Source organism: Anguilla anguilla, chromosome 3, assembly GCF_013347855.1.
Source record: "Anguilla anguilla isolate fAngAng1 chromosome 3, fAngAng1.pri, whole genome shotgun sequence".
Lineage (NCBI taxonomy): Eukaryota > Metazoa > Chordata > Actinopteri > Anguilliformes > Anguillidae > Anguilla > Anguilla anguilla.
In genome coordinates this window covers 6,146,467-6,216,687 of record NC_049203.1, presented here as the reverse complement: position 1 = coordinate 6,216,687, position 70,221 = coordinate 6,146,467, and the positions used below count along the sequence as shown (strand labels likewise).

The following is a 70,221-nucleotide window of genomic DNA, read 5'->3' as shown; positions in this document are numbered from 1 at the left end:
GTTGTGTCTTACAGTAATCAGGTTTTTAATCAAGCCAGGTGAGCCCATGAGAGGTGGAGCCTTGGCTGTTTAATGTTCTGTTAAATGCTGCTTTTTTTGGGTTTTCTCAGGTAATAAGGAGCTGTTCCAGAGCTTTCTATCGCAGAAAGGGGGGAGCGTCCAATGCAAAGGTTTGGGGACCGTGTTTGTCATTACCGCTCTGTATTCATATTAGAACTGAAGTTAAACTGAATGGTGCTTAAGACAGAGGCTCACCATCACAAGCCACTGATCGCACTCATTACAACCTGTTGCTCTGCGGTACTGTGTGTTTGCACTGAAGGTGGGGGAAGTTCAATTGCAGCAAAACCTAAGCGGACATTTTTTGTGGAAACCTGCTATTAGAACGTTCCATTCCAAAAGTTCTACACGGGTCGCCTTTTTTTAACCTCAAACATTGGATGGTGCTCATTATCGACATGGAACGTGCTGAAAAAAGTTTGTATAGAATATACTATCAAGATCAGAAAATACATTTCCACGCTTGACAATATATTGGGGAATTCACAAATTAATTCTGTTCTCAGATTTTGATTTTGTATGTATTGTATGTATATGTATGTATATTGTATATATATTGTATATGTATCCATTTTTGTAAGGTGTTTTCTTTTGTTAAAATATAGATAGGTGTAGATATAATAGATGGCCATAGAAACATTTTGCTGCAAACTAATTTTGTTAAACACTATCATAGTAAATATAAACTAGACTGGTTTTTATTGGGGTGCACCATAGCTCTGGTGCTTAAGGGTAAACTGAGTGACTGTGGTGGTCCCCTTTGTGTTTGGATTGTAGTGACTGGGTCCTTGCATTACTGACAAGGCTGGACAGACTCAATTAACTGCTATTTTATGGCACTTTCAGGAGGCATTACCAGTTGAAAAAAACTTTGGGCTGGTTTCACGGACACAGAGAAAGCTTAGCCATGGGCTAAACTGAGTTTTATATAAAGAATCTCTATTCAAAACTGAATTTAGTCTAGGACTAGGCTTAAACTGGCCCTTGATCTCAGTGTAGCCACAGGCCCCAGGATCTGCGCTCTCAAAAAGAATGTGTGAAACATCCCTAACACGCCTTTTTGTGTTCCTACTTTTGTGTTACAAATATGCAGTTCATCTGTTACGAAGGGACACTTTTAAACATAGACAGTGTTGAAAGTAACACAAAATGTGTTGTCGTTGTCTAGGCATGAAGGTGTGTTTAAAAAAAATGGCACGTTGTGTGCTGTTCTTCACACATCTGTTTGGGGAGTGTATAGACACGTCCTGCTCGTGCCAACTGGTGAAGAGTCTCATGGGGCCCAGACCAGGGATCTCAAACGCAAATCCTGGGGGGGCCATGGTGTCTGCTGGTTTTTTTGATGTGTTCCTGCTCTTACGCGCTCAAGTTAAGTCACTGATTGGCCGAAGAGTCTGCACACCTGGATTCCAAGGCCTAAACTGGCTTCTGACTGACGGAAAAAGGAAGTTCTTCCTTCCTAATTCTTCCTCATAGCACAGGACTCCGAGCTGATTCTGGCACTGCGTCGGCGCGGTTGATAATTCAGCTACATTCAGGAACCGCTATATCAGGCCTAGCCTGGGGGCATACGATAGAAACCCTTCCATTCAGGTGATGACATAGACTGCAAGACGTCGGTACGGCAAGCAGCGTGTGGCCCAGCTTTTGTACCCCTTCCTGTGCATATTGTAGTGCCAGGTGAGCTGCTTATCTGTGGCTTGTTTGCTATCTGATATTTAGTTATATATACGGCTCTCTCCTGGATATGGGCACAGCAACCAAAACTCCGGACCACTTCTGTACTGCCATTCTACGTCGGCCACAGCGCAGTGGTAGCTGTGATTCATTACTGAGAGTGGGTGCACACATTTTGGACGACATGTGCGCGGGTCTGCACCCTCCCAAATATATGGAAGATTCTGTGGACTGCGTGAAGGAATGTGGAGTTGTGAATGAATGAATTAATGAAACATTAAATTTGTATGGTTGTGATTTGGCACTCCATATTAGGAGCGAAGTACATGCAATACATCCATGCACCCAGTCAGTTAAATTGAGCTGCTCTTCCTGGTACCATACTCAGATAATATGCAAATGCATGCAGACATTGGCTGTGAAATCTGAAATCTGGACAGCGCTTCACCTCGGCTGAGTCAGTCCGTTAGTCACATTTAGAGCATGACGCTCATACTCAGTAACGTGTTCAGTGTTAATTTACCTCTGACAGAATTTGAAGGTGCTCTGTGAGAGTGAAATGAGTCGATTTAACACAGAGCATCACGCTGTGTACGTCTCAGTTCTCAGTGAAGGAAGCAGCTCCAAACATGGTAGCATCTCTCAGTGTGTGTGCAGCTCCTGCAGTTACAATGCCTGACCAATAGAGGCCAGCAAAGCAGACAGCCAAGATGAACAGTGCTGGTGTGAGTTTGCTTTATTCAAAATATTGAATACATATTGAATACATTCTGTATTTCTGCTGAGTTTGTAATGGAGGGCCTTAACATACCTCTAAGCAGTGCTGCCAAACGTTGTTCTTGGAGATCTACCATGCTGTAGGCTTTCATTTTAAACCCTAATTTGGCACACATGATTCCACTAATTAGCAGCTCAACGAGACCTCTAGCTCAGGCATCTCAAACTCAAAGTCCCAGCATCCTTTAGCCAAGGCAATGACTTAAATTAAGCACTTAAGAGCAGGAACACATCAAAAGCCAGCAGACGCTGTGGCACTCCAGGATTTGAGTTTGAAATCCCCCGCTCGAGCTGTTGAATGAGGTGTGAAGTGTTAAGGTTGAATGGAAAACCTACAGGACGGTCGATCTCCAGGAACAGGGTTCGGGCAGCCCTGCTCTAAAAGGGACAGCTCACTTTTAGTGAAAGAGTGTTAGCGAGAGGGAGACATGAGCAGTTTGTACCAACAGTGTACAAATGATGAAACCCTTAATGTGTGCATTTGGCTGGTATATTTCATATCTAAAGAAAAACACACACACACACACACACACAAACACACACGCACATACACGCACATATACACAAACACATCCGAGTCCGTCTGGAGTGTGTGCATTACTTCTTCATTATTTCTTCATGCATTACTTCTGTCTCACTCCCTTCATACTTCTCCCTTCTCTCCTCCTTTCTCCCATCCCTCTCTCCCTGTGTCTCTGTCCTTTTCTCTCTCTCCCTCTCTCTCTCTCTCCTCCTCGCGCTTTCTCTCTCTCTCTCCCACACAGAGCCATGTCCCAGAAGAAGTTCTTCCTGGTTCTGCTGGTGATCAGTAGCGTCAGCCTCTTGTTGCACCACGGAGGACACTTCAGCTGGTAGGACCCTGCCCTGCCCCTGCCCACCATTTGTCCACTTTTTCTGGGAAAAGATGATAATAATAATAATAATAATAATAATAATAATAATAATAATAGCAACAACAGTAATAATAATAACAACAGTAATAATAATAATAATAATAACTTTATTTGTAGACTTTGTACATAAGATGCACCACAAAAGTGCTTAACAGAACATAACTGAAACAAATATGTTGTGAATCTACTGCCAAGGTAACTGTGTAAGAAAGCAGTTGACTTCTCCCCGGTGTTATGGAGTTCACTGCGGCTTTTTGGGGACAATAGTACATAATTAGAGAGAACTGAAATATTCTTGACTTTTCTTTCCGCAAAACACAGAAGCTTCGAACGACACTGGCAGGAAAACAAAATTATGTGAGAACTGCTAAAAAAAAAAAGAAAGTGTGAATGCCGAACGATCTACTGCAGGACACACTGTGGGAGCCGAGTAAAGCCAGATTCTGTGTCTTTTCAAAGCTGTAGTCACAACTCATTAATTCGTATCCGTCAAAGTCTTTCTGCTTCCTTGTTGTCTTTTTCATTTTCTCACTCCTTTTCCTTTCTCTCTTTCTCTCAGTCTCCTGTCTCGCTTTCCTCCCTCTCTCGTTATCTCTCTCCACAATTCCACTTGACTAGCAAATACTAATTAAGAGTACAATTTCAAATCGGCTTCAAAATGACAAAATGCGTACACGCTGAACGTTGTTAAAGTATATTCTAAAAAAGACAATGACAAAGGTCACGGTAAAACAAATACGTCTACATCACGACTATATTAAGAGCAATGTAATGTAGATTAAGCAGTCTATAATGATTCTGTGTTCGTTGTTCTTATGTAATGTATTTTCTCTCTGAAAAGTAGACCATAAATAGTGTTTGTTTCTCATTTGGCTCACTGGGTGTCTCCGTTGCGTTTCAGCACCTCTGTTTGTGGTTCTCTGTGCCCCTGGTGTAGGACCATAAAGGCCTTCCTGGGCTGCCCCTCCCTGCGGCCCCTCCCCTCATCGGGGCTGAAGGCCAAGCATACCAGCGTCGCCTTCCTGAAGACGCACAAGACGGCCAGCACCACCGTGCAGAACATCCTGTTCCGCTTCGCCGAGCGCCACAACCTGACGGTGGCGCTGCCGGTGCAGGCGTGCGCCCACCAGTTCTGCTACCCGCGCCCCTTCAGCGCCCGCTTCGTGCACCCGCACACCGTGCCCGCCCGCGTGGTCGCCAGCCACATGCGCCTCAACGCCAGCGAGCTGCGCCGCGTCGTGCCCGCCGACGCCGTCTACGTCACCATCCTGCGCGAGCCGGCCGCCATGTTCGAGTCGCTCTTCAGCTACTACAACCAGCACTGCCTCAGCTTCCGCCGCGTGCCCAACGGCTCCCTGGAGGCCTTCCTGGACGACCCCTGGCGCTACTACCGCCCGGAGGAGAAGGACTCCATGTACGCCCGCAACACGCTGACCTTCGACCTGGGCGGGGAGAAGGACCGCCCCCCCGCGGACGCGGCCTACGTGGCGGCGCTGGTCGGGGAGGTGGAGCGGGTCTTCTCCCTGGTGATGATCGCCGAGCACTTCGACGAGTCGCTGGTGCTCCTGCGCCACCTGCTGTCCTGGGACCTGGAGGACGTCCTGTACGTCAAGCTGAACATGCGCAGCCCCGGGTCCCGCCGCAGCCTGGGCGCCGGCCTGCCCGCCCGCATCCGGGCCTGGAACGCGCTGGACGCCCAGCTGTACGACCACTTCAACGCCTCCCTGTGGCGGCGCCTGGCGGGCCTGGGCGCGGCCTGCGTGGGGCGGGAGGTGCGGCTCCTTCGCCGGGCCCGGGACAGGCTGGTGCGCGGCTGTTTCGGCGGGCGGCTGCCCCAGCTGCGCCCCGCCACCCAGATCCGCAACAAGGAGCTGCGGCCCTGGCAGCCCAGCGCCCGGGTGGACATCGTGGGCTACGACCTGCCCCACAACGGCTCGCGCCCGGCGGGGCCGTCCCAGGACGTGTGCCTGAAGCTCATCATGCCCGAGGTGCAGTACTCCCAGCGCCTGCTGCGCATCCAGTCCCTGCGCTACCGCAGGGGCTACCCAAAGCGGCTGCCCCCGCCCCTTCGCCCCACGCTGGCCCGCCGCCGCCTGCACGTGGGGTCCTTCCGGGACTTCCTGGGCCCCGCCCTCAACCAGCGGCCCGCGGGGTCGCAGACCCGGGCCGGGAGGGGCGGCCGATTCTCACGCCGGCAGCTGTCGTAGGGCCGAATCTCCATGGCAACAGGCTGGGATGGGCTGTCTGGCCCCGCCCTGACGCAACGTCGCCCTTCCTGTCCCCCGCCCCCCGCCCCCCCGCCCCCCCGCCCCCCCCGGACATGGCATAGAGCACGTTGCGCAGTGCTCTGGTTCCTTCAGTGTCTTTGTGGAGGGGGGGAGGGGCCCAAAATGGTGTCTGGAGTCAGGTGTCCCTGCTGACCACACAACACCCCCCCCCCCCCCCCCCATCCCCGCCTCCTCCAGATGGAAGCCAGTCCTGTTCGAGCCGATGCCTCAGTGACGCTCCTTGTATCAGCTTCCTGTCTTTCCCAGATGGCTCATGAGGATCTCAGGGGGGTGTTTACAGGAAGTGAGATGTGGGCTAGACCTAGAGAAAAAAAACAGATGCCCCCCCCCTTCCAAGGCCCTGATACATAGGGCTGAGGTCCTGTTGGAACAGTAGCTCAGGATGCTCTCTGAGTGCCATTACCCCCCCCCCCCCCTCCCCCGACTCTGACTGGTCAAAACATTATTCTGACCTATCCCCCTCCTTCCCTCTCCCCAACAGTAGCGTGCTGTCCGCCATTTTTTATTTGAATGGCTCCATGTGGACAGTGCCACTCAAAAGCACAATGCATGTTCTGGCTGAACAGTGTCACAGAACTTGAACCACCAACATTGTATTGGGAAGGATTTGGGGGCGGGACGGGGCCTGTGCTGACTGCTAAAAAGCCTGCTTGCGGCTTGCTGTCGTTTAAGTTCAGAGGCTTAAGCTCCTTCGCAAGCTTGCCGTTAGCCGCTGCAAAGCGAAATCCCTGTCAGTTTAGCCTTCCCAATGTCCTGTATGAACTGCTACAGTATTTAGGTATTTAAACATTCGATGAAGTTGCTCCGTTGGAATCGCAGGGCAAATTATAACTGATTTTCTGCAGAGTACCTGTCCTGCGCTCTTCTATCATACCAGCGCTAATGCTTAAATGCCAAAATAGCTATGAACAACATCCAGGGGGACAAGAATTTGCTAGACCACACGCCCCCTTGCCAAAAAATAAAAACGAAAAAAATCGACCACAACAAAAAAAAACAGATGTCCGCGAAATCAACAATCTCATGCTTCCTTATGGTTTTGTAGACCCATTTCTTATTATGTAAATGTCCGGTTTTTTTAACCCCCGCACCGTTCTTAACTAGCTGAGAAGAAAACCGCGAGGACAATCGCGCGTATGACCGCGAGGCAGCTGCTGACTGCGTGAGTTCGCAGTCACGTTGCATTTCTTAAGCTGTGAAAAGAGAGCGACCAGGCAGAGTCTCCCACGCAGTTGACATGGCAACGAGCAGCAAGGTAATTCGTTCGTTTCTGTTATACTTTTCGGTTGTTTTTTTTTTTTTTTTAATGTATCATTCTCATTGCTGTATTTTACACAGTTGTGGTTCGTAGCACACTGATGGTGTGTGCGCCTTTGTGTGTGTGTGTGCGTGTGTGCACACGCGTCTGTATGCCTGCACGTGTGTGTGTGCGTGTGTATGTTGTTGGTGCTTGCCTAGAATGTGTGTAAGGGTTATTATAAAACACGTTGTTTGTTAACAACTCAGATTTGGAAAATAATCTTAAATCTTGTATTTGTGGCAAAACAGAAAAATACGTACTTGCACTTTGAACAGGGACACTAATGGCAGTTGGTGATGAATAAATACATTTGATTGTAAGCTGAATGTACATTAATTTAGCACATTTTTTAAAATTTGAAGACTGCCAGATGGTGAACAGCCCTTGAAATCTTCTACAGCACTTGTATTAAGCTGGTGCTTTGGGTGGTTGAGCTTGGTAAACAATGGTGTTGGGCAAAAAGACCTTACCATAATACTGATGGGTTTTTACAGCGCTACTGTTTGATCACGTGACCTCCAGCATATTTCAGTCTGTCCAGGTGAGACTTAAAGATTTTTAAAAGTTTGTTAAAAAGTTCTGTGCAATAAAATCCACCATGGACTGGGAAGAAAAAAACTGTGTGCTTGCACTTTTCTTTTCAACACCTGATTACACCACCTGCCTGCGCTGAACTTGACATGTATCTAAATTTGTTCTTCTCATAATTATAAGGGTCTCCAGCTTTTACTGGCATTAAAAATTCTCTGACATAATTTCCTGGAGAATGGTAATAATCATTTCTGAGATGTTCCTTCCTTTTAATGTGATATTTTTTGAATTCATAAAGCTCCTGAAATGTTCATCAAATTAAGGAGCAGCCAATTTTTTCTTTTTGCCAAATTTTGTTTTTGATGCTTTCCTTAAAGGAAAAGGTCTTGCTCGTGACTCGTCTGCCTGCTTGTGCAAATCAACCATAAAATATTCTGTCAAGATTTTAACACGTTTGTGACCTGCTTTAAAGCAAAACGTTTTCCCCCTTTAATTTCCTGAAATGAAACGGGGAAAATGAATATGTATGAACCAGTTTTCTTTGTGTTTTTGTGTTATTGTAGTTGCCATGGAGAGTACTGTAGCTCATCTCCCTGACTCTTGCTGCAGGCAGTTAATGTGGAACAAGGTCATTGTTAAAAAAAAAAAAAATTCTTTTTTTTTTTCGCTGGGCTTAATAAATTCTGTTAATTAAAAGGAAACAAGACAGACACTGCCCTCAGCAGACCAGGTCACTTCGTGTTTTAAAAAAGCCTCCCCCCACGGAAAAAGCAGCGTTAGGCACTAGAAAATAATGACACGTATAATGAAGGTGCCATCTAAGCGCGTACTAGTATGAACAACTGCCACCTATAATGTAGTTGGTTTTGTTAATGTATTTGAAAATGTATTCTCTTTCTAGAATATAGTGTATACATAAAAGTACATACTCTTAAAAAGGGGGAAGCATATTAAAAGGTCAAATTAATGTATTGTTGTGACATATTAGTTCTCCATCAGACCATGTACCATGCTCAATGGTACAGCTCCTCAGCATTAAATGTAAAACATTCCCATTACAAATCCCATTGCACAATGTTGTGAGGCTATATTCCGAGATTTTCTAAGTTGATTTGATCCAAACAAAGGTCTCAAACACTGGCAAGTAATACCTGACTCCCCAATATTTTGGCCAACTTATCATGGGGAGTATGGTACCTTTTTGGTCGTTTTACTTGAGTCCCGCTGGCCCCAAAAAGTAGACAATATGTGGCCATGCTGATGGGTGAAAGCAAGTGAGCTTTTTTTTCTTTCCCTTTAAGGTGTAAGACCACAAATATGTGTTAAGAGTGTTCTTAGCTGAACATTCTAATGCTGATGCAGCAGTCATTACTGGTAACGGAATGCAATGGAGCTCTAGAACACTGACTTGGAGTTTTGAAAAAATGTTCTAAAAACAAAAAGAATGGTTTGTTTTTGTGCCTCTGGGCACAAAGGGTTAGCACAGAAAAAGGCCAGTGCTGTTAGTGTCCAGCACTGCAGCATCCAGCGAGGTGGGCGGCGGCCGCAGTTGGTTCTGTACCGGTCCGGATTCGAGTACCAGGCCACGGGACCCCGTCCACTACGAGGGAGCAGCGCCTCAACGGGACGCACGGGCGCCGTTTTATTTTTGGACGTGTGACTCCTGGCTTGCGTTTCAGGTCTCCTGACGTGTCTCCGGGCCTCAGACCGGCTACCGGCATGCCAGGCTAATGAGGGCGCAGCGTGCGTGGGGGCGACGCGGCAAGACAAAGGGCGCTGCCGGGGAGGAGGTGGCCGGAGGGCACGCGCTTCTCTATTTATGCCTCTGTGAGTTTAAGCGTGTGGGAAGGATGTGGAGCGAAAAAGGGCAACCTTTTCTGGCAAAAAAAAAACAAAACAAAAAAAAAAACTCGTTGCAGAACGGATACGGATGAGCTAAACGCACCCACCCATCCATCCATCCATCCATCCATCCATCCATCCACCCATCCACGCTCGGGCTTCGGAAAAACTGGGCTTGGCTCCGAGGGAGGCGGCGAGAGAGGAAGGAGCTGAAAATGCGCTGTGCAACACGCACGCGGTTCGCGGCAGTTTGTTTTTTTTTTTTTTTAACGAACGCGAGTGCCATGGAAACGAGCAGTCACACCTGGAGGGGACGAGAGAGCGAAACGTGGGCGCGCGAGTGGGCAACTGAAAGGAAGGAAGGAAGGAAGGACGGAAGGAAGGAAGAAAGGAAGGAAGAAAAAAATGAGTAAATATGCCAACACAAAGGGCCCAGAGCCCCCACAAGGTCAGACGTGCAAATATGAATCGCTCGCACGGAGGATTTTTCTCCCTTCGCAAACGGATCTGTATATTCTGCCTCACAGTAAAATCTGTATACGTAAGATCTGAAGAAGCCAGTCAAGCAGAGAACATAGCTCTACAGAGTCACCATTAATGTTGGTAGTTCTTGCTGTATATCTCTCTTTCGTGGCAATATACAGGTTTTCAAAAATTTGTTTACTTGTTTTAATTTCTGCCATGTTTCTTCACAAACCAGTGAGCATGACGACCTACCCGGACTTGATCATTTTATCCCCTAAGAACTGGATCTGTTAAGCACAGTAAGTATATGAAATTGCCCAAGACTAGGAGATGAGAAAAAATGAATGGGTCGGATGTGTGTGTCCATACTGGTGGGGGAGGCATCCGCATTCCCATGGATGAAGGCCTTCACGTTTTCCAAACGTTGAACTTGCGTATAATCAGGCACCACTGGGATGATATAACACACTACAGATTCATTTCAAGTCACCCAGAAAAAAAAATCTGGTTCAGATTATGGCTTTTGACTGTTATATAATTGTAATTGCATATTACTTACATGCACGAAGCTACAGGACTGACACAAGCTGAAATTAGTTTTTTGTTTGGAACACAGCACAGAATTTAAAATTTCGGCTTTCATGCAATTTCATTTACAGCACAAAAACCTGTTGTTTCAGTGTGTCTGATCAAGTGGGCGGAAGGGCACCATTCAGTGTAAGAGGATATGCACAAACACAAACAAATACACACACACACACACAGTATATACAGTATAAAATATCCTTGGTGTGTGTATATGTATTGAAGAAGTAGTATTTTTTTCAGTGTTAATTAGGTCAGAGGGCAATAGAATATTTTGCCCTATATATAATTTTATGCACACTGAGGCTGTTCTGGTTTGGGTAGGCTCAGAGGTAAGGGACAGACCAGGCTGATCTGGTTTGGACAGAGTCAGGGGTATGGGACAGACCAGGCTGACATGGTTTGGACAGAGTCAGGGGTATGGGACAGACCAGGCTGATCTGGTTTGGACAGCGTCAGGGGTACGGGACAGACCAGGCTGATCTGGTTTGGACAGAGTCAGGGGTACGGTACAGACCAGTCTGATCTGGTTTGGACAGAGTCAGGGGTACCGTACAGACCAGTCTGATCTGGTTTGGACAGAGTCAGGGGTACGGGACAGACCAGGCTGATCTGGTTTGGACAGAGTCAGAGGTACAGGTCAGTCGACATAGCTCAGGAGGTAAGAGCGGTTGTTTGGCGGTGAGTGTGTGTGTGTGTGTGAATGGCTGAATGAGAGGCATCAATTGTAAAGCGCTTTCGATAAAAGCGCTATATAAATGCAGTCCATTTAGCATCCATTTACAGGCAAGGCCTTTCTGGTTTTGTGCCCTTGGCCATGGAACCAGAGCATTACTGGTGAAACACGCGACACCTACTGTGGAATGTAAAACTGTCAGAACTCAAAGTCACCCTGGTAATAATAATAATAATAATAATAATAATAATAATAATAAATCTTTCTCTGTTGCCCAATCCATGCCCCTCCCCCAAATCTCTGGGAGCCTAAAAACCTACAATGCTGTTTTTAGAGCTTGTTTCTTTTTTTCTTTTTTTAAAGATAAATAAATAAATAAAACTTTAGCGCATTAATATGAATATTCACTGTGGCACAAAGATGGTACGTGAGGCATAATTGACTCACAATGACCTCACAATGAGTCATGCTCATCTTGCTTCCGACACAGGCTTTTAATGGGTCCCTTGTGTGACAAAGCACCGTCCAGCTGATTTTCTGAAATGCGTAGATGCTCAGGGAGGCTAACAGAAATTAAACTGACAACAGAAAGTTTCCAGGTTTGAGCCACAGGCGACGCACTCTTGTTATATCCGAGAAAAGAGCCAAACCCGGACAACTGCAGCAAATATCCAACTCTATACAGGAGGATGATGTGTACAAAAACAGCTCTTAATTACTTACATGCATAAATTTACCTGACAATAGAGTATCCAATAATTTTCACAGAAATGTATGAACTGGCTTTGAAGAACGTACTACAAATAACAATTTTACCTAAAAGCACTTCAGTTACACGAATTCATTCTAATTCACTTCAAATTAAATGGCTGTACTGGTTTCGTTGTGCCTTAAAGCTGGACTCTGGCGGCATCTAGCGGAAATATTTAAAAATTACACATGAAATAACGTGAATGGATCCCAGTTGATTCCATTCCATAACTGTTGTAAACGTACGTAAACGCCTAGGCTGGCCAATTTTATGGCACACTGAAGCATCACTTGGTTTACATTTAGAGGTAACGTGGACCGACCAGAAAATCACAGACGCTTTAAAATACTTGTACATTTTACTCTCTTTTACATGAATTTGCGTCGACTACAGTCGATAGCGGAATAGAGTGCTTCCATATTTTTATACTATAAATGTAGGCCTGGCCACCCAGCTGGCTGTCTACTGGTGCAGTCTGCGTTATATCGTGATCCTATAGCGTGATCCCTTATACAAACTTACTATATCACCAGTTTATTTAATTCAGTTATAAATTTAAACCAAAACGAGACAACTGTTGCCCTAAAATTCAACATGTAGGCTAACACAATGAGCCATGGCAATGTATTAATTGCGCTCATAGCACTTCTGTGCAAGTGATTGCATTAATTAACACCGTACAAAATAGGTATTAATAGAAACGTAAAACATCTACGTACGTTGCAAGGTGACTTTCAGATAATCTTTTTTTTTTAATCTCCCCCCCCCCCCCCAAAAAAAAAAAAAAAAATAAATAAATAAATAAATAAATAAATAAATAAATTTTATAAATAAATAAATAAATAAATAAGGCTCAAGGCACAATTAAAAAAGTCTCCAGCCAGATGGCCTATGTGAGATTGGTGAGTCACAGCTTGCGCGAAATTTCTTTAAAAGGAGAAGTCGTCTGTCACTTGCCCCCGCAGGTAAGAGTCCGGTCCGGTGAAAGCTCTCTTGCGCGCGCTAAAATGCTCTTATCGCTTGGTGCCTCGTGGCCCGATGGTGCCGGAGTGCGATCCATGACAGCACCACTCGCTGGCCATTTCGGGATGCTCAGCACAACAACCAGGTTGGCGAATGCATAATGCACTTAATAAACCCTGATCAAACTTTTATTCGACAAGAGGCAGGTGTGTGGGTCGACTTTCAAACACAAAAACGTGTTAATTGTTAAGGACCGCCTCAAGCATTTTTTCCTAGCACAGAATCCACGACTCAGATCAACCCATTTACATAATTCAATATTATGAACAGGATAAAACTTGTCTGCATACTGTGCTGTATCACAAACAATTACTATTGTTTGTGCGAAATGTGTCTCCTGTAGACTATGCACACCTACGCTGCAGCCAGGTAACCACATTTGGCAACTACTTACCATGCAGGGAGGTTCATTTACGGGAACAAGTAGGCTAAAGCACACCTGGAAACTTGCTCATTTAAAAATGTGGCAAACAGAAATTATTGTCGACGCAAGTTTCTCATCTCTGTCAAGTTAAATATAGAAACACTTTGGATCGTACGTCTCACAGGGAAGGGTGGACGCATGCGTAAATCAAAAGTACTGTAATTCCTTCGCTCAGAAAAAAGTTTGATGGTGTTAGAAATGAGCAGGAGAGAGAAAGCAAAAGAGACGCAAGGAAGACGGGGATAGAGTTAAACCCTGAATCACTGCTATAGAGGAAGTAAGGAGAGAGGAACCGATTCCCCCTCACACACAATGCGTCTCCGTCAAGTAAAGATCGGGTTCCTCGACAAATAACGCAACTTATTCAACATGAGGAAAATAGACATAAGTTAGATAGTGTCTGTCTACGCGTCTAAGAATCTCATGGATTGAACTACAGATTTTTCCCCCGCCTCTGCCAACCTCTAGGGAGAAAGCGAGAAGGTAAGTAGTTTATCTCGGAATAATTGTGATTTAATCCTCGTAAATTAGCCTCTGTCAATATTTAGTGGTGGGATTTCTCTAAGAGATGTCCCCGAATCAGTGGTCACTGAAGACAGTAAACGCACGGGCACGCGCAATGGGTGAATAAAAATACCGGAATCTCGTATGCTAAGGTGGGCTCAAAAGAATATTAAACAGGGAAGGTTCTGTACCTGAAGTAATATGTGTTTGTATATTGACATGCGTGGAAACGAATATGGCAAACCTAGAAAGTGCACCGTAGAGTTTTTTTTTTATTTAAAAATTTTCATAGTGGAATAATTGGATAATTTCTTCAAATTTGGTATAATTGTGTACGCTTGCATACTGAAATTGGGGGAACTGAGTTCCACGCGTCACCGCAGACCATCAAAGAAAGAAAGGCTTACAGCAGTTGTCCGTCGCTGAAGAGCTTCTCAGTAATCACTGCGTACTCAGTTGTTCTGAAGTAGCCAAAATCGGTTTGATCATTTTTACAAAGGTAGTTGAACGCGATTGTTTGTACGCGAAATTCTGAAATGCGTTTGAATATATTCAACGAATTACCAACGTGATATTAATTTGTATCACAAGTTTGCCAAAATCTTATGGCATGGTAGAAGTAGATTGTTAAAATGACAACAGTCGCTCTGTGAAAGTATAGTTTTATGACTTGCATTAACTACATTAATTAGGTCATTTGTAAACTACAGTGTTTAGATGTGGGCTATCCCACCATCCGCTCCTCGCGTTGCAGTTTTGAAGTTAAGGAAAGCTTCATAATAAGCTAATAGAGTTTACAGACGACACTTTACGGGGAGAGCAGTTTTGTTGCACAGTGCCTGCCCACGCTATCCAAGCTTGATCCAGTCTCTGAGCACAGAAAATAAAATATCGTTACATAATTCCCAGTAAGTGCACTTGCGCGCGTGCGCGCGCCTGTGTGACGATTCCAGTACCCAAGACGACAGGTAACCTGCATTTACGTTTTGACTGGGAAAGCCGTATTTGTCTTTCTGAATTGTCAAGGGATTTACATTAGCTGGAGACAGTGGCGAAGATGAATAACCTGCTTGTGCGAACCTGTGCGTTATTGAACATTTCGACAGCGGGGCACATAAACCCAACAGAGACCAGACAGATGTGTTACACAGTGGGTAATTCGTTGAATTTGAATGTGAACGCCTGTTTTGAGCTCCTTTAACAGCGGCCAGGAGAGAACTCGTTCAACATGGATATTTTTTTACAGTAAAGATGCTGTGGTCCACAACAAGATTTCAGAATAAAGAACAGAACCCGGAAAGAGCGTATATTTGAAATCCCCCTGTAGGTTCCTTATGCTGAATGCTTCAAACAGTGAGATGTTCTGTTTTATCCCATAAAATACATACAATCCTCCGATAAAGTAGATAAATAAAGTAGATAAGTTTCCCTTTCACATCTGTGGTTGGTCTCATTGATCCTCCTGTGGGACAGATTGGCAATGAGTCCAATCACCTGAATCTCTTATAACATAACACTGCCAATGCTTGATTTTGAGCGCTTTGTGATTGGCACTACGTAGATGCTGGATTTTAACGCATTACTTGAAACCTCAGGCCTGGTCCTGATGCCAGCTCCTATTTTGAGGGACATGATTCAGTCATCTTCCACCAATTAAGTATGTCTTGACATTGCAGGTTTGTCCTTAGCTTCGGAATTATGGTACGTTCAGTTACTGTATGTGTTGTGGGGGTGGGTGGTAGGGTTGGGGTTGGGGGGGGGGGGGGCGTTTGGGTTGTGACAGCACTCAACCTGCTGCTATGAAACAAACCTGTTGAATCATGGCGATCGCAGGCCCAGGAAATTCAGAATCTGCCCAAATGGAACACAGCTGTGGGCCTTAATCTGGCAAATGGTCAGCACAGTCATTTCACTGCCGGAAATGGAAACTACCTGCATGTACACAGTTAGCCCAGCAAACATTTTTGCGAAACTCCGACTTTTACGTTCATGTGAAAACCTGGGTACGCATTGGTTGAAATGTGAAAATTTTCTAGCCGACTAGTGTGTAGTCAGACTATATATCCGGGTAACACGTGAGCTTTATTGGGGTTAACGTAGTCCGTTTATATCAAACCCGTATCTCAACTTATCTGCCCTGTCTAGGTTCTGGCTTTTGCTCACTGGCAGACCAGCCAATTGAGCCAAACTCTCAAACTCTCTGGTGCTTCAGGCCCCAGTAGTGCCAACATTGCCCGTTAATCCGTTACATTACATTACAGGCATTTAGCAGACGCTCTTATCCAGAGCGACTTACACAACTTTTTTACATAGCATTTACATTGTATCCATTTTACAGCTGGATATATACTGAAACAATTCCGGTTAAGTACCTTGCTCAAGGGTACAACGGCAGTGTCCTACCCGGGAATCGAACCTGCGACCTTTCGGTTACAAGCCCAGTTCCTTACCCACTGTGCTACACTCCGTCCACTCCGTACTCCATACAGTTGCCTGTACAGCGTCTCCTCCGTGCTAACATCATACCGCTACAAAACTACACCGCTCCCGTATGTCCCCTGCGCTGAGAACAAGCTACTTAACCTGTGACATGCCACTGTCGATCACAGCCACATTGTTGTTTTCCACCGTCAGGCCAGCCAGGCTGAGCCAAGGGGGTCAAGTGAGCTCTCGATGAAAGCCTCATTCTGAGGGCTCAGACTCGCCGGGGCTGCTTGGCTGTCTGTTGTCAGCCCTAGGATGCGCCGGTGTCATCCGTGGAATGTGCCCACGGTGTTATCTTTGAAGTTCTAGTTAATGTCTGTGTTTTGGTAACAAGTTGCCAGACGGGCTATCTGTGAGCCACCTGCGATCATCATGACCCTGGCTTTGCCCCAACCATGCAGACGAGGAGCATTAGAAAGGGCCAAAAGTAAGGGTCCGACACACCAACAAGGAAGGAATGAGATGCTGCAAAATCAACAATACAGTAGGCTCACCGCACATCAGCTGAGGTGGAGAGGGAGAGAACAATTTTTTTAGCCAATTGAATCAGGGGATGATTCGGTGGCAGGGAGTCTTGACATCCAAAATGGAGCCCAACAGCAAACAACAAGTTCTTCCTCTCCAGATTGTGCCATGGGAAGTATTTGGTAAGTCTCACTATCAGATTCAAATATCTTATCAATGTGCCTAATGTTAGCTACTAGGCTAGCAATAAGTAAGAGTTCCAAGTAGTAGTACGTTTGCTGGTTATAGTTTTAATTATACACAGCTCATAGTTAGCAAGCTAGTTAGCAAATAAATTAATGTAACTGTTTATCATATTATAATGTGTATGCTGTATAGTTAGCAAACCAATCGATAGCCCAAAGGTGTGAACTGTTGCCAACTGAGATGACTGGTGTTCGTTGATGTTACCTCATAAATGAACACTGCTTTGGCTGTTTAGTCATAGAAATTTGGGAGATCGGTTATAATCTACCAGAGACAGTTAAGGTTAGTTCATTTTAACTAGCTAGCTATCTTTAGCCACCTTAGGGGTAGGGTTGTGATCTACTGAAATACAAAGCCTGACGCAAAACATTTCATTCTGTTTTAAGGTTCCTTGAGGTGAAACCTTTTAACAGGGAATGTGACAGACCTGGAGAGTTGCTAGAAGAAACAGCTTCAGCTGGCTAGAAACCAAAACGGGGGAAAGAGGGGGGAGACAGAGAAGAATAATGGCATATTTGTAATTCGGTCAGTTTTTTGTCATCCGCTGCACTGGATCTTCCTTTCTTTCTATGGAGTTATGGATATTTAAAATGTTATGCTGAAGTAATTATTTTAAATGCTTAAAATGTTTGTGAATGTACACAACAGTTACCAATATAAAGATATGGTTTTCAATTGAACTTGAGAATGTTTTATTGTATCAGGGAACAGTTGATTTTATAAGTACACACATTACATATAATAATATATATGCACACACATCTTATTATATATAATCAGGGCAATATAGTAAGACACATGCACTGTGTGTGTGTGTGTGTTTGTGTGTGTACATACAGTATATCTTATTATATGTGCACAGTAAAATGTTCAGTGTTAAATCAACTGTTACAGAGTAGGCTACATATGGTCCTACTCAGGTTTGTATTGGACTTCTGTGTACTCTGTTAGAGTTGAATTACACTGGTCATTTTACTGTGTATTCAGTTTATATTTATGATTTTTAAAACTCTAGAATATATGTGTACAAATAAAATATATAGAAATATGGGGGAAATTGGAGTTTATTTTGCTATTTTGGTCTGGTACTGGGTACAAAGTGAATTTAGCTAGCATAGGCACGTTTGGAAGCAGGTAATTTTAAAACGATACTTGCAATGTTGCAAAGAAAATAACGAGAAAATGAACAATACTAGGTTCCTTTATACCTTGATCAAGTTTTGTCTGTTTTTATCAGATAAGCTATCTACTGATCATTGCATCTCTGTTGGTTAAAGCTTTTTATTGTTCAAGAGACATTTAAAAAATTGCTCAGAATGTGACTGCAACAAACGGTTTGGTTTCATAGTTATTGTTACTGTGAAAACTGCGGAATTCATGAGCTTTCAGAATTGTTTTCTTTATAGTTATTATTACAGTTGCCTGTTCTGGTGAGTATGGCACATTATGCCGAAGACCAGAAAAGTGCCTAATTTATCGCAAAAATATATTTATTCTTCCATTATGGCTCAGCCTAAACAGGCTTCTGTTTGTTTGCAGGTGTGGATATGCATATTTCTGAGTGCTGCAAAATAACAGATCAAATGTCAGAATTATGGAAGCATATTCCATCTTTAATTTTTCTGCGTGTAAAACTCTTGGTGATACTCTACCAAAAAACAAAAACAAAAAAACAATAGCAGTGCACCTATGCCTTTGATACAACCATGCTGTTTGCTGTATTTAAAACCGAAGATAAAACAAGACATTTTACTTCTTTGTAAAAGAAGCGAAACGGCGAGACCTGTAAGAAATTTGGAAAAAGGATTCATCCTACGCCTGCCATCTTCCGCGCTCGCATTTGTGTTTCCGGAACATCCTACCGAGCTCCGCAGATGGTGGCATCGACCGAAGCCGGAATACCTGACATAGAATGTTCGAATTTGAAAGCGGAGGTGTGAGCAGTACCTGTGTCGTTAAAGCCTCTCAGGCAACAGCTAGCTGAAATGAGCACTGTAAACAAGACCATTCAAACCCCCCAGAAGTACAGTAATAATGTGACCAGTTTCGGTTTTAATTTGCCTAAACCAAAGACGCTCACATCTGGACCCCAAGGCCAGGAGTACTGTTGCCTTTTTTTTTTTTTTTTTTTTTTTGCTCTCTCTCAACCTGCTCACCTGAGCATCCCCGTGATTTAATTGGCTAAAAATGTGTCGTCTCCCACTCCACCGCAGCTGATGTGTGGTGAGCGTTCTGGTGCAAAATGGCTGCCGTGCATCACCCGGGTGGGTGCTACACATTGGCGGTGGCTGAGGCACATTTCCCCCTCATCACTGTGAAGCACTTTCATTTGCTGACTGGTGAGAAAAAGGCTATATAGATGCAAGGAATTATTATTACTACCCAGTAGTTAAACGATTGATTAATTCACGCCACCGATTGGCTGGAATCTCAACGCACCTGTTGTGCCAGGTATAAATCAGACTGAAGAGCCAGATTTTTTGAGATTTGGCCCAGCCTTGTTGGGTGAGGGGAAAAAAAAGGTATCCAAACAAAGCCATTATGGTAGCGGTTGCCAGAATGTAAACTGTGACACGTCAGTCTGTTTCAAGTGGCTCTCCGGGATCGTTATTCGCAGGCGAGAGGGAGAAAGCGTGTAGTTTGAGCGGCGCGTTTGCCGGGCGAGTGGTGCTCGAGCCGCCGTTCGCGCCGAGCGGGTGGCGGGCCGAGGCCGTCGTCGTGACGACCTTCGCCCCGAGCTGCCTCCGCCCTCGCGCCCGTCCCGCTCGCGCCAGGGCCGGTCTGACGCCGAATCAGGGTCTCGCTGCAGACCGAGAGAGGCAGACTGCCATTTCCTGGTTGTTGTTGTTGTAAGTACACCCCTACCGCAACCCCCCCTTTCCCCCTACTCCTTATTCTTTTGTCCATGGGGTCTCAGATTTGGTTCTGCTTGCTGCTTGATGCTTGACAATGTTATTTCTACCTTTTGACCCTTTGAAGAGTAGGTTTTCTTTGATGAATGTCATTTCTACCTTTTGACCCTTTGAAGAGTAGGTCTTCTTTGGTGTGTTTTCTGAACATTCAGTCAGTCAGTGTTCTAGAACTGCTTAGTATTGATTGTTACATCAGCCTTAGAATGTTAAGTTAAGAGCATTGGAGAGGGGATATCTGGTGCCCACAGAACCCTCAGCTCTAAAAAATTCACCTCCTAGATGAAGCGTGTTTGGGCCAAGTGTTTCCAATGAGACGAGGCTAAGGGTGAACTGGCGCCGTGATGATATTTTATATTTTGTATTGCTCTGTGACCGAGTAGTAAGCTTGCAAGGCACAGAGACAGTGAATGTAGGACACCTGGCTCTGTGTGTCTCAGTATCCATTCAGAGTGGTCGGTCTGGCAGCTGCGAGATTTGGGGGGCTGGGGGGTGGGGGTAGACGGTGGTGATTTCTCTTTCCCTCTCTCTCTCTCTGTTCACCGCTCTCTCTGTCTCTCTCACTCTGTGTCTCAGTATCTCTCTGTCTCTCTCTCTGTCTCTCTCTCTCTCTCTCTCTCTCTCTGTCTCTCTCTCTCTCTATCTCTCTCTCTGTCTCTCTCTCTCTCTGTTCACCGCTCTCGCTGTCTCTCTCACTCTGTGTCTCAGTCTCTCTCTGTCTCTCTCACTCTGTGTCTCAGTCTCTCTCTGTCTCTCTCTCTGTCTCTCTCTCTCTCTCTCTCTCTCTCTGTCTCTCTCTCTCTCTCTCTCTCTCTCTCTCTCTCTCTCTCTATCTCTCTCTCTCTCCGTCGGTGGGTTACATAAGCGGGAGGCTGTGTGGGCTGTGTGATTTATGTAAGGGGGACCCGAGTGTCCGGCGCCACTTCTCCCGCTTGCAGCCGCGCACGTGCGGAGTCAGCCAGGGCCTGGCTGCCCCGGCCTCGTCTGCTCACAGCTGTGTGTGTCTCTCCTGCAGTGAGGCGTGTGTGTGTGTGTGTGTGTGTGGGACTGTGTTTGTGTGTGTGTGACTGAGTGTGTGTGTGTGTGGGACTGTGTTTGTATGTGTGTGACTGTGTGTGTGTGTGACGGTGTATGTGTGTGTGTGTGTGGGTGACTGCGTGTGTGTGACTGTGTGTGTGTGTGTGACTGAGTGTGGGTGTGACTGTGTGTGTGCGTGCGGGTGTGTGTGTGTGTGTGTGTGTGTGCCTATGTGTGTGTGTGTGTTTGTGTGTGAGTGTGTGGCTTGCCTGACGATGTATTCAACACCAGACTCAATGCAGTTAAACAAACAAAGCTCTGAACCGCTGCTTGTGCCAAAATGAATACACACAGACTCGAAATTACTTGTCATTAAGCTACAGTCCTTTAGCAGATGCTCTGATCTACAGTGACGCGCAAGAGAATGGAAGAGTATCGATCTTTTTGGAGTTTTTGGAGTATTAATGCCAGTGAGTATATGTGCAGCATCACTACCCACCAGTGGCCTAAAGAGGTGGGCCTTTAGCCTGCATCAGAACGTGATCAGTCATTCTGCAACAAGATCGTGCGTCCCTCTACCAACAGTGAAATAACGTTATTTTTTTACCTGTTCATGTTTTTAACAGAAGAGGCAACGTTGTGAGAGACAAGCATTCTGTTTCTGTGTTTTGAACTAAAAAAAGAAAATTTTTTCTTCAAATTTATGCCGTGATTACTGAGCTTCCTCTTATCTGCAGCCCTCGCAGTATAGCTCTGGGAAAAAAAAAATAACACAACACAATCTTCTCCTTTTTTCGGTCCGGCAGTGGGCATCTGGAGTGTAGGCAGTTTTAGCATTTACTTTAAAGCAGTTTTCTAAATTAAAAAAAATGACAGAAATAGCACGTTCACACTAACATTACCCCCCCCCCCCCCAAATGGACTGCTGTTCAGCTGAGCAAGAGGAAGAAATTCATTTTTGTAATTTGTTGTAAACATCATTGTATTAAGAGACGTTTGCGCTGCTGCCAGGCCTCTCCACGTCCTCCGGGACCCTCGCAGCGACTTTTCTGAAGTGCCCTCCTGTCAAGCACATCTGTTCAACCCCCCACTGGATCCCGCCCCCCCCCCAACCCCCGAAGTGGTACAATGAACCCACCACTACAGTCAGGACAGTAGAGTCACTGTCTATGTTCTGCTACAGACAGCTGTGTCTTGGCTCAACCAACGGCATGAACTCTTTTTATGAAGATTTTTTTTTGAAGAGTTCACTTGTCCTACCTATAACTATTACATAACCATTAGCTACGTAAAGCTCTTCTGTCAATCACATCCCGCCTCCCCCCACCACCCCCAAAATCGACGCCCTAACCCCCCCCCCCCCCAAAGTGGTACAATGAAACCCCCCCACTACACTCAGGACAGCAGAGGCACTGTCTATGATCCACTACAGGCCAAAATCAGTCCCCGTTTACACTGTGACTTGGCTCAACGGACAACATGATCTGTGAGCATTTTTGGCTGGACCGTTTTTGGCCAGCCCTACAAACGCGAATGTCTGTGACTGAGTCACTGAGTGATGAAACTACACCATTGGTTGGCCGAGTTATGAAGTTGCACCATTGGTCGGCCGGAGAGATCCAGCCATATCCTAGGTTTTGACCTGGTCTTGTTTGAAGAGTTCGCTAGTCTATGGCACGTCTAGCATACATTACATAACCATTAGCTACGTAAAGCTCTACGCTTAATTAAAGTGCTGCTCTTGTGACAGGTCCTCTGTGGCTCTTAACATTATGTTGTCAATTTTTTAAAAATTAACTGCCACTATTTGCTTGCGACAGGCAGACAGATGGCTGAGGGTGAGTTCTGCTCGTTTGCCGAAAACCTTCATGCATGCAATTATGTAAGCTGCGTTTCCAGGAGAGCATCGGCTGAGTGCCTGCGCGTAAACAATTCCCTGTACGCACGAGTACGCTGGCTGTCCGAGGTGCAGGAGTGGCGAATGTACAGCTGTAGGATACAGGAACCAGCTTCTCCAGCTACCTTTTCAGAGGAGTTTTCCGGCCCGTTCCAAAAAAAAAAAACAAAAAAAAAAAAACCTGCCGCTCTGCTCCGCTCCGGGAGGGGCGCGAGCGCCAGCGTCTGATTGGGAATGCCTGGTAGGATGTGTAGGCCTTTGTTGCCACGGCAACCATCTGCTGCTATGCTCGAACACTCTCTGGCAGCCCACACAATGTCAGCACTGTGACATCCTGCATGAAGTTCTGAGAGAAAGAGAGATAGAGAGAGAGACAGAGAGAGAGAGAGAGAGAGAGAGGGGGGGGAGAAGCAAGGGAAAAGAAGGAGAAAGAAGGAAGAGAGCAGGTAATTAGGTACCAAAAAAAAGGAAATAATTACTATTCCTCCAAGTGATATCAAAGCCAACCAAAAAGATGTTCTAAAGATAACAGGTTCCGTCAAACTCGGACACACACACAGACCAAACACCTGCACACACACACACAGACACACACACACAAAGACAGACACACACACACACATACATACACAAATAGCTGTACACGTGCACACACAGAGAGACACATACTCAGACACACACATGCACACCTACATTATTGCAGTGCCTTAAAATGAATATAACTGCAACTCTGTACGGCAATGATTTCACCAGGACCTCAAACATTTCTGAGAAATTAATTAGCTCTCTCCCCCGTTGTAATGCCATTTCCCTTGGACACCATTCGCCCGGTGCCAGAGTTATACCCGGTTTTGCGTCAAAACAGAACGAGAATAGAATAATGACAGCAACTTTTGGCTGCATCGTACGTGGAGTGCCTGATTCACATTCCGCCTCCCACACCAGTAGGGGGCTGAAGAGGGGCGGAGGGGGGTTGGGGGGGAGAGGGGGAGGGGGGGGGGGGGGGGGGGGGCGCGCGCTTGTGGGCTCGTGGGTGTTCGGGGGCGTCGTGATTAAATTGGAGCTGCTGCTGGTGCTGCTGCTCGTGTGTCGGGGGGCCAGGCTCCAGACACCTTCGGTGCATTAGCATCCTGAATTCAGGATTAATGTGAATGATCCTGTGCTTTGTTCCCTCTCATTCCCCTTTGAAAAACGCAGTCTCTCTTCATGCTCCATCCGCGTGCCAGTGCGGTACATTTATTTTGCACTTGCAGTTGCCCTGATGGATCTACCTAAGCCCCATTCTCTGCTTAGTGATTAAGACAGCTTTGGGTTTTTTTTTTTCTCTTTATGCTAATTTTAAGGTCTGTCTATATCCTTGTGCGCTGTACGACTGGTTGTATACATATCTAGGTGCTCATTTTAAGCGTGATGCCTTATTAGAGATATGCCACATCCACTTCTGTACGTGTGCCCGTGTTCTTGCAGGGCTACGCTAAACACTGCGATGACCAGCTTGTCTCTTTGAGGAAGAAAATGTGCCAGATATATAAATTATTTTTGAGCCTTTATGCCATCAGATCAGATCACAACTATGTGACTAGAATGTTCTTAAGCAAACATTGTACTGCTGATGTAAGCATCACTGCTGGTAACAGACAGCAACGGAGTTCTAGAAGACTGACTTTGAATTTTGAAAAAACGTTCCAAAAAAAAAACCTACTCTTCAAAGGGTTTTAAATGTACCAGTGCCATTTAATTGACCAACTGGGGAGAATGTATGCCCCACTTAGGGAAAAAAGCACCATCCATCCAGCCATTTACCCATCCATCCATCGATCCATCCATCCATTATCTAACCCACTTGTTCCTGGTCAGGGTCACAAGGGGGTCTGGAGCCTATCCCGGCATGGATTGGGTGAGGAAAAAGCACCTTTATAATAAAATAGTCATTTAGGCTTCTGTGTATTAGTATTATACATGGTGGAGCTTGGAAATACGGAACGTATAACAGACAAAAATAGCACTGGTTGGAATCGTAGGTCGGATACTGCCTTCATTTCAAAGAAGGGTATTTTTTTCTGCAAATATCATATGGCAGACGGGTTAAAATGCAAGATATGTTTGGTTAAGACTTCCTTATAGTGGGTTGTCTGCGCTTATAGAGGACAGGAGTGTGCACATCTGCACAGACGGTTCTTCTCTGTGTGTTGTGTTTTAGGAAGAACCCATGTGTGTATGTGTGCATGTGCATTATGAGTGTGTGTGTGTGTGTATTCGTACGTATGAGGCAGAATAAATGGTAAATGGACTGGATTTATATAGCGCTTTTATTCAAAGCGCTTTACAATTGATGCCTCTCATTCGCCAGAGAAGTTAGGGATTAGGTGTCTTGCTCAAGGACACTTCGACACGCCCAGGGTGGGGTTTGAACTGGCAACCCTCCGACTGTCAGACAATCGCTCTTACCTCCTGAGCTATGTCGCCCCCAATAAGTGTGTATGGATGCGGTAGGTTCTCGTGTGACAGTTTTTGTGTTATTTTATAAACATCCTGTTGATATTTTGTTAACGTGTTATTTGGCACTAAATTCAAATATTTCATGCCAATGTTTCATTTGAATTACAGTGCTGTGAAAAAGTATTTCCCCCCCCCATCCTGATTTCTTCTATTATTGCATATTTGTCACACTGAATGGTTTCAGATCTTTAGACAAAATTCAGTATTAGACAAAGAGTGTGTGCGTGTGTGTGTGTGTGTGTGTGTAGGTGTGTATATGTGTGCGTGTGTGTGTGCACGTGTGTGTGTGTGTGTGTGTGTGCACGTGTGTGTGTGTGTGCGTGCGTGTGCGTATGTGTGTAAGTGTGTGTGTGTGCATGCGTGTGTGTAAGTGTGTGTGTGTGTGTGTGTGTGTGTGTGTGTGTGTGTGTGCGTGCGTGTGTGTATAAGTGTGTCTGTGTCTGTGTGTATGTAAGTGTGTCTGTGTGTGTGTGTAAGTGTGTCTGTGTCTGTGTGTGTGTATAAGTGTGTCTGTGTCTGTGTCTGTGTGTGTAAGTGTGCGTGTGTGTGTGCGTGCGTGTGTGTGTGTGTATGTGTGCGTGAGTGTGTGTAAGTGTGTCTGTGTGTGTGAGTGTGTGTAATTGTGTCTGTGTGTACTTGCGTGTGTACAGATGCACATAACAGATGTGTGTGTGGCAGATGCAGGACCCTGCGTGTGAGCTGCAGCCCGGCTCTCTGAGGACCATCAGCGTGCTGGACCGCCTGCTTCTGACACACCCCGTCTGGCTGCAGCTGTCATTCAACTCTGACTCCGCCCAGCAGGTCCTGCAGGCGGAGCCAAAAGGGGTAATACACATACACACACACACACACACACACGGATACACACACACTCACACACACACACACACTTACACACAGAGACACACATACACACACTCACATAGAGACACACATACACACACTCACACTCACGCATATACATACTCACACACACGCACGCATATACACACATGCACGCATATACACACATGCATACACACACACACACACACACACACATGCATAGACACAGACAGACAGACACACACAGGCATACACACATATGCACACACATACACACTCTCTCTCTCAAATAGGTATACACACACACACACACGCAAATTATGCACAAACACACACACACATCCACACACACACACCCATACAAACTCTCTCTCTCATACAGGCACACACACACATGCAGATTATGCACAAACACGCACATACACATATACTGTACACGCACGTGCACACAGACACACATCACACATAGACACAGAGGCTGTGATTACACCGTAGTTTAAATGTGTTTTGGATCCGTCTTTCGCTGAATCTAGTGTCAGCTAAGGGCTCATTCTGATGCCACCATTTTCTCTTTACACTGTCAGCTAATGTAGCCCGTAGATATTTCTGCTGCCAACATAATCCACGCCATTTTGGCTTTACATATGCCTATGCAGCGAGGGCCTGATCTATGAGCAATCCATCACGGTGATTTATTCAATACAAATGCATTCATTTTGTTTGAATCACAAGCTGCAGTGTTATAGTATTATTCTCCTCAAATTACGTAATGTTGTTAGCTTAAAAAAAAAACGTTCAATTCAGGAAAATAAAAATACAATCATATTTAATGTAAACATACGCTAAGTAAGAGGTAAATCCCTCAGTTTCCTGTATACTGCACTGTGCTTGCATAGGTGCTCTCTCATGATCTGCAGATCAGATGTAAATATTGACGTGTTAACATAATACTTATCCTGTGACTAGAAGTCGGATTGCAAGAAAGAGTTCTCTTCACACTTGAGTACGGTCCACTGTGGAGTGAGAGAGTCCCAGATCTCTTGCACACCTGCGCAGAACGTGATGTGGATACCTGGCATCGCCTGGGCGTGCGTGTGACAAGAGATCCCTAGAATGGGCCGTTCACCAAATCTAAATTCCATAACAAATATTACTCATAGTCTGAAGACTACCGTCAGCTGTGAAACACACACAGAAGCACACACACACACACACACGCACACAAAACCTGTGGTACACGTACACTCACACTGATATAGCAGAATGTAGAAAGCACATAATAACACTATTCTTTTCTTGCTTTTAGGTAATTTCTGAATGTTCTGTGTCCCTTCTGACCGTACCTTCTCCTGCCCTCTTTTTGTGTGGCGCCCCCTGCAGGCCTTCCTGGTGCGCCGGTGCAGCAGTTCACAGAAGAAGGTTCTGTGCGTGAGACTGACAGAGGATAACGCCCCCTCCGCCTTCAGGCAGTGTGTCATCCGCGAGGAGGAATCCAGTGCGTGTCTCACACACACACACACATGCAGACACACACACACATACAGACACACGCACACACACACAGGCACACACACACACACAGACATACAGACACATGCACACACGGACACACACAGGCACACACACACACACATACAGACACATGCACACAAGGACACACACAGGCACACACACGCACACACAGACACTCACAGGCACACACACACACACACAGACGCACACAGACATGCACACATAGACACACACACACGCACACACACGTATACAGACACATGCACACACAGACACACACACACGCACACACACACATACAGACACACACACACATGCACACACACATGCATACGCACACACACACACAGACACAGACTCACACAAACACATGCATACACACACACACATACACACACAAATTCTTGTGCTAATGCACGGGTGTAATTAGTGTGTTAGTGAGGTGAACGCTAGAGGTGCTGATACCAGCACTGACCAAACTGTCCCTCTGTGTTCAGCTTTCTCCCTGGAGAGTTCGGCCGTCAGTTTCCCAGACCTCTGCAGGCTCGTCGCTTTCTATTGCATCAGTCGGTAAGACCCGCCCACTTACTAAAACCCACCCACCCACTATGACCCGCCCACTTACTAAGACACACCCACCCACTAAGTCCCACCCACCCAATAAGACCCACATACTAAAACCCACCCACCCACTATGACCTGCCCACTTATTAAGACACACCCACCCACTAAGTCCCACCCACCCAATAAGACCCACATACTAAAACCCACCCACTAACACCTGCCCACCTATGAAGACCCACCCACTTACTAAGACCCGCCCACCAATACCCACCCACCCAATACATCCCACATAAAGAAGACCCAACCTGCCGGTACTGCTCACCTGGCCAGAAGAATCATAACCTGAGGCTAGGCTAAAGCTAGCAACTTTTGGTAAATGGACTGCATTTATATAGCGCTTTTATCCAAAGCGCTTTACAATTGATGTCTCTCATTCGCCAGAGCAGTTAGGGGTTAGGGGTTAGGGGTTAGGTGTCTTGCTTAAGGACACTTCGACATGCCCAGGGCGGGGTTTGAACCGGCAACCCTCCAACTGCCAGACAATCGGTCTTACCTCCTGAGCTATGTCGCCCCCCTTTTGTCAGTAATATGGACCAGGCTAGCCTCATAACTAATTAACACACTACACACAACCGCATATGTGAAGCAAACCAACATGCATCTCACTGAATCCCCGCCTTGTTGAATATGACATAATCGTGGACCAATCAGGGCAGTATGAGTCACTGGAGGCCATGGTCTTTTACAGAGACATATTGCCCTTCCCCCTGGAGCTTCCCGAAGCGATAGCTAAAGCCTCGTCCCACAGACAGCTGGAGTCTCTCTCACACATGGGCATGGGTATGTACCCCTAAATTCCCCTGCACCTACCAGTAATGAAACAGCCAGAGTTCCGCCAAAATGCCCTGCCCCTCAGGGTGACCCATAGCTACTCAAACTGCATATGCACTGTAGAGGTTTTTCACCTTGCTGCCAGTTATGGTTACTCCGACCCATAATTCTGTCTTACCTTACCATTAAAAAACAGAAAATCTGCTGTGCTTGCTAGCTAGCTAGCGTCTTTCCGTCAGTTCACTGCAGAGCTCTTGTAAGTGCAGGAGAATGTAAGTGCTCTCTATAACTGATTTATATGAGCAACAGGACCAAACCTGGCTTAAAAACACGCCCAGTTCACTGAGTGTCTATGCAGGGTCACTAAAGCGCTAATACTAGCTAACCTGAGCATGTAGATTGGTTTATCACGGCATCCTATAATTATGTCCTGTCCTCGCATTGTGTGACTGCTGAAGAATTTTGGACCTCCCCGCTGAATTTTCGGACGCCGCGCAACGGCCCTCCCGCCGCGGACCAGCCGGGACAGGAGAGCCGCGGCCTGTTCGTGGGGCGCGGGCCCCAGCAGGGGGCGCTGTGCTACATAAACCCCCTGTTCCTGCGGGAGCCGCCCAGCCGTGGCGCGCTGCACAAGCGGCACCGCTTCAAGCGCAGCCTGCGGGTCCGCGTCTCCACGGAGACCTCCATGGCGCTGTCGTCGCCGCCGCGCTCCACCGAGCTGGACTGCGCCGAGCCCAGCCTCCCGCTGCAGAAGAGGGCCAGCACCGCCAGCGGCCTCCTCAGGAGGACCCAGGCCCTCTCCCCGACCTCCGAGGAGGAGGAGGAGCTGATCCCCAAAGACCCGCAGCAGGTACGGGCCCCTCCCCCCTCACACTCCGTTATTCTTATAATGTTACACTTCGTCATTACTGCTGTTAAACACTGCTACTGTTACACTTAGTCATTACTGCTGTTAAACACTGTTACTGTTACACTGTTACACTTAGTCATTACTACTGTTAAACACTGTTACTGTTACACTTACTCATTACCACTGTTAAACACTGTTACTGCTACACCATTACACTCACTCATTACTACTGCTAGACATTGTTACTGTTACACTGTTACACTGAATCTAGCAAGAAAAATAGCAACCTAGAGGTAAATACCAAGTAGCCAAACTGAGGGTTTCTGACAGCAGTTGTCCCCCATTTATTTTGTCAAAAATACAAATTTACAGCACTTATCGAGTGGTTATATTGCTTTTTGAACCGGCAAAATTAAGTTTCATACAGGATCAATCAACAGTTTTATCATTGACACAATGCTGCATAAAAAAAACATCAAGCTGTTCATCTGCCACTGAGTGGATTTAGATCCTTTGAAGAGTAGATTTTTTCTGCAGTTTTTAAAAATTTTTTTACCAGCAGTGATTGTTACATCACCATCAGAATGTTCAGTTTAGAACATTCTGATCGCACGTTTGCGATCTCACGCCTTGAAGGGTTAATGCGTTAATGCGCCTCCCAGTTGGCAGTGACTGATCGCACTCATCGGCGCTGGCTGCTGCAACCTCCGCGCTCGGTTAAGGGGAGCGTGCGCAGGCAAAGCGTGCGCTCTCCTCCGACGCACGTGATGTCAGCCCCCGCCGCGCATCGCACCGCGCTTCGCACATCCGCGCTCGTACAGACGTGAGCTGGAGGAAGACGCCCCGTGCGCGGCTCAACAGACAGACGCGCGGGTGGCTGATTGACCAGCTGGGGGCGCCATTGAGCAATGGCGATCCCTGCCAGCTGAAATTCTTGCTTCCCCGGGTGATGCTAGAGCCAATCATGCATCGCCCTGTGGGGTTGCTGGCCACAGCTGATACTTGCAGGGTCCACAATTTATATTTGACCACTTTTTTTCTTTTAGTATTCTGCCTAAACCCCGCCCCTGTTGAGGTGACGATGACACATTGAGATGACATCACTCATCAAGTATTTGCGGTCACATATATATGGGTTGAGCGCATATCTCATATCGGGAGTAACACTTTCACGCAGAAACACACCACACAGTAATACGTATGTCCAGCGTTAATTCAGCTCTAAAAGTGCTAATTCAACTCTCAACATGTTGTCTGACATTGCAGATTGGGAGCAAATGTCATCTGTTAAGAGTTAACACTGTTAGACTAGAATTAACACTAGCCATTTTACTCTGCACAGACACGCTCACACGTGCAGGCACGCTGACGTAAGAACACGTGCCACAGGCGCCGGGTTGACCCCAAAATCTTATTTATCCCGCGAGAACCAGGAGGAGTCGGGTCAGGGGGAGGAGCAGGAGGACGGCGGGGCGGAGGCGGGGCTGGTGCTGGAGCGGAGGCGCGCCCCCTCCCTGGCGGAGCTGGACAGCAGCAGCTCCTTCAGCAGCCTGGAGGAGGCGGAGGACCGCCCCCCCCAGAAAGCGGCGGGCCCGGCCCCCAGCGGCCCCGGCCCGGCCCCCGCGGCGGCGCCGCGCCACCCCGGCTCGGGCCTGCGCCGGATGAGCGCGGCCTTCGTCACGCTGTTCGCCCCGGAGAAGCGCGTGGCGCAGCTGGTGGACGAGCTGTCCCAGGACCGCCGCTCCGCGTTCGGGGTGCTGGTGCAGGACTTCCTGCTGCAGCAGAGGGAGGAGCTGGAGGCGCAGGCGCTGGCGCAGGGCTCCTCCGCCGCCGCCGCCGCCGCCGCGCCGCTGCTCCAGGGCCTGCGCCGCTTCCTGTCCCAGGCCAAGCGCTTCCTGCTGGACTGCGGCGAGCTGGAGCCCCCCATCGAGACCCTGGTGCCCGAAAAGGAGAAAGGTGCCACCCTCCAGACATGCACTTACACAACTGCATGCATGCCCACACAAACATACTCAACAGACACACGCTCATGAACACACACACACACACACACCTGCATACACACTCATGAACACAAACACACACCTGCATACACCTTCATGAACACAAACACACACACCTGAACACACACTCATGAACACAAACACACACACCTGCATACACACATAAACACACACACACACACACACGCAGGAGAGATGGAGAGCTCACAATATGCCTGTTTTCATGCCCGGTGTGATGTATATAACGAGTAGGTGTATAAAACAGGGAATTGGTTTAGCTTAAAAAAATGATATATAGCCGCAAGATAAAGATACATGCCTACTCATTTTCAAAAAGATATAAACAGGAAAAGATTTTTCTTTTGATGGAAACTATGTCACTGTTAAAGGTCTGACACGTCGACGGTGTCCGTTCAGTGTGGATACTCTCATTCAGGATCACTTCTGATTGGCAGGCCACCAAACGGTCGCTCTGGTGTTTAAAATGTAAACCGGCTGTTAATTACATAATGAACATGGTCTCCAGATGGCCCGTGCCAAATCTCCCTGTCGTGGGAAGCATGAGCACTTTGTTCCTCTCAGGATAAAAAGGCTCATTTAAAATCTATTCTGAATAAAACGGACTTGGATTTCACAGCGTTTTGTATTCTTCGGCTCTGTATGGATAACGTAACAATTTTTTTTTAAATTCCGATTGATTTATTATTCTGATTTTGAGTCACGAAGCTGAGATTGAAATGTAGTTGTTCGAGGGAGCACTTCTTTTTTATTTCCCCTGTAAAATGAGTACAGGCACGCGTTGCGGCGAAGCGAGCGTGAAGTCGTGCCCGTACAAAGTCGCGGTAAGCCGTCTATAATTGCAGCCGGGCTTTCGCTGCGGGTTTTTTGAACACGCTGAGCCGCTCTTTGAACGTGCTTTTTACCGCTATCTCCGCTACAGGGAGCGGGGCGGTTGTTGGCGAGGGAGAGCATTTCACAAGTGGCCACATTTGCTCAGTGATTTATTCTCTATTGCGTTGGTGGATGCATTAGCATTTTTTCCCCCCTATCAGTTATCATAAGAGATATCACAGTCCCACGCACACGTTAAGGGCAGTACAGTTTTAACTTCGGCGCAGGCAGGAAGTGCAGAACGTGGAGTTGGGGGTTTGCAAATGAAATGCACGCTGGATAATTTTGGCTGGGTCGGCAAGACTTGTGTAACCCTGACTGGCAAGGGTTTTTTTTTCCCATAATGCAACTTAGTCTGTCGCCCACGCACAGCGACACCTTCCTCAACAGAGATATGTGACTGTCTGTATGCCTGTGTGTGTGTGTGTGTGTATCTCGCCCTAACAGCATGTGTTTGTGTGTGAGTGTGAGTGTGCGTGTGTTTGTATGTGTGTGCGTGCAGATCTAGCTCTAACAGCACGTGTGTATGTGGGTGTGTGTGTGAGAGAGTGAGTGTGTGTGTGTGTGTGGATCTAGCCCTAACAGCATATGTGTGTGTATGTGTGTGTGTGCGTGTGTGTCTGTGCATACAGCCCTAACAGCATATGTGCATGTGTGTGTGAGAGAGAGTGAGTGTGCATGTGTGTGTGGATCCAGCCCTAACACCATATGTGTGTGTGTGTGTGTGTGTGTGTACACTCGCAGATTTGGCCCTGGAGAAAGCCATGTTTGGCTGCGTCCTGAAGCCTCTGAAGACGCAGCTGGACCAGACCCTGCTCTCCCTGCACACCAAAGACGGCTCCATGCAGCGGCTGGCCGACAGCTTGCGCGACAGCCAGCAGGTGGCGATGAAGCGCTTCGGGGTTCGCGTGGGCGTGCCCGACGCCCGCGGCTTGGAGAGGATGAAGCAGAAGCTGTCGCTAATGCAGCGCACACACTCCCCCATAGACAAAGTGCTGCTACTACTACAGGTCTGCAAGGGCATCTACAACGCTATGGGCCCCAACCCCGGTAGGTCACGCAGTCATTTACATGCTAATTTACACACTGATGCAGTTGGATCTGAAACCTTGAAATAATCCATCAGAAATACTAACAAAAAATAATCTGCAACTCCCTGTACATTCAAAATTTCAGTACAAAATAAATGTCTAACACACACCGTGCAATAAATACAGAAATGAATCAGAAATCATTTAAAGTTGAGAGCCTGAAAAAAATTATATTTTTAAATGTCAGATTTTTTTATTTGTGGAGCAGCTCTTTTTAAATGTCAAAAGGCAAATATATTTGTTTCCTAACAGGCGATAGACTACTAAACTTCTGGGTATTCATCTTAATAATGGAATATAATTCTTTATACTTTGTAGTCAACATTGAATGAAAATAGCACCACTTTGGGGTATATAAGGTATACTAGTGTGGACCACAATAGGTTTCAGCAATTTAGCTCACTCAGTGGAAGCTATGCTAACCGGTTCATGGTAAGACCTTAAAAGGCACACATTTGGGAGGAGTATTTAAATCCCTGAATTAATGATAAAAAGAAACCAAACATCAGCCCAAGCTGCAGAGGTAGGTGGACAGCAGGAAACAAAAAAATCTTGACCAAGACCTAATGTCGTATTTGCGGATGACTTAAAGGCGCACACTGCCACCTACTGGGCTGGAGTATGGCTAACAAAACAGGTCACGTCCTTCTCCCTGCGCTCATAAACCAAAGCGGCCGTCTGCCTTCAAGCTGTTTGTAGTGGTTCTTACCCCATGGCGTGGTGTAATACCGCTGAGCAAACATCTGAAGCCCTGACTAAACGAGGTGTAGCGAAGCCACGAAGAGCGGCATCCTTTTTTTTTGGCTTTTAAAAAAGGATTAAAGGAGGAGGATTAAAGATTTCTTGGATAGAGAACAGCACCATTAGCGGGACACACAAGATAAGGGTGTGGGGTGGGGGGGTGGGGGGGTGGCAGACCTGCTGGGTGAAATTCCCAGGCCTGGGACAAAAGTTTTATTTCTCCCATTTTTCTACTCTCCTCTTCCTCCCCATCCACGTCCAGGACAGGAGTTTGGGACGGACGAGTTCCTGCCCGTCCTGTCCTACGTGCTGGTGCAGTGTAACCTGCCTCAGATTCTGCTGCAGGTCGAGTACATGATGGAGCTTCTGGAGCCTTCCTGGCTGACGGGGGAGGGTAAGAAATGGCGGGTGTTACCTGGCAACCTCAGGTAGAGCTTATTTACCGCGATGTAAGTGTTACTGGAGCAAGTCGGCCCCTCACGGCATTTACATTGATAGAATCCATCTGAGCGCAGTTACGCTGAGTTTGGCAGATGCTCTCACCCAGAGTGACATAAACACTTTCGATTTATTTATTTGTTTGTTTGTTCCATAAAATATATCCGTACTGCTGGATATTTACCAAAGCAATTCAGGTGAAGAACTTTGCTCGGGGGTAAATTGGCAGTGCTTCACCTGGGATTCGAACCCACAGCCTCTGAACAAAAAGCCAGTTTTCCTAGCTATTACAGTGCACCGCCATGCCAAGACATCAACCGTGAAGTTGCAACAAACAACCATATTATACTCCGTGACTAATAACGGGATAAACCCACAAATCTGATTGGCAGGAGGTTATTACCTGACCAGCGTCTACGCCAGCCTGTGTCTGATCCAGAGCCAGTCCGACACGGTTCCGCCCAACGGGCTGACCCGCGAGGCCCAGGAGGCCCTGAAGGAGTGGAACCGGCGCCGGAGCCAGGAGGCCCAGAACCAGAAAGACGCCCAGCACAACCAGGTCAGAATCTCTCCGAGCGGGGAAACAGCTGGTGTCGGCAGATATGGCGGCATTACACATAAAGAACCAAAGAAAACAAATTTTACCCGGTTGACACGCTAACACAAAGAATCCACACATGCTAATAAAATGACCTGACACAGTGTGTACCTCCATTAATCCTTTAAAGGTATAAGATGACGAATACGGGATTAGAGTGTTCTGAACTGAACATTCTAATGCTGATGTAAGAATCGCGGCTGGTAGCTGAAGCAATGGAGTTCTAAAACACTGACTTTTAGCACCAAAATTTTGAACATTCCAAAAAACCCTGCACATTCCTGTTATGATCTCTGAATAAGCCTAGCGGTAAGCCGTCCCTTGTAACACAAAGCAGCCTGGGTGTTGGTATGTGTACTGAATCGCGGTAAAGGTCCACACCAGTGACGGTGTTTTGGCGGCTGTGTCCTGCAGAGGTTCGTGCGGGTGCTGTTCCAGGACGGGGACTGCAGCATCGTGCGGACGCTTCTGTGGAAGGTGGGGGACACCCCCGAGGCCCTGGCGCGCCTCTGCGTCCTCAAATTCGGGGTGTCCGACCCGGAGCAGTACGGCCTTTACTGGCGGGACGGCGGGGAGATGCGCGCCGTCCCCCCCCAGGCGCAGCCGTCCGACCTGCCCGCCTGCAGCGGGGGGGGCCCCACCCTGGCCTTCCTGCGCTGCGATCAGGACTTCGGCAAGGCGCGCAAGCTGACCAGAGGGGGCGCTGTAGACCTGGGGGAGTCCGTTTGCGAAGAGTAGGGGGGGGCGTGGCCTGCTTTATTTTTGTGATGGCTTTGCGTGTCCGTGACAAAGGGGTGTGTCTTTGTCTCCCCCCCCGCCCCCGCCCCCTTCCGCATCCCGGCTACAACAGTGCCAGTCGTGGCCGATAGTTTCTCTTTTGTTTTGTTTCCTCTCTGTCTTTCTCTGATCGGCTGTTGAACCCCTCATTGTGGTCGGGGCTCAAGAACACACCCCGGTGGTCAAGGGGAGGTGGCTGAGACGTACTGGTCCACGCGCGGGTGAAATTACCGCGAATGTCCAAACTCAAAACACTAAACAAAAAGAGTAACCCTGAAAAAATCCATCCGTAACATTTACACCAAGTCTGAGGCGCTACCAAAGCCGTTCACTGCACATGCTAACATCTTAAGCTTTGAACTGATGTTAGGATTCAGGCTCTAGCGCGTCGTCCCAACTGCTGATGAAGACTAAACTGTGAGACAGTCGTCGATCGCGTGATATGGGCGAAGACGATCGTAGGAGAGCCAGAATTCAAAGGCCTCCTCTGCCCAATCTGTGTCACAGGGACGATCATCACAGCCATATAAGGTCAGAACCCCTTATCCTGGCTGCTGCCAATCAACCCTGGTGATGTCACCGTTGTCTGCATCATAGCGGCAGTTGGGAAAAGTTAAATATACTTTTTTTTTTTTTTTTATCCACTTGAAATTTAAGAATAACTATTTTGGGAAGGGTTACATAATAACTTTTTTTAGACTCATTAACACTCGGAACACTGCTGTTGCCCTGCAACGCTTTCACAGCGAGATGAATTGTGTTAAAGAACATTATATTACACTGAGTCCTCAAAGTTGGTGCAATGCTTAGAATAACATCACAAATACCTTTATATCACAATAACCTTTTATTGTATTGTTTTTAATTTGTAATTATATCTCAGTAATGAGTTTGAAACGGGAATTCAGACATGCATCAGATGGCCTCTGCAAAGAATGAAAACTTAAATGCCTACAAACCCTTCCCCGTGATATCATATTTTTTTTAGAGAGTGTTATAGGAGAGACCTGTATAACAAAGCAACATAAATACATTTGTGGTGGTGTTGGGGAACATGTAAGCTTTTTGTTTGGGCATCAGAAGGTTTGCATCACCAATAATGTACATTAATACACTGAAGGCCAAATACGCATCCATATGCTTGAAGCGATACCTGATTAGCCTTATTTTAGCAACACCAGAACAGCAGTGAGCTCAACAATTAATTTATTAAGAAAAACAAAATAGGAAAATAAATGCAGTCAGACCAATTTTTTTTGAGAGAAATATTGTTGAAATTAAGTGAAGTCAAGGTTTACGCCGCTGTAGGCCTACCGCAGGGAAATGGTCCTGCATACAAAAAGCTAGTATGCAGAAGGTGAACGCTATCCATCTCTCTCAGACGGCTGCCCACTGTGGCGTGTGGTTGGAGGCACAAGTCGACAAATGATCACGAAGTCACTGGACCCCTAGAGACTGTGCCCCAGTTAAGCTGTTTACTAGAAAGAGAGCTCGTTCCACAGAAATGTGAGTAAACAAAATGAAAACTGTGTGCCGAATATCCGGGGGGGGGGGGGGGGGGGGGGGTTTATCATAATTATATTTAAATTACGTTACCGTTAAGGTGTCAGTGAACTCAGATCCGGAACGCAGAACAGCCGTCGCTGATTACGTTAGTACGAATTACGAGCCTATGAGGAGGATGACAGTTTTTCGTTGTGCGGATACTCTTCGTTCATTTCCCAGAACCTTGTACTGGAAGCTAAACTGCGCTCTTTGCCAAGTGTATCAGCCCTCGGTTATAAAGCCTAAGAATGAAGGCACGTCTACTACAAAAATAAAAATGATAATAAATAATAAAATAAAAACCGAATGCACAATTTCTTACGAGAGAAAATTTTGATGTGGAATACAGCAGTCCTGCTGTTAGTTTTTCTTCCGTTTTACTGTTTTTTTTGGGGGGGGACAAAGGTGTGCATTTTGTTTTCGAAACTATTCATGGAATTCACTTCAGCATTTCACAAACAAAACATTTTAAAAACGAACAAAAAAAAAGAAACAAAAAACGAATAAAAATAAAATAAACAAAACAAAGCAAAAAAATAAAATAAAATAAAAATAAAATAAAAAAACAGCCCCGCCAAAAGGACATTGTTTATTTTTTGTATATCCTAATAACGCAAGACATCATTAGGAAAAGCCTGCGTGTAGGGTCGCCATCTTGTGGTGGTTGAATGAACATACGCATAATCGACATTCTCAACATCATCAGACCTTTTGATCATATTTATTTTGTATAAATTAGCTGTCTAGTTTAACCATTGATCTAAATGTATTTCGTTTTGAGGTACAGATGAAAAACGTCTTGCTCTTAAAATATTTCCTTTGACAGTGATACAAAATTCTGCTACATTGAGATTAAGTGCATGCAGTATCTGTGTGTAAAGATATACAGGTGTAGTGTGTGGTGCATGTATGAACTGTGTTCTGAACAGGACAATGCAAGTGCATCCATGAGTTATCTGATTGAATAGCAATGCGCTTTATTTGTGCTCTGTAAAAACAATTTAACAATAAATGCAATAAAATGAAGGTATGTATGCAAAACATAATTGCCATGTTGGTTTTTTTTTATTTATTTGAATTTCCACTGAAAGTTCTTGTTGTTATTGCTGTTGTTGTTGCTGTTATTTGTGGTTCATAAGTAATTGTGTTGGCATTTGGCAAACACTTTAATAAAAGCAACAAGTGTGCATGTAACATGGTAAATGAATACTGCTCTTGTTACAGATAACCATTTACAGTCAAGTCTATAACCCAACAATAACTCCATAGACTGCAGGATTCTAACCAAAACAAATCAGAATATCTTAAGTCATGTAAGTTAAATTATGGTATGGGTATGTGGCAACGTTGGTTTTAAATGATGTGGTTGAGATATGGAGCAACCAACAGCAGGGTTTCCCACAAACTTGTATAACTGCAAAAACGGTGGACCTGCAAAACACTGAGCTACTGAGTTACTGTACAGTAACATTACACTATAGCAGTATCAAACTCGGGACATAACACCGGAATAAAGAAAGCCTTTGGTTCCACATGTCCAAGCTTGAAAGCTATTTAATTGTTGCTAGCTAACGGTAGGCCTACTTACTGATCCAACGCGTTCTGCGACATGTTCCAGGTGGAAATGGGCACTACTAATACTAACTGTGTGGGTTCTTGTAATATTGCAGTACCCATGGGCTCCAGAAATAAAAACCCACCTTTTGAAGGTCTCATCAGAAAATAATTCCCAGATTTCAGTTTCCAGGAGACAATTCAACAGCGACATCAGTTGGTTAAAAAAAAAAAAAAATTGCGACTATCGTTACAGAGAACGAGAAAATAAGTGTGCCTAAGATTTTATCTAGAATCAGTTTTCCATTTAGTCAACATAGAAGTTTCCCCAGACTAATACCTGTTCCTATCTGTCGTTGGGATGGCTGATTACACGTCAGTTGTGATGGTCCAGACATAAATTGAGGCTGGACATTTTCTGCCGGTTATTTTCAATAAAAAGACGACTTGAGGTGAGTTTTTAAAAACATTGCTACGATTTGGAATATCTATCTTGCTACATTGTAATAATCTGATTATATATTGCTATAGGTGTTACACGTTTACGCCATTTGTGTTAATCGCTGGAGCCTACATCATCGTCGAAAATGTTTGGTTAGCCAACTAGCTAGTTAGCCATTATAGCTAGGTAGCCAGCCAGCGATCAGTGAAGTTCAAATGGGATAGTTTCAGAAGAAACCACGTTTGCTTGCGAAGGCTTGAATAGAATATTTAATAATATAACGGTAGGCTTCTTCGTTCAGCTAGGGTAGCAAACGTGTTGGTGAGTTTTTATTTACGATTATAGGTATGATAGTAGGCCAGAGCTAGCTAGCAGAGCTGTTGGAGCTTGCATTCTAAACTCTGTTCCATGTGAATAGATCTCTACTATATTCAGTTTCAAGAAGCAAAGCAAAATTCACACTTTTGGTAGAACTGACACAACATCTGGTTAAAAATAATTTCATTTATTCGAAATGCATACATCACATATGTACAAAACACATATGTATTGAAACAAAACTGTTTCAATAAGTCATAGTTAAGTTCCTCTCTGTCCTTAAAGGCACAGACAAATCCCTTTGAATTTAACCGCAGTTGTGCATCAGTTTTAATGTTTTAATGTTTATCATTATCTTTTTGCCCCCTGTTGAAAAACCAACACTATAGAACAGCGCAGGAAAAACATTTATTTATTTATTTATTTATTTATTTATTTATTTATTTATTTATTTATTTATTTAAATCTGCCAAATGTGATGGCATTTCCTTGGCCACAGTACTTCACAAGAGAATGTCTAAATTATAACAAAAGGAACTTCTGTCTCCAGTCAGAATGATTCTATATAAGTTTCCTCATGGCAATGCAACTAAATTGGATTCAGTCAAGTATAAAGGGACAAGCCAATTGCAGATGATAGATGAACCTTAATTCTCACTTGTCATTCACTCAAGTATATAAAATACAGGTGCAGTTAGCAGTCTAAAGATCAGCTGTCATTGACTCTAAAGATGTACTTGACACATATTGAATACAGAGCAGCGCAGAAGGAAGGACCAGTGAAGTACAGAGATGCTAGCCAGGGAGTGACCTGGGAGTGAAACCCACAAGATTTCCTAATGCACTTCCATTCCAAATGTCAGGCTGCTCAGACCCCCTCTTCCCTGTCTTTGGTTATATTCATGGCGACATATTACAGAGGGCAAAACAGCAGAAGTCAAAACGCAGAGTCGATCTGTCATTCTATCTCTGTAGTTTAGAACAGTGCAAGTCAGAACGGCGAGACAATCTATCATTCTATCTCTATGGTTTAGAACAACACAAGGCGGAACATTGAGACAATCTACCATTCTATTTCTACAGCTTAGAACAGCGCAGGGAAGAGCATACCATAGCCAAAGCGGACCATATAAAAACTAGCGCTGTAGAAACTCTGAGAAACACAGCAAGAACTTATCACCGCTGGGTTGCTGACAGCAGAGAGCAGAGAAGGAATAAATATTAATGAAATGACCTCAGTGAATGATGGGTGGACGAATTGGAATGGCAGCACAGAGTTCTGGCAGATGCTTCCACCGCAGAGATATTATTACATTTTGTAGCCAGGCAGTGATTCTTTATTCCCCCTGGAATTAATAATCTGCCTCTTTTAGACAAGGCAAAGTCCTGCCCAATCCGATGTGTGTCCATAAAAGCCAGCAGAGATGGTCAGCCCTAGCTATGTACAATGCCACAAATTCTTCTGAATCTTCCCAGGCTTACAGAAAAGAGCGCACAGACTGAAGTCTTTGCGGTCAAACACCCAACAATACATTTTGTATACCCCAAGAATGAATAATGGTGCCTGGGGTACCATATGTGATATATAATAAAATAACAGTATTTTCCTAGTTTTAATCATTTATGGTTTATTACTGATTTTTTAAAATACAAATTTCAAATCTGTGTAATCTGAGATGCACTGTCAAAGCGGTCTTCCTTTCGTATTCACAGAGTAAACATTGTGTTACAAATGTGAAGTGCAGTTCCTCTAATCCTAAGAGTATGAAGTTATTCCTCCTCCTCTTGACTGCCCTTGAGCACGGTAATGTGTGAAATTCACCACCAGAGGGAGCCAGCAAGCAAATCAGACTAAAATCAAGTGAGTTTAATCAAATACTTGCAGGCCTGATATAATGCTGAGGGTCTGAAATCTTGATTTGTGCTTGCTATTCTTGCCTTATCGTTGCTGCACAAGATACAGTTTTTTTTGTATGATCTTTGGTATAATCCATTTTTGTTTCTGCTATTTCACATTATTATTTCTGTACTTTGAAAGGTAATCACCCAGACTTTTCCCTGGGAAACTAAGTCAAGTCATTTTCACATTTTTTATATTTTCCTTATTTATATGATTCATTTGGCCATTGTGGATAGTGAGGTTTGACTAAACATTAGTAGACACAAGTGCAAAGTAAACTGCAAAGTCCAAACTGCAATAGAAATTTAACTCAAGGGAAAATTCACATCGAAATATAACAAAGTATGTAACGGTGTTATGAGTGTCCAAACAATTGACAGCTGTACACATGTGTGTGTGTCCATGCCTAAATAACAAAGAAGACATCAGTTTTCCCAGCAGCATACTCTCAGTTTTCCCATCCAAAAACAGTCAGAAAGGGGAGTTTAAAATACCTGGTCCTCTGTACAGACACAACACCATGGCGGAGTTATTCTAGAGCACAACCTGGTTGACCATCACCAAAACTGCGGATAAGTGCTTGTGTGTGATGCGCCTGTTAATGTCTTGGTTCCGTTCCTTGTCCTTTCCCACATCAACATTCTCCATACAAACGTCCTTGGCTCCGCCTCCATTCCCACTGCTGCACAGATCATCACTGTGCAGCAGATTGATTGATTACAGATTGGAGTGGAGTTAGAGATTACCGCATCAGGGCCAAAGGTGGGTCTATCTACCTAAATCTGTCATGGGTCGGGACTCAGGACTCGAACTCGCTGTCGCTGCTGACGGATATTTCAGGAGTGGAGGCCCTCGTCCCATGGTGGCCCGTGCCCGTGCTGGAGTCACTGGTCTCCGGGCTGCCCGGGTGACTGGGCGAGGAGGGGGGCAGGTGGGGGCGGAGGTCCTGTGAGCTGCCGTCCAAAGAGGTGCCTGCTGGCAAGAGACTGGGGTCCTGCTGCAGTCTAGACCACAGGGAGAGAGAAAGAGAGAGAGAGAGAGAGTCATTCTCCTGTCCAGCATAATTTTGTTTTTAGATTCGTGAAAATGAATGTTTCTTTTACAATTGTCAGTAAACTGCAGTAATTACAGTGGCATCTAAAGAGATAAAGTATTTCAGATTCATTATTTGACACTGGTCTGATGCAGGTTGCAGTTTGAGTAGACCTGGTAACCTCCAGTATAAATCGAGGGCAGTTTTCAGGCATTCTCTGCGGACAGCCCTCTTGTATTAGTACTCGTAATCCTCAGGGGTCCTGACTAACCTGTTCTTGGCTGAAGCTGCTCGGTCCCTCTGTCGCCGGTTTTTGAACCAGTTGCCCACCTGGGTGGGCGTGAGCCCCGTGGCCTGGGCCAGGTGACGTTTTCGGGAGGGGTTTGGGTAGGGGTCCTGCAGGTACCACTCCCGGAGCAGGCTGCGAGTTCGTTCCTGCATCACACACACACACACACACGTACATACAGTCAGTGCATTGCAAGAGTCTCTCATTCACTGTTGTGTTATAAACCTTTCAGATAGACTATCTTTATCTTTACATTTGCATTTTAAATTGTTACATTACTGTCATTTAGCAGAAGCTCTTACCCAGAGCAAAAGACACGGTTTTGCATTTTTTACATAAGTACATTATTAGGATAAGTACATTATTCAATGGAACAGCAGCATTGCACCAGCAAGGAATCGAAAACGTGCAACCTTCGGGTTACAAGCCCTGTTCCCAGAGATCGAGTTCTCTCCGAGAATGACCTAAAGCCTCCTGAGATGGTCACCACCTCCAGGGATTTTGGGCCCCACAAAAAGATCTCACGTTGGGCCCCACTACCCCAGAAAATCCCATTTTTTGAGGGCCCCTCACACTGGGTTTATAGTCACTTTCTGGACCTTGGCCTTGTCCTTTGTTGATCATGACTGAGAGTGCACACAGTTAGCCGTGTCCAACCAGGGGTAGGGTAGGTTTAGGAAAGATACATTTCCTTGGGTTACTGGAACATGCACAAAGCATCTAGAGGCTGCCTGTTGTCATCCTCCGGTCCGTGCTAGCTCCCTCCTGTAGTACTGCGTTGGTTGTGGTGTGTGGAATAACCACAGTGCACATGCTAGAGCAGCAGTGCACCTGGGGCAGGTTAGAGTGCTACAGTGGTGACTCCACATCATCAGTTTAAGATGAAACTGGTTCTCGACTCATTGCAGCAAAAAAATTGAAGCCAGAGCTTTTTTTTAAACATTTATTCCTGTGAGCTGAATCTGCACTTTTTACTTCTCGTCTATACTCATACACATGTCACTCATTCATTGTGCACTGTTACGCAGTTTTGCTAGCTTCTTCCCTAGCCAGCTGACACATATTTTCTGTCACACAATCTGACACAATCTGCTGCATGTTAAATTGACACATTGCTAAGCTCGTTGGTGGCAGACAGCTTGGAACAGGTGATATGTTCTAAGAATAGACATCCTCGTGCCCACCTTCAGCATTCACTTACAGGAAACGTTGTGTAAGTGTAATTTGATTAGTCTGTTGCTTGGAATCGCGTTAAGTCATCCCAGTAAAAATGTCAGGGCAGATTATTTATCTTCACTTGGCCAGTGCCTCTGGACGTCTGATCTTAAGTCACTGACTCGGGGAGACAGGGCTGTCTGTTAAGCCATGCTGGAAATAATCTGCCATCTCATTAAGCAGTATTTATAGATAATTATAGGCCAGTGAAACATTTTAATGATTGGCTCAGGAGGGAGGAAAGAAGCTTAGGGACGAGGAGAGGCAAGATGCCTTACGATTAACACAGATTTTGAAGCGTAGATTTTGCGCCTGCAGTACAAAGATCTGCCACTGGGGGAGCACCACTCTGTTAAGGTCAGCCCAATGCTGCACTTCCTGCACAGCCATATTCTTAACCTGCAGTCCTCTCTAGTAATGAGCCCAAACTACTGGCCCCTGCTTTGCATCACTGGCCTTGTTCTGCACAGTAATACTGTCTGCAGAGCCTCTCAAATGGCCTGTCTTCACCATTGCTGCTGTCATTTACTTGCAATTCAAAACAATGCAAAACTTACACCCAACAATCAAGTGAGTATTTGAACAGTCTTATATCACTGCCTTCTAGGAGTATATTACGTCGTAGGAAATACCAGTTATGGAAATGTAGGTCCCATCAACCTTTCAATGTCGTTTGGATCAAATTTATAGTGAACTTCACCTCTTCATTTGCCATGGGGGTGAATACATATGGGGTTAAAGGTCAAACACGCGAACTTTAGGAAAGAGGGGAACAATTAAGAACAGTCTGAGCCCATACAGGATCACTTTAAGAGACCAGTCAGCTTCAGCTGTCCTGGTATTCAGCTAAATGAACTGAGCAAAACAGACACAAAGATGATGTACTGTGTTCCTATACAAAGATGATATGATCTAAGCCCACACAGGTACTGTACCGTATTTATGAACAAAGATAATGTACTACGTTCCTGCACAAAGATACTGTACTGTATTCCTACACAAATGTGCTGCACCCTGTTCCTACACAAAGATAATATACTGTTCCAACACAAAGATACTCTACTGTATCCCTACACACAGGTACTGTATTGCAGCACTGTGACCTAGATGGAGACCACATTCCAAACCCACAGAGATTCTCAGTGTAGCTCCACCTGAGGAGGGGATCCAGGGGGGCATAGGGATTTCAGGGGTGGGGGCAGGGCCCCACTGAAGTCCTTTAAGGGGGGTGCGCCCTCATCTGTTACCACAGATTACCGCCACAGGTGTGCGTGTGGACCCAAGAGGCTTATCCGAAAGGCCGTGGCCTATCAGCGCAACGGCAGTTCAGAACAGCAGGAGTTCTTTAACGGTGGGGCTTACACGCTGTTTAATTGTGGGTTTAATTCTGTGCTGTAGGCCTGTGGATACTCCCCATTGAAACTAAGCACTTTAATTCCGGCATTAGGGTTGACAGAAACTGTGTTAATTGGCTGTTGAATCACTCAGTGATTACGGGTTTTGTAACTCTGAAGAGGATCAAATTGTCGCTTCCACACCTCGGCCCTCGTGGATGTGAACTCCGAAGCTGACAGACCGCGGTGATGTTTAAATACGTAAGTGGAATACAGACGTGTGACTCACTTGAGACACCACGCTTTGCTGTTTCGTCATCAAGGACTGTCATGTGAGACCACGACACTTAGTAATATCAGAGAACGTAGCAGGAAAGGGAAGAGAGACAATCATCCACTCTCTCATTACAACAAAGCCAAGATAAACAGGCAACGTGAAAATCTGCAGCACTCAGTTTGCCCCGTTTCCCCCAAATTATGCCAGACCAGGACACCAACGACGACTGTAATGTACTTGTCCACAGTATTATATCTTGTTGCCATTATTCACTTCTACAAATATGTGTTACTATATTTACCAACAGTAACACCAACAGTTACCAACAGTAACACATTGCAGCTATAGTTTTCTTGTAACACATCGTTAAATTGTGCAATCATTTGTCAAGGACAAATCATTGATATTACAATGAAAACATAATAAATTACTGGATCAAAAAATGTCACTTTTGCAGGCCCATCTCATTGCAATTCACATTTGGCGAAAAACTTGGAACAAACCAGCGCGCATCTGGTGAATATGATCAAAAGTCCTTACCTTAAAACAGTGGGTCTTCTGCTCGCCGTCCCAAATTGTGCGCGGGAGGGGAAACTTCTTGCGGATGCGGTACTTCTCCACGGGTCCCAGCGGCCGCCCGCGAAGGCGTTCCGCTTCACGGTAGTGCGCATCCAGCCACAGGTCTTGCAGCTTGGCGTGAGATTCGCGCGTAAAGCGGTGGCTCTGCAGAATCTGGTAAAGCGCCTCAAAGTTACCGCCGTGGAATGCCACCAGGGCTCGGGCGCGCATCACGGACTCGTGGCGGTTGAGCGCGTCGCTGGCCGAGGCCGGGACTGCCGCAGGCAGTGACCACAGGAAGCGGCCGAGGCGCTCGATGTCCCCGGTCTCCTCCAGGTTCTCACATACACGCGCCACCTGATCTGGCGTGAACATTGGCAACGGGAACATGGCTTATTCAGAAATACAAATATTGGCTTATATGTTTTTCAAGTGGAAAGAAATACCGGACATCACAAAAACAGAAGTTAGAATATTTATGACGTAACTAAAAATTAACGTAAAATAAAACGCCACTTTATAATACTTTGTGTGCGTAGTCCAAGCTGCACGTAACGAAAAATATTTTATATTTGATGTGTTTTAAAATTCGGCTCTGCTAGGCCTATTTGGTGTAGGAAGGGCCGCCCGGTGTCTTCCTAAGAAGTCGGATTCCTTGAGTATGGGAGTAAAGGAGAAATACCAGAAGTCAACCTGTATTTATAGTAAGATACAATTAGCATCTGAGTAGTTGTTTTGAGAGGGATTATGCGGAGCAGTAATTAGCCACTCAGCGTGGGATAGAGGTGACTGCCGCCTGATCGGTTTGTTAGGCTAATCCGAAGGACAGCTCGATAGTCCGAATACGTGTTTACGACGCAATTATTTAATTGGATGGATAATCATGGTGGATAATGCGCAATTCACATTTACGAGGAGATCGGACGGTTATCTTCTCTATAATAGAAAAAAAAGACCGACGGTAGACTAGTCTACCAATGAAAATCAGGTTTGGCAATGTGTTAAGCTTGAAATCCACCTGCATAGTTTTGTTCAAATTGTATAACATGTCCAGAAACTACACTGTCAGAAAAAAAAAACTTTGCCTATGATCTCCCCAATCAATGGGTTAATGTTTACGAGTGATAGTTACTGAATGGGAAGAGTTTCTGAAAAAGAAAATGTATGCGGAATTGAAAAAAAATCTATAGAAGGAAAAACAGGACACACGACTGTAAGCAAATGGAAAGACCAATCAGTTGCACTGATGGGAAGCTGGAATTTGATTTTAGTGATCACGCACCCAAAGGACGATTAAAATGGTCATTAGCAATGCATAACACAATTCATAGGAAATGCAGATAGCTGTAACTGGGACTGTCTTGTCTCCTTTTTAACTCTAATAACAACAGTCCTAAATAGTTATATCGGATAGTTAACGTTTTAGTTCAAGTCGTCTTTTTCCCTTTTTGAATTAATGTATAGTCCGTACTAAGCGGAGCTGGTGAACAGACGTTGAACGCGGGTTGCCGTTTTAATGAGGATCAGGTCCCATCCCCTCCGTCGGGCCATGAAAATCGGTATCACATGCCGGCTTCCATTTGACCGGGAAGCCTTTTGGAGACATATGTCAGCCAAAGCGGCTAAGGATCATCGGAGATCCTGACAAACAGATACCATGTTAATTAATCTGGACACCGGTATACTCTATCCACCGCCAGGATTAAACGTCTCTGTTCGCGGGCACAGCAATGTTACTCTGACAAGGAATTATACATATGGGCTACAACTCCAAATTTCTGATAGCCTAGCCTTTGGTGTAAAATTTACTTTGGTGGACAACGTTTTACTATAATAGTGTAGCTAGACATTGTCTCATTTGGGGGAAAACTTATTCTGTTAAAATTGGTTCTACACTACTTCGCAGTGCAGGTGTAAATCTGTGTCTTAGAGTGCACGTTTCTGTAAATATTCAGGCTTACAAAAATACGAAAGTATACAATGTTCGTCTTTTCAACCGCGGAAATATAGTAGCCTATTTAATTTACTGCGAGAGAAACTCATTGCAGTTTTTAACCACGTTAGTTGCGTTTTTCACGGGATATGCGTAGTCTTTATTCTGAGAGAGCAAGTATTAGTATTAGCAATTAGTATTAGTGTTGACAACCAATATGCACCCTATTTTACCCGTAAACACGGGGTTTGCAGGTTTATTGTATAGCCTTATATTACTGCTTTTAAACAGAGGTCATACCTAACTCAGTTTTATTGGAATTAATTTTTTTATCACATAATTCTTTAATGAAACTTTGTATTTATAATGTTTTGAAAATCAGAAATTAAACTAGAAATATCATAAATACTTACATAATAATGCATCTGAAAAAGCCATTTGTACACTTATAAAATTAATTAATTAATTAGATAATCATAGAAAATGATAGTAGGAAGAGAATATGGTACCCAGAAAAATGACTATCATCAAATCAATTCTGGCAATATTTCATCAACTTTAAGAGAGTCCACTTGGGACATATGTACTCTATTAGAGGTAAACACACACACACACACAAACACACACAAAAGCCTTGTGGAAAAAAGAGACATACTGACTGAGGGCAATTAAAATGGTGTGTCGGGGGGGTCCTGACGCAGAGCTTGGATGGTGGAGAGGGTGGACACTGGACAGAGGGGTGAGAGGTTGTTACACACGGCGAAGATCAGTCCTCTTAATCTGACCCTGCGTAGTCCCAGACACAATGCGTCATCATTCACACTGCTGTGATTCTCACCCCATTACCGCTAACAGCTACTCAGCACCCACCTGCTCACCCACACACACTCATACACACACACACACACACGCACACACACACACTCATACACACACACACACGCACACACTCATACACACACGCACACACGCACACACACACACTCATACATACACGCACACACACGCATGCACACATACACATGCACACATACACACACTCGCACATACACACACACACACACACCACATACCACACACCTGCATACACACACACGCAGACTCACACACACCCAAGCCGTTTAGCACTATTTAACAGAACAGACTGAGCTACGATTTGCTTATCTGCCAGAAGCTGCTAAGATTAGATGAACCAAAGCACGGAGGGGGGAAGAGGTGATTGGGTGTGTGTGTGTGTGCATGTGAGTGCATGGGTGTGTGTGTGTGTGTTTGCCCATGTGTGGGGTTGTATGTGTGCATGTGAGTGCACAGGGAGTGTGTGTGTGTGTGTGTGTGTAATTCTGTCAGAGTATGTATGGTTTTGATTGTACAGAATATGTGCTTATAATTCCATTGTTTTTTTGTGAGTTTGTACCATTTTTCAGTTTTACTTTCACCTGAATTAGGCACAGCTTCAGCGAGCAGTTTCTGCTATTGGCAATGTCATAGTTGTCATATTTTATATTCACATGTTTTATTCACATTCATAACAAAATCTTCAGTTGCTTTTTGTGGCCCAGACAAATTCCAAATTCCACCCTGATTCCTTCCTAACCGAATCCCCCCCCCCCCCCATACGCACATGCACACACACACGCACACACACACACACACAATTTGTGGTGATATTCTGTAAACCCTATGGCTGAGTACTTGGCATAATTAATTAGGCCTTAAGTATAGCAAACCCCCCCCCCTACTTCCCCCATGCAAGGAAAAAAATGAATTGTTGATTCTGTAAACAGGCAGTGCAGGGGGGTGAGATCAGGAGGGGGGAGGGGGGGGGGGGGCAGGGGGATATTACTTCAGTTTGTAAGTCTATGCCAACACAAATAACAAGTAACTGAGAGGAGAACAATTAGCATTATCTCCGTACCTGGGGGCTAAAAGCCGTTCTGCAGACAAGGGAGTCGAGACGCACGTTATGCCCGGGAGGATAAACACACAGAAATGTCCCCCCGCGAATGAGAGGGGGATAATTACGGCCACGTTAGCAACACAATGGCGACGGCGGCGCTGTCTCCGCCTCCCCCAGCGCCCGCCACAAACACACTGCTTCGCTTCTCCATTAACTGACAGGATATTGGCGGATTTCCTTAAACAAATGGCCGCTTTTGCCCCCCACCCCCCACCCCACCCCACCCCTTTTAGCAATGGCGGGGTTGCGTAAAAAAAAAAAAAAGACATGCAAACAATGAAAAACAAATATTGATGGTGGGCTGTGAATGTCTGTGTGTCTGTACCGGGATGGTTATCAGGGGCTGGGGACTGATGTAAAATTAATACTTTATGCCAAACAAGACCAGATCAACCACCTGCCATTGAACCTGTAGCATTTCACCGCAGTCCAGTGGGGACAAAATGTCCACTGTTTGGGGGTATAAATGTAAATCGCATGTCCATCCATCGGCTCTTAGAGGCTTATGTTTTAAGAACCCGTGTCTCCTTCCAGATCTTTCCTTTCCAGCACAATTACTAATTAGGCTACGCCGAGAAGGATCAAGAGCTGAACTGACATCAGATCCAGCCAGGATAACTCCTTCCAGGCTCACCTAACGAAGGAGACGTGCGGACTGTCTTAGTCTTGGGTGTCCGTTGGGACTAATTTTAGGCTTTGGCTGTGAAAATAGATTATTTGTGGCTTTTGCTGGCTTGTTTGTTAGTACGCAGCTGTGAATAAATTGCAACACACTGGTATAATGATATGGCCTTGCATGATGAAACACATGGTTGTGAAGGGAGCAACTGTTTTTCCCCTTTGACCCACTATTTCAGGTGCTTGAGCTAAGAAAATAGCTTCAAATGTTCTGTTCCTATGGCAATGTGCTTGTGCTATAAAAGAAAGGTGGCACTAATGTTTAGTCATAGCAAACTACATTTACATTTTAGTCAGACGCTCTTATCCGCTGTGACTTACAGAGCTTGCATTCTTTTACAAACAATCAATTTTTACAGCTGGATATTTTACTGAAGCAATTCAGATTGATTGTCTTGCTCAAGTTTAAAACAGTAAAACAGCTTTTGGGTTCAGTACCTACAGCCTTGGAGTTGTAAGCCAATTCCCACATAGTAACACTATGCTACAGTAGTTTACGCTAAAATTATTTAACTACAGGAACACCACTTGAAAAATGTCTGGGTTGTCCACTGGAATGGACTGATTTAGAACCCCTCTCATGCCAGTCATGAGCCTTTTTGTCATACAGCAGGTGTTATGGGAGTTGTTTAGGAATGTTAGAAGGCTCAGGGAGAGGGCTTATTCACGTCTAATACTTTAATGCTCATTAATTCCTGCTTCAGTGGCATACCGCGTCTCCACCCGCCCCCCCCCCCCCCAAATCTTCCCCGAACATGGTGCCTCCCACCCACCCTAAACAGGCCACGTCTGAGTGACCCCCCGCCAATCTCGGATGACCGCACAGATTCCTGATGCCAGCTGTCGTTCTCTTGGTGTGCAAAAACCGGTAGCCGGCTCCTTCCCCGTTAACACTCTGAAGAGCAGGTTTTTAAAAAAATGTTTTATCAAAATTCTGAGTCAGTGTTCCAGAACTGCATTGGTTTCCATTACCATTAGTGGTTGGTTACATCAGCACTAGAATGTTCAGTTGGGAACATTCGATTTGCATATTTGTGATCTCATGCCTTAAATTGATAAAACAGAGACGGCAAGCTATGGCCATGATCCCATGGCTCCTTCTCCAGAGGGTTCTAGAGGCCACACTAATTATGACATCACAGGGAGCTGCTTGTGGAACACCTGCACACGTGTGTAAAGTAGGCGCGTTTAAATTTCAATTTCAAGTATTCTTGTAACTTGTTAATTTTTTCTTGTGCTTTCAAAATTTTTCTACCTGAAGAAAATGTAATAATTTGTAAATGTGATACAGTTTTTTTTTCTTCTAAAATATGAGCAAACACAAGTCATGTGATGAAACATGTTTGTTTCCATGTAATTGTACTAAAAAGGTCACGTCAGTACATTGATAAGTATGGTTCAGCTTCCAGATCAGCATCACCATCTGTGTGTGTGTGGGTAGAATGTCAGTGTCAGTTGCATTGTGTGTCAGCATGTATGTAAATATTGGCCTCTACATATATGAATGTGTGTGTGTGTGTGCGTGAGTGTGCCTGTGTGTGTGTGCGTGTGTGTGTGTGCATGTGTGTGTGTGTGTGTGTGTGTGCGTGTGTGGGTGTGTGCCTGTGTGTGTGTGCATATGTGTGAGTGTGTGTGTGTGCCTGTGTGTGTGTGTGTGTGTGCGTGAGTGTGCCTGTGTGTGTGTGTGCATATGTGTGCGTGTGTGTGGGTGTGTGTGTGTGTGTGAGCGCGTGTGTACACGCTTTATTAATTAAACTGTCCAGGGCTCAGTTTAAAGCGTGTGAGACTGTGTGGGTGCAGACTCGGTGAGGTGGATTACCCATCTCCCCCCTGGGCTGGATTTCCTCCCGTAGACTGAGCCACGCCCCTTCGGCCTCTCCCTGCGACTGATCTGGAACTGAGCGGGATGCGTTTAAAAAGCCCACGTGCGGTTTGTCCAAGGGCACACAACCCCCGGTGAAGTGATACACATGACCTGCTGGGCCTTTTCCATTAGCCGTCGGGCTAGCTGCTCTAACAGACCCTAATGCTATGCTAAGCTAAGCCAGCCCGTCAGTAAGTGAGATAGGATGTTTCATTTCCCACATTTAATTATACGTTTTAGACACTCAGCGGATGTTCTTATCCCAGAGCAACTCACACAGCTTACGTTCCATCCATTTATACTGCTGGATTTATTTATTGATGGAATTCGGGTTAAGTACCTTGCTCTAGGGTCCCACGTCAGTGCCCCACATGGGAATCAAGCTGAAATCCTCAAAGTTGCAAGCCCAGTTCTCTAACCATTATGCTACCTGGAATCATAGTTTTTTTTTTGTTTTTTTGCTAAATCTATTTTGCTGGAATAGCACTGATGCAAATCCCTTGGCTGTGGATTTTAGGCTTTTTTTTGTTTCTGGGGAGTGCACCTGCCCAGAAGTGGGGGCGTTTATCTTAATAAAAAATTCCAGAATTTGTTCGTTCCTCAGATGGGTTGCAGTCCGGTAATTATCCTGGCCTCTGTTTCAAATCGCACATCACTCAGAAGCCCTGCTTGCAGCATTTAGTGTGGATACTAATGCCCTGCAATCCGTTGGCCTTTGACTTGACGCAAGCTGCCCCACACAAGCCACCTCAGTCCACTTATCAGAGCTGGCCCTAGGGTTTTGGTGGCCCTGAACTGGAATGTTGTTGTGGCCCCAAAGTAGTCCGGCATGAATCACACCCACCGGTTTAAACTGGAATGGTGTGGCCCCAGGGATGGCTGTGGCTCTAAATGACTCATAGAGTGTTGAAAAGAGCCCAGCGAATGAGGCTCTTTCAGAATGCAGACAGTGTCGCATATCAGTTCATACCCATAGTCATCGTGTCTCTGGACTGTCTCTCACCGTGCCGTTTTAAATAAAGTTTTCATCATTCAGCAGCAGACAAGGAGCTGTTTAATCACACTGTTCTAAGATCAGACCTCTGTCAGGGCACTTTACCCCACACTTATTCAGCAAATGGCCACATGCATGAATTGGTAAAGTGTGAAAATACCCTAAGCTATCAGCAATTACTTCTTTGTGACAAATACGGATTATTAGGAAAGAGTTCAAATGCAAAGGTATGATTTTGATTTTGGTGTAATGTTTTAGCTATTTATTTTTTTTTGTTTTAATATTGTGAATTGTTGGGAGTATACATTTTTTTTTCCAGTTTATTTTCATCATATTCCAGTTCTGGAAGAGGACCTCAGATGTCCTCTTTAAAATGGTCTGTTCCCGGGATATAGCACCACCCCTCAGCGATTGGACAATGCTGAGAGCTCAAAGCCCAGGAGTGGGCGGGGCTTCTTGCACACGACCTACAATCAGCGACCGGGTCAGGGCACTCTCGGGCAGTCATTCCAAAAACGAATAAACCGGACCATAAACCGGACCCCCCTAAAAAGCTCAGCAGTGCTCTGCCAGTCCACTCATGCGAAACGCGATTCTTTTATGTACCGTCATTCTTCCCCTCTTTAGGGGGGGAGCCCACCTCGCGGGATCAGGCCGCCCGTTAGCGTGCGCCGCGGAGCCGGCGCTAATTGCTTGTGTCGTAAAGCTCCCTGACCCTAATAAGGCTGCCCCGCCCAAATCTGCTGGGATAAACCCCCGATTTACCTCACCAGACCTGCTTAATGCACCCCGTTATCCACACACACACACACACACACACACCTCTCTGCCTTCTGTCACTTAGGATGGGGGGGGGGGGGGAGGTTCGTGCTGGGAGGGAAATATAAAAAAACAAACAGGGAGAGTGCACATAAATGAGGGTCTTCGGTGGTGGAAACTGGAGGAATGCAATGTAGAGGCTGACAGGAGAAAGGAGAAGGCACTAAAAGATGAAAAGGTCAGAAAGCAAGGGGTGGGGGGTGTTTGGAGGGGGGGGGCACACTAGAGCTGAGAAGATGTGGAGGAAATAGATGTTGAAAGGTGGCAAGAATGAATAAAGGCCCTGTTCTCGTTTTGTCCTCAGCATTTCTGAAAAGCACAGCACCAGGTCGACGTTGCCGCGGTGTGTTCGGAAGCTGCACAGCGCTTCCCTCCACTGCCCCCTGGCGGATGCCTTGAGTTACTGCATCACAAGTCAAAGAGTTGTATTCCTGTCACCAGAAAGGGCCCATATTGAAAGACCCACATGCCAAAGGAATGCTATGAAATTGTGGAAATTCCAAAAATTCTGTTTACGATGTCGATGAGTTCCTAGTTAATTGCTTGATGGGAACTGCACTATAATACTGACAGACCAGCTTTTTCCCCAAACACAACAGAATTTTTACAAGGTTCGATTTTTAAATGAATAACCTACATTCAGAATGGATTTTTCCCTAAAAAGCATGTGTTAATTTTCCCTTTAAAAAGACAATTGTAAATCAACTGCAAAGGACACTCCTGTCCTTTAGCACCACCTGGTGGTTAGAAGTGTTACTACACAAACCAGAATGCTACCTGCTTTGAACAAATTGGCCCAACGCTGGTTTTTTGCGAGTCAAGATTAATCAGACATGCTAATTACAGCATGAGAGCAAACCTGTTTTATTTCATTTCATTTTTTAACACAGCTGCCAACAGCAAATTTATAAGCCATCAATGATTCTGAAAAGAGACAGACCAGAGTCCTTTGTTATGTTGTTTTTTAAGCTTGTTTGTAGTCCTTGGAGACGGATCTCAGGAATGATGGCAGCACAAGCTAAACAGACAGGATGTACAGAAAAAAAGGCTGCGTCCAACCCTGTGTAAAACAAGATTACGAGTCCTTTATTGTCAAACCAAAGCACAGAGATTGAGGTACACAAAAAAGCCAGACCACTAAGAAATGAGTGTCTTCAAAGCCAGCTTTATACAGGGAGGGAGGAAAGGAAAAAAACATGGCAAATGTCAGTATTTTATTCAGTCGTTTTATTGTAAAAGATGCATTTCACACATCTGAATCTCAAAAGAACACAAATCAGTCGTAATTATTAAATAATTTAATTATTCAATAATTATGACCAGAAGTTAGTCTAAAATCCAGAAACGGATACGGCCCTCCTTGCTCTTGGGGGGGGGGGGCTTACTTCCATCCATTAATTACATACATATGTAGGGTAATTGGTTGTCTAGCAGGGGCTAAAACTAGCAACTGAATACTGACGGCTGTGACAGGTTTTATATGTATTTGTAAACAAACCAAACTACACATGTATTATAATCAAACAGTCAAACATAATAAGACTGGCATTCAGCAAGGAGTTCACCACACATCGGCCAGCTAACAGGCTAATCCAGTGCTTCTCAGATGCAGGACAATACTATAGAGATACTCAAATCTGGACCTTGAATCCAACTCCGGCCCTGGTTTTCTTCTCCCCCCAGGTAATGAACTAAACAACTGGTGATACTGATAGGTTAGACTGTATTCACACCTGACTCCCAGGTAAAGGGAGGGTGGAAAACCTGCAGGTCTTGGACCTCGAGGGCAGTGATTTGAGTTACAGGGCTACAGATTGTAAAAGGAAAAGGTCTGGAGCACTCTGATGAAGACATGTCACTTTTTATTTTGCACCAGTAAAGGGCTCATTTTACATCTGTGTGCTCCAGTCCGTTTCCTTTCATGATCTAAACAAAGACTGGCCTCTATCTGAAAGCCACTGATACAACACCAACATGGTACACTTTGGGTATACATTTCAGAAATTGAAGAAGAGCTGGACCTGTTGGAAAAATAAAACTCAACATAATATGCAACATAATACCCCCCCCCCCCCTGCAGAAAATGTGCAATGTCTTAGCTGCCATTACCCATCCTTTGCTAAATCCGTGGCTCCATTCAGGACAGCCCACTAAATCTTACCACATTTTGAAAGACCTGGACATGCAAATAAATAGGAAGTTGCCAACAAAACTCTCCACCTCCTCTTCCCTGAAACATTGAAGAAGACACCGTGTGCAATCCTTGAGCTTCACATCTTATGAGAACTCCAATGCTAGTCATGTGCACGACAGAACTGCATGGCAAATAATTAGATTTATCTGATTGCACCTGACAGGTACTTTTATCTGCTATACATACAAATGATGTGCGCCATTCTAGCCTAACTGTCCATGGATATGCAGAGATTTAAATAAGTGAATGTTATTATAACACTCAGCCTAGAAGTAGAGGGATATGCAGGAATATCAATAAGTGAACATTATATTACACCTCAGTCTTGTCTGTTATCTTTCTTCATTTTAACCTTCTTCCCTTTGTTGTAACTATTCTGTATTTGTGAAGCACCTTGTGCCATATCGCTGGAAAGGTGCTTCATACATTTCACACATAAATATGTGATACATATTACTATATATTAAACATATATATTAAAAATAACTTTTAAATAATAGTTTGCAAAAGAGTTTATACTAACAGCCACTGATGCACCCTGAAGTGCTGATCATTTGCATTCTCACGTACTGTGAATACTAATACTAAGAGAGAGTGAACACCTACTGAGGGAGACTCACAAGGAGGCCAAATTTCTACCGAGGACGGGACCACAATGCCCCCAATGTGGCTACATCCAATCACGAGCCGAGCAGGTGTTAATCACCTCAACTCCAAAACACATCGAGTCCTTTCATCAGTCACAGCACAAACTGCGCACACCAATTCAATTATGACAGCCTAAGGAATGTAGTAGTAGTGAGGACTGTTAAAAGACCTTTAAAGGGAGGAGTCCAATCGTAGGTCCAAATGAATGATCAAAGCTCACTCAGAATTCCGTCTCCCATTGCAGGTTGGTTGTAGTACCAATTGTCCCCCCTGCCAGAAACAATACGAAAGATGATAAAATATGTTTTAAAAGGCTGAGCCTGTGATGTTATTAACTGCTTCCTTCAGTTGATGCCCACCCTTGTTATATGACCACTGTTATTAGCAGTGGGTGGTCCAAAACCCATATATTACCACAATCCAAAGAGTATCACAATGATGTATAGCTACACTTCTCTGAATAGCACACAACTATGTAAACCTCTAACACACGTACCGAGCCTTTTTTTAGTGTTTTTTTTTGTGTCTTCTGACACTTTTTTTAAAGTATAGAAATAACAAATAGAAAAAAATAAATACATCCCAATGTTTCATATGGTTCAGTAGTCACAAAGATTCTCTCTCCCATTTCAATATTTCAGCAGCTGCCTCAAGCATAGGTTCAAAAAAAATCCACTGGGTCTTGGCCTTGGCCTTGTCACTCTTACATGACACCAGAGTGGAGTCTTTCACAGCATCGTAAACAAATCGGTGCAACACCAGCAACACTTGTAACGTTATTATAAATTTCCATATTAGCATGAATTAACAAGATCAAAGACCTCCATGCCAGGAGAACGTAGCCTTTTCCTCTGCACTTTCGTTCTCTACAAACATCTCCCCAGGGCCCAATTACCATGGACCTGCCAACCTCGATATTTCTGATCGTAAAATAATTGCATCACATTTAACAGGTTTCACTAGCGTCCTGTCATCTCACTTCGAGCCCAGCAAAAAATAACTGACTGCGAAATTCACCCCACCCCACCCCCCCCCCACCCCCCATCTAAATAGGGAGTGTCAGAATAATCTCTTTCAAACTTTTTCAAGATAAAATCAAAACAGGCGGTTGGCACATTAAAAAACTAGAATTATGATAACACTCCTCCAGTGTTCAGACTACAAACTATAAAAGCTGAGCATGGGGTCCACTGTAGAATAACATTACCGTCACAAACAGAACTGATCAAAGCAGTGGTTCCTGGAGATCCACCGTCCCTGTAGGTCTTCATTTCAACACTAATTTGGCACACACGATTCTACTAATTAGCAGCTCAATGAGGTCCATAGCGGCTGAATGGGGTGTGTGCTTTGTTTGAGTAGGAGTGAAAACCTACAGGACTGTAGATCTCCTGGAACAGGGCTGAGAACCACTGGATTAAAGGGTGAAATTACACCCTTTAGTTTCCTGTCTGCTGGAAAGGGCCAGGGACAGTGTCTGAAGTACCGGTGTCACAAGCAGCACACAGCTCACCGACGTCACCGGCACTGCCCTCTACGCCAACAGCGCGGGTCGAAATGCAAATTAGTGGTCAACAGGCACAGGGCCTTCTAAACGTAAAGTGTCAACACAACGTGGGCTCCTTGTGCGAGATGACGGAGCGTGGCGATATTTCGGTCGGTGGATCCCGCCGGACTGAGCCGCGGCGGGGTCCACAGTCCCCCCCCCCCCCTCAGCAGCGGCGGGGGGAGGCGGGGTACTTGGCCTTCAGTCCTTCCTTGAAGCTGCGGAAGAGGAGCCGGTTGCGCCGGTTCTCCTCGTCCTTGCGCCTGTGGAAGTCCCCGGCCACCTTGAAGCCCCGGTGCACCACGAACGCCGCGCTCAGCACCGAGAAGCGGTACCCGGCCACGTGCAGCTCGCAGGCCTGAGGTTTGGGGGCAGACGGCGGGACGGGACGGGGGAGAGGGGCGGGGCGGGGAAAGTTGGGGTGAAATGCCAGAGACAAAAAAAAAAAAAGAGCATGTTGTGAGGAGGTCATAATAAAAAGCAGGAGAAATGTGGCGGTGATGGGGTCAGCATTTGCAAGTGGAGCAGGGAAAAATAACTTCACGTTTATCACGCTAACAGCTGCAAATGCTCGTACCCGTTACACAAGTCAGGGTCCTCGAGGGCCAAGGACTACTGGTTTTTTGCACCCTCCTTTTACCTGGGAGTCAGGAGTGAAGACACTCAGTAACATTAATTGTTCAGATAATTACCGGGGAGAAAAGAAAACCGGGGCCAGATTTGGATCAGATTTCAGTACCCAAGTGCTAAACAAGTCCATTGTGCAGAGTGCCGTTAGACCACTGATACTCCAATCTGGCCCTCAAGGCCAGCAGTACCACTGGTTTGGCCAGAGATTTAGCTTACCTAGTGTCCCAGATTTAATCAGTCCTGATTACAAAAACAAAAACCAACAGTACTACTGGCCTTAGGACCAGATTTGAGTATGCCTGTGTTAGACTGCAGACCAGGGGTGTCCATTCTTATGTAAAAAGGACCGATGTGGGTACAGGTTTTTTTTTTTGGCCCAGGACTTATTCAACTAATTAACTAATCATGATATTCAATCAAGACAAAAACCTACACCCATCCCTGTAGCCTATAGGGAAATTTATTTGTCACATCATTAATACAACCACCCAAAATAAGTGGTGCTATGAACGCCTGACTTAAATCAGCCACAATATCTCGCTATGCATAGTTTTATATCAGTCATTTTAAAACAACCCTTCACTTTGCATACCTGGCTGATCCGGTTGAAGCCATACTGACGGAAGTTCTCGTCGTACAGAGGCACGGTGCGCGGTCCAATGTAGAAGGGCTCCCAGGGGTCCACCCAGTTTAGGGTATAGGCCACCTCTAACTGCCCCGCCGCCGGGCCGTGTAGATTCACCCACAGGGAAAAGTTTGTGGGCGCCTGGCAGCGGGGGCAAAGCTCTTCGTAGAAGGGTCGGACCTCGCCCACCTGGTAGAGCTGCACGAGCTCGGATTTGGAAGCCGGCAGCTTGCGGGCGTGTCTGATCTCGAAGGCTGGCAGCACGAAGACTTCATCTGAAGCGGGCTCTCGCCTTTTCAGCAAGGCCGAGAATTGCTGAGGCAGGTCGGCACTGGGAACCATGTCAATGTCTATGACCAAAATGTACGCCGTGTCCGTACCTCCTCGCGCTACATTACGCAGCAGATTGTTGGGGTAGGAGACGTTGCCCCCTATGGCATAGTTCTTGTACTTGTCCCTGTGAGTCTCCAGCTTAGCGAACACTCCAGCGCAGTCTTCCAATCCAGCGAACTGCTCGCGATCCTGGTCAGGAAAGCTGGCCATCTCGCCGGAGTGGCACACCATGTGGAAATCCACAAGCGCTTGGATCTGCGGACAAAACATGCTGAGGGCGTAGGCGAGCGCGGTGGCGAACTTGACATCTTGGCCGTGCGCGAATATGGCAACAGAGAGAGGGTTTTGCCATCGCTCCAGCAAGGAATCCAGATGGTGCAAGTTGTTGATGGTTGTGTGTGTGGCCAGAGTGATCTGGAACGAACTCCCATCCACACCTGGCTTTTGATTGGCCGAAAATTCGCTTTTAATCAAGTTTTTATATACTCTGTACTGCCCACTGGCATCGAAAATTCCGCCAGTAGATAGAGAATACTTGAGACGTTCTTTACGAGTATTTTTCTCCGGTTGGTGAACATTTTTCTTTCCAGCGTTTCCGAAGAGCTCCGAGTACCTGTAGCGCTGCTGCCGCCCGTGCAGCTTCGATAGGAAGGACAGGTAAATTAACTGCAGGAGCGCTACAATAAGCAGGGCACTGAGCACCACCTTAAACACGGAACATTTTTTTGAGAAATGCATTCCAAAACATTTAGTTGTGATTATTACTTTTTACTATTAAATACGCATCCGATGAAACGGAACTGATTTTCACCGTGCAACGATTATAGAGAACTAGAACTAGCTAGCTAGCGAATGTTAGCCACCAATTGCTAACTAGCTAGCTAGCTAGCTAGCGACTTTACATTATACACAATATTCGTTCAGTTGAGCATCTGTATCCCGACACACAGGGGTCGACAGGACCCTCAATCGTTAATTTTAGATATCGGTTTGCTATACAGGACAGGCCCTTCCACAATCATATTCGAGGTTAAAAGACATGCAGTGTTCGACGGGGGAGTGCATTTCAAAAAACACAAATTCGAGTGCGTGAGCAGGGGCGCATGTCTATGGTTGTGCAAATGTGATCTACCGTACTTCTTGGTGTACAGGGGAATTAACAATGTAACTGCTTAGCGTCATATGCTTAGCGTAGCTACCGTGGAGGCGTGGTTAGATATAATTACAATTTCTTATCAGCAATTTAGTACAATATAATCGATACTCGCTTTGTGAGCACTCGGCTCCCTAAAGGTGATCGTGGGGAGAATGTGTCATACTGAAAATGAATCTTAACCTGAAACAGTCCAGATTTTTGACATATTTCTGCTGAGTTTAATTAATATAGCGAGCTATTGTCCGTTGCAGTGTCTGGATGTAATATAGAACCATAATAAAACACGAAACATACAATAAACAATCTACAATGCGATGATGGTCTATGTATTTGTTTATAACGAACCGTGTGTTCCTATGGAAACATGGGACGAGGTGGCCGAGTGGTTAAGGCGATGGACTGCTAATCCATTGTGCTCTGCACGCGTGGGTTCGAATCCCATCCTCGTCGGCAGTTATTTTTTAAATTAAATCTCATTTTTAACAATGATTAGCTGGTTACTATAAAAAGAGACTAGTAATGTCTATTTGTCTATTCCATATATATCTATTCGTAAAATGAATAGTGTTCATTATAATCTAAACATTGTGCATTCAGCATGTATCAATATCAATGTCATGTGATGTCTTTATAAAACACATCTTTGGGAAGTGAAAACCAGATAACTAGTGCTAGTTTACACACCATTCTTCAGGGTGTTCTGAGTGAAACCTGATGCATTTAGGGCAGTTTAACAGGACAGTTTGGCTTTCACTAAACGCCAAACCATTTTTGTTTTAATGTTGAAGTTGTTCTTTAACTGATTGTTTACTCTCCCTGGCCTGAATCTTATATTTCTCCTTTTTGTGAATTATAAATGGCTTAATAAATGCAGGGAAGCATATAAACAACATAACATAGGTGGAAATGTTGGGTTAAGACAATCTAAATTTGATTTGATTTGACTTAAATACATCTCAGGTAGACATTTAATTAATTGATTTCCAAAAATTTGGCTATCATGTATGTTTCAAGTATTTCCCATTGCTAGCAAGCTGGCTGAAGAATATATTTTTTTTTAATTCAGATAATGCATTTCTGCATTTTTGGCAGTGTTGCCACTGAACAGCAGATTATACAATGCTGAAAACTAAGAGATCATTTTCAAATAAATAGTAAAAAATGAATCAAAATGTTTTTTTTTTAAATTATCTGGCAGCCCTACTATACAGACCAACTGAATTATACCTTTTATTACATAGTGTAACCGTTCCAATTTTATTCCCTCTTAACCTCAGAATGCATACACTCAAAAACACGCAACATTATTCCCCAAACGCAGCTATTGGGAGAGAAATGCTAATGTGATGCACTCTAAAGGTGTGCTGTAAATTAATACATAAATCTATAATGGAAGAAAAAAAGGACAAGGGTGGGGAAAAGACTATTTGATTACAATTTTCAGTTTTTATTCATAAACTCAAAAAAGAACAAAAAGAAAAGGAAAAAAAAAGCCAAATAAACAAAAATTCTCTACACACAAATACAGTAAGTACGTGGCAACTTTCACTCTATGGCATTCTGGAGGATCCCGTTTCCTGAAATGATCTTCCTCTATGACACCAGGACACCAGCTCCACCTTTAGATCCCCCGCCTCCTTCACTCTCTCGATTGGACGCTGCCCCAGCTTTGCTCGGCCCGTCTTCCTCTCCGACCAATCGGATGTTGTAGCGTTCCCGGTACTCCGTCAGTTCCCGCCCTTTGGTCTGCATCTGTGTGCTGAGCGACTCCACTATCCTAGATATCTGTATGCGAGAGCGAGTGTATATACATTAGTCTACATTGTTATGAAACATTAAACAAATGTAACAATAAATTAAATTTTTTTAGTAATTACATCAATTAAATCAAAATAAAATATCTGTGGTATCCAACTTCATTAGCCGCGTGTAGGATAACTTTAGGCTGAGGATAGCATTTGAGAGGGTAGTGTGATTGATGGGCTGTCCACGAAAGACTTAAAAGCTTGTGACATGCTAGTTGCCTTGGAAACCTGTCTCAATTCTGGTTCATGTTCAGGCCCCTCTTTGAAACTTTGAAGGATGGTGACCAATCAGGCAGCAAGGCAGCAGAGGCAAAGCCTTCTGTGTGAGACGCAGCCAGAGAGACTCGCCTGTTCTTTGTTACTTTCCAGCGCGGGCAGGACTTCCTTCACCGTTCTCTCCACCAGAACTCCTCCTACCAAGCGGAAGCACTTCCGGGAAGGGTCCACCTCTCGCAGGGTGTCAATCACTAGGCTAAGGGAGAGGAAGGTGGTTAGTTTCCCACCCCGATAACTAGGTCCCATCGTCCCAGGCTGAGAATCAATGGAATCCCAACTTGATTTATACATGTGAGAAAATTAACTCCATGGATTCTGGATATCAAGTAAATTTTAGACTTACTTATCACTCATGACTCATTTTGACCATGAAATACTCAAAGGAGTTTCATACACACAACAACATATTTGGTTATGTGCACAGGTAGTACGGCCATGTTCAAAATATCAACATAGCAATACACTGTAACTGCACAACTGGTTTGTAGGATTAACTGAATGGCAGAAGAACCAAGTGTGCAAAATGTGTCAAATATGCTGGAGAGACAGAGACGGCACCTGTGCTCGTTAATTTCCATCTCCAGCTCGGCTGCCTTAGCAGCCATGCTGCGCTGCTCTTGTCGCATTCGCTGAAATGCAGCCACCACCTGTGTCACACACATGCACACACACACACACACACACACACACAGGTTAGCAGGAGGAAAATAAGTAGTACTTCAAAACTACAACACAAATTAACATTTTCCAATAATTACAGATCAAAAGGTGCCAACTTAAACCAGCCCAACAGAATCTTTTACATTTAGCAAACATGACATAACTAGAATGTATTTAATAGAAAATGATTTTAAGCATAGCAATATCCATGCATTGAACACGTCAATCATTCAATGCAAAAGCTATTCAAGATGCCTAATTGTCAAGCTATGGTTATTGACTAATCAATAATACATTTAAAAGCTGCCATTTTGAAACCTGCGATCTCAGGCAGGAATATCCTTGAGGTCTCCAGCTACCAATCAAGTGGCTCAATCCATACATTCTTCTATGGACACATTACTGTAAATTATTGTACCCCTAGAAATTGTTCTTACAGGGATGTTTTTTCTTTTCCACCGATTAGACAAGCTTAATGTACTAAATACCAGTTTATATAGCAACGGTGGTTCACACCTAGCAACTAACGGACCACAGTGAAACGTTTTTCGCTGAGGATTCAAGTCCTGTCTTCAACTGTAGTTCAATTTAGTTAACGTTCAATATGAACACAAGCTTGAAATCCCCCAAAAAGATCGGCCTTTAAAAACTAAATTTCTACATTAGCCGTCTTAAACAATACTTCTTCGTCATGCTGATATCTTGAACGAATTCTTAACATATTCAATTTTTTTCAGTCTAATCTACAAAACCTGCACATTCACTCCTGGATTATCTTTCTGTCGTCATAAAATTATAATTGACATAACAGATCGGATTGCAGCTAACTGTTAGCAAGCTTGTCACTGCAACACTGAACCGTGTGCGACCACTTAGCTAGCTAGCTAGCTAGCTAGCTAACGTTAGCCGGGTGTTCTGGCAGTTCATGCGATTGACAAGACACATTTTGACTCCAAATTCCTCAGTGCACCACGCAGACGAAGATGTCTAATAAACAGATAGATTACCTGCTCCGCCGAAGGGCCGGACTGCTTCCCCCCGGTGCTGTTGCTGGTTTTACTGGCCGCCGTACTGCTGCTACTGCTCGCTGCCATCTTGAAATGGGGAGCACCCAGATAATACCAAGACCCCTTCTTACAATATAGAGCTGTCTTGTATATTGCCTGGAAGATCAAAACGCTGTTTATTTACTTGTTCTGCAACAGACGCTAGCCACATAGCGACACATCTCCTAATATACGTTTAACTTGGACGACGATAAGGAAAAGTTTATTATTGCAACTGTAGCGTTAGCAAAGTCGTTGCCAATATTGTAACCCAAATGATACCGCATTTCCATCCGATGATCGCAAGAAGTGACTTGGCTAGACTACAACGTTATATTTGAATTGACTGCAATCTATGTTGCCTATCTGATATTCATTGCGGATGTTATATATTCAGTGGATACTAAAGCATGCATTGCCTTTAAATAGTTTTATTTTATAACTATCTCCGTTTTTCGTGATAGTTTTTTTCGTCTGGCTACATACTATGCTACCAACTTATTTTTTACAGTCTCTGCTCAGGTCGCAGCAGTAGTCCCGTGTGGGACATGTAGCTGGCTAACTCTGGGGAGCAAAACGAAATAAGCAGACGTTGATATTCGTCACCTGAATGCATTTATTATTATACTTTTTTAAATTTATCATTTAAACAATTCCAGTAAGACAGACTGAAATTCAACAAGGGAAGCTAACCTCTACGCGGTTAGTAGGCTACCGATTCCTTTAATGCTTGCGTTCAGTGTTATTTTACGGACCCAAGCAAGAGGTTTGTGGTTGCACCGTCTTACCAGGACACCGAGTTTAATTGGAGAACAGTGCAGGTATGACAGTGCAAAAATTGTGATTTAGGCTACTTCATTCGAGCCCTCGCTGTGGAATGAACTGTTCGTTAAATTTGCAACGCCGTATATACTTATAGACTTCATTTCATAAAGACTCGATTTTAAAGTTAAACATGCACCTCACGTTAATATTAATTTATTTTTGGTCTGTGCGAGCCAAATCATAAAACATCAGAATGATGTTTTAGCAAATATGCTGTCCTGATCTCCCCCCGTACATACATCATACTGACTATACATCATATTCTATACATCATATTCAAAACGTCTTGTGCTAAATCACCTTTCCTGTCTGCTCTGGCCAACAACTAGCCCCAAGACTAAGATTGTCTCATGTATTAACATTCTTTGAGGGAGAGTTCCATTTTATATATTGTGATATTTTTGAACTATTTGATGCGTTTATCACTCGAAAGTGAACATGTTCCCTTAATTTGCTGATTCATACAATAAGTAGATACATTCATATTATGTTTCCAGAATGTCATCCGCAATCCCACTGGCAGCAGTATGTCAGGTGACCTCTACCCCCGACAAAGAGGCCAACTTCACAGCTTGCAAAAGACTGGTGGAACAGGCAAAGGAGAGGGGTGCCTGCATGGTCTTCCTTCCAGAGGGCTTTGACTACATTGGGTCCAGTCGTGATGAAACCCTCCAGCTGTCTGAGAGCATGGAAGGGGAGACAATCTCACGCTACGCTGAGCTGGCCAGGTGCGTTACAGGCACACTCACCCGATCACATTTCCAAAACTATGGGAATGCAGGACATGACTATGTGCACTAAGATTTTTGTATATAATGAGGCACACACATACTTTATTTGGTTGGCACTGTAGGGAGTGTTTGCTGTCAATTACCATCCTTCCTTGTTGATTTCTTTCTCCAGGAAGTTGGAGGTTTGGCTTTCGCTCGGTGGATTTCATGAACGAGGGGAAAGCTGGGAGAGTGACAGGCGGATCTACAATAGCCACGTCATTGTAGACGCACAGGGTATTGACTGCACAGAAACAGTGTCGATAACAGTAATTGTAGATGGAGAAATGCACGCATGCACTTGTGTACAGACAACCTCACGCATTTACATTTTAGACCTTTGGCAGACACTCTTATCCAGATGGACTTACTGTACGTGCTCTAGCGTACTTTCTTACATACAGTCCATTTACACAGTGAGGTATTTACCAAAGCAATTCAGGTTAAGTTCCTTGTTTATGCGTGCAGTGGTTGTGCCCCACAACCTCAGAGTCACAAGCCACAGACACGCAAACAGACGCTCACATATATACACTTGGCTGTAGTTACCTCTCAGTGTTCCTCTTCTTCTAGGAGATATAGTGTCGGTGTACAGGAAGGGCCACCTGTTTGATGTGGAGTTGGCAGGAAAGGGTGTGTCCCTGAAAGAGAGTGCATTCACCATCCCAGGACCCTGCCTAACCCCCCCTGTCCAGACGCCCATCGGCAAGGTCACCGCGCATGCATTTCACTGTAAAAGGCTACACTTAAGTGAGCAACAGGACATGTCTTTTGTATGCATTTGTGTACACATGTATGTATGGATATATTTGCTTGCGTTCCAGGTGGGATTGGGTGTATGCTATGATCTGCGATTTCCGGAGCTGTCATTGGCTCTCATGCGGCAGGGGGCGGAGATTCTCACATATCCGTCGGCTTTCACTGTGACCACAGGGGCAGCCCACTGGGAGGTGAGGCTCTCACACAATGCATGCTGGGATAGGCTCTGGCACCCCCTGTGACCCTACCCAGGATAAGCGGGTATAGTTAATGGATGGATGTACAGTTGAGTTAAAACAGTGTACACAGCGCAGGATACAAGCGATCAGATGCTTGGCAGTGTTATGACAACTGTGAATGATAATCAAGGATATCTGTGTGCTGGTCTGGCATTTATATTTTCCATTTAGATTATGAGCTCATGCATGGAAATTTGCATCACATCAGTTCATAAGTCTCTGTCTCTACTAATGGAGAAAGACAATCACAAGTGTAAAAGCAGCAATGGTTATCCCCTCATAATAGAATAATTCCTGGGAAACAACATTTTGCCATCAAGCTTACTCACCAATGGCGTACTAGATATGCATTGATGTGATGTGATTTGCATTCATAATTCTGTTGAGACTGCTACCTGGATTTATGTGAGGTTTGAATGGCATCTCTTGGTTGGTTAAAGTTTCCCCGTGTGTTTTGAGTTAATTCGGGTTGCGCCTCGGGCGCGCACTCCTGCTAACCGCGACAGGTGCTCCTTCGCGCCCGAGCCATCGAGACGCAGTGCTTCGTCCTGGCCGCCGCCCAGGTGGGCAGTCACCACGCCAAGAGGGCCTCGTACGGCCACGCCCTGGCCGTGGACCCGTGGGGGGCGGTGATGGGCGACTGCGGGGGCGTGGAAGTGGGCGTGGCCCTGGTGGAGATTGACATGCAGAAGCTGAGGGATACGCGGCGGGACATGCCAGTGCAGCAGCACCGAAGGGAGGCCACGTTCTACAGCAGCCTGGACTGAGCGGAGAAGGCCCATTGAGGCCCATTTTTATGTTCATTCAGATGACCTGGTATGAAAATATAGGTTATGAGGGAAGACTTAAACTCTTTAAGCTTTAGTAAAAGGAGACTTGGGGGTGATTTGATTGAGGCTTTTAAATTCGTAAAAGGGGATCAACAAAGTGAACTACAAGAGATTCTTCAGGCTGAGTTCTGTCAGTAGAATGAGGGGACATAAATGAAAATTAGAAAAGGTAAAATGGTTATTTTATGTTTTCAAGTTGAAACTCCTGCATAGTATGCCTTTAAAAATACCGTATGATATAATCGAACAACTTGTTTTTGCAAGATGCCTTCCACTCCTCACTTACGATGAGCTGATTGACTAAGTGCATTTAATTATGTAAATGTAAGTAAATCCAAAGATCATGTATCGTCTACTGATGCAAGTGCCTCTTGCTTAATTCTGCTGTGTCACTTTTGTTCAGTATGACCAACTGTAATTAGTCAGATCTGTTAAAGTATTCTCAAAGTGTCTAGCTTCCCTCTTTGGTTTCATTTTTTAAAATTCAGTCTCCCAAATCCCACAATTATGGGTCTTCGTTGTTGTATAATGTTGTTTGAAAAAGGTCCATATCCTGTTGCTTGGTGTATGTTAACAAATGAGCCATTTGTCTTGTTGAATGTGTTTTCACTATTATTAATTTAATTCTTGTTTTATTTTGAGATGTATTTTAAGGGGGTTGTGTTCTTCATGATTTTAGTAATTATAGGCAAATAATTATATTTAACGTATTTATTTTACAGTAATCTTGATTTT

General features: G+C 45.0%; 6 protein-coding genes and 1 non-coding gene across 12 annotated transcripts in view; 4 read left to right on the top strand and 3 right to left on the bottom strand.

Moving 5' to 3' along the window:
- gal3st3 (galactose-3-O-sulfotransferase 3) overlaps positions 1 to 5,685 on the top strand; it is a 16,350-nt gene extending 10,665 nt beyond the window's left edge. For 2 of the 4 annotated variants that reach the window (XM_035408523.1, XM_035408524.1), the window contains exons 2-3: positions 3,279 to 3,365; positions 4,345 to 5,685. In XM_035408523.1, the coding sequence (XP_035264414.1) occupies positions 3,283 to 3,365; positions 4,345 to 5,614 (1,353 nt within the window). In that variant the 5' untranslated portion in view covers positions 3,279 to 3,282 and the 3' untranslated portion in view covers positions 5,615 to 5,685. Of the gene's footprint in view, positions 1 to 3,278; positions 3,366 to 4,308 lie in introns of all 4 variants that reach the window. The other 2 variants (XM_035408521.1, XM_035408522.1) reach the window with 1 other exon arrangement.
- Positions 5,686 to 13,070: 7,385 nt separating this feature from the next.
- On the top strand, positions 13,071 to 39,025 carry si:ch211-168d1.3 (ras and Rab interactor 1). 2 transcript variants are annotated; one of them, XM_035407872.1, is made up of 11 exons: positions 13,071 to 13,775; positions 25,992 to 26,138; positions 27,519 to 27,633; positions 28,148 to 28,220; positions 28,963 to 29,054; positions 29,504 to 29,895; positions 31,323 to 31,851; positions 33,534 to 33,839; positions 34,884 to 35,015; positions 35,452 to 35,618; positions 36,072 to 39,025. In XM_035407872.1, exons 2-11 carry the CDS (start codon positions 25,992 to 25,994, stop codon positions 36,393 to 36,395), a joined length of 2,277 nt encoding a protein of 758 aa, XP_035263763.1. In that variant the 5' UTR covers positions 13,071 to 13,775; the 3' UTR covers positions 36,396 to 39,025. The 2 variants fall into 2 exon arrangements, with proteins under 2 accessions (XP_035263763.1, XP_035263764.1); XM_035407873.1 differs by having other exon boundaries at positions 13,073 to 13,775; positions 31,329 to 31,851.
- Positions 39,026 to 42,631: 3,606 nt separating this feature from the next.
- On the bottom strand, positions 42,632 to 47,289 carry six7 (SIX homeobox 7). Its single transcript, XM_035411166.1, has 3 exons — positions 46,882 to 47,289; positions 43,498 to 43,661; positions 42,632 to 43,197 (listed from the first exon to the last, which is right to left on the bottom strand). Exons 1-3 carry the CDS (start codon positions 47,287 to 47,289, stop codon positions 42,993 to 42,995), a joined length of 777 nt encoding a protein of 258 aa, XP_035267057.1. The 3' UTR covers positions 42,632 to 42,992.
- Positions 47,290 to 59,017: 11,728 nt separating this feature from the next.
- On the bottom strand, positions 59,018 to 62,241 carry b4gat1 (beta-1,4-glucuronyltransferase 1). Its single transcript, XM_035411420.1, has 2 exons — positions 60,755 to 62,241; positions 59,018 to 59,890 (listed from the first exon to the last, which is right to left on the bottom strand). Exons 1-2 carry the CDS (start codon positions 61,856 to 61,858, stop codon positions 59,699 to 59,701), a joined length of 1,296 nt encoding a protein of 431 aa, XP_035267311.1. The 5' UTR covers positions 61,859 to 62,241; the 3' UTR covers positions 59,018 to 59,698.
- A 403-nt stretch (positions 62,242 to 62,644) lies between these two features.
- trnas-gcu lies at positions 62,645 to 62,726 on the top strand. Its single transcript has one exon. It is a non-coding gene; the product is annotated as a tRNA-Ser (tRNA).
- Positions 62,727 to 63,702: 976 nt separating this feature from the next.
- Positions 63,703 to 66,178, bottom strand: pfdn2 (prefoldin subunit 2). The gene is made up of 4 exons (XM_035411858.1): positions 66,025 to 66,178; positions 64,916 to 65,004; positions 64,430 to 64,553; positions 63,703 to 64,061 (listed from the first exon to the last, which is right to left on the bottom strand). The coding sequence occupies exons 1-4, from the start codon at positions 66,109 to 66,111 to the stop codon at positions 63,870 to 63,872; spliced, it is 492 nt and encodes a 163-aa protein (XP_035267749.1). The 5' UTR covers positions 66,112 to 66,178; the 3' UTR covers positions 63,703 to 63,869.
- Positions 66,179 to 66,203: 25 nt separating this feature from the next.
- On the top strand, positions 66,204 to 69,539 carry nit1 (nitrilase 1). Of its 2 annotated transcripts, none has more exons than XM_035411856.1 (6): positions 66,204 to 66,765; positions 67,386 to 67,616; positions 67,792 to 67,895; positions 68,232 to 68,368; positions 68,483 to 68,608; positions 69,163 to 69,539. In XM_035411856.1, exons 2-6 carry the CDS (start codon positions 67,387 to 67,389, stop codon positions 69,421 to 69,423), a joined length of 858 nt encoding a protein of 285 aa, XP_035267747.1. In that variant the 5' UTR covers positions 66,204 to 66,765; position 67,386; the 3' UTR covers positions 69,424 to 69,539. The 2 variants fall into 2 exon arrangements, with proteins under 2 accessions (XP_035267747.1, XP_035267746.1); XM_035411855.1 differs by having other exon boundaries at positions 66,206 to 66,884.
- Positions 69,540 to 70,221: the final 682 nt, after the last annotated feature.

Coding starts and splice junctions, on each gene's coding strand:
- b4gat1 (XM_035411420.1), bottom strand. CDS start 61,858: ATGCATTTCTCAAAAAAATGTTCCGTGTTTAAGGTGGTGCTCAGTGCC. Junction 59,891..60,754: donor GCTTCAACCGGATCAGCCAG/GTATGCAAAGTG, acceptor CCCAAACCTCAG/GCCTGCGAGCTGCACGTGGC.
- pfdn2 (XM_035411858.1), bottom strand. CDS start 66,111: ATGGCAGCGAGCAGTAGCAGCAGTACGGCGGCCAGTAAAACCAGCAAC. Junction 65,005..66,024: donor CCGGCCCTTCGGCGGAGCAG/GTAATCTATCTG, acceptor TGTGTGACACAG/GTGGTGGCTGCATTTCAGCG. Junction 64,554..64,915: donor ATGGAAATTAACGAGCACAG/GTGCCGTCTCTG, acceptor CCTCTCCCTTAG/CCTAGTGATTGACACCCTGC.
- six7 (XM_035411166.1), bottom strand. CDS start 47,289: ATGTTCCCGTTGCCAATGTTCACGCCAGATCAGGTGGCGCGTGTATGT. Junction 43,662..46,881: donor AGAAGACCCACTGTTTTAAG/GTAAGGACTTTT, acceptor TGTGTGATGCAG/GAACGAACTCGCAGCCTGCT. Junction 43,198..43,497: donor GCAGCTTCAGCCAAGAACAG/GTTAGTCAGGAC, acceptor CCTGTGGTCTAG/ACTGCAGCAGGACCCCAGTC.
- nit1 (XM_035411855.1), top strand. CDS start 66,790: ATGCTTGCGTTCAGTGTTATTTTACGGACCCAAGCAAGAGGTTTGTGG. Junction 68,369..68,482: donor TCCAGACGCCCATCGGCAAG/GTCACCGCGCAT, acceptor CTTGCGTTCCAG/GTGGGATTGGGTGTATGCTA. Junction 68,609..69,162: donor CAGGGGCAGCCCACTGGGAG/GTGAGGCTCTCA, acceptor TAACCGCGACAG/GTGCTCCTTCGCGCCCGAGC.
- si:ch211-168d1.3 (XM_035407872.1), top strand. CDS start 25,992: ATGCAGGACCCTGCGTGTGAGCTGCAGCCCGGCTCTCTGAGGACCATC. Junction 27,634..28,147: donor CATCCGCGAGGAGGAATCCA/GTGCGTGTCTCA, acceptor CTCTGTGTTCAG/CTTTCTCCCTGGAGAGTTCG. Junction 29,055..29,503: donor TCTCTCACACATGGGCATGG/GTATGTACCCCT, acceptor TGACTGCTGAAG/AATTTTGGACCTCCCCGCTG.